A 72,089-nucleotide genomic window follows, 5' to 3' on the forward strand; every position below is an offset into this window, starting at 1 on the left:
GTGACATTAAAGCTGGAAAGATCACTCCAGTAGGTAAATGGCTATCCTTTCTTTTATGTTTCTAATTCAACTATGGTATTGTGATACAAAGTTGTGATAATGTATCCCCTTTTATTGTAAATAGGGCCTCCACCAAGCAAGGACAAGGGAAAAGAAAACCAAGCTTGAGAAACCATCAAGAAGCTAGGAGTAGCTTCCATGAAGCTTGTCTTTTTATTGTCTTATTTTAATTTATGTTTCGGATTTTAGAACCTTTTGATTTCCGTGTTCGACATGGAAATGTATTTTGGATATTGGTTGTATTTTGGATAATGGTGGCTTGGTTTGCAACCCAAGTCACCCGTTTTATCGTATTTTATCCTTGTTCTAAAATTCGTCTTTATCCGCTTGCTCATAGAAACATATGATCATTCACTTAAAGTAATCTAATAGACAACTATAATGATGGGATTCATTATATGTCCACAAGCTTAAGGCTTGTATATGATCAATTATAAAGTCATATTGAGTTGATGAACTCTCTTAAAGGAATGTCAATCACCAAGTACACTTATCAAATTTAAATTTGATTAGTCAACCTATGAGATAGTCCTCCTTCTACTTCAAATCATTATTTGTGTCTCATAAGCTATCTTTGAATCTCTAGTGTATTCATTCTAAAGATAGAGTGGGAGAAAAATGAAGACACAAAGAACACCAAGATAAATTTGTGTACTTGTGTAAATGAGATCTACGCAAGGAAGAATGATTTGAATAAAGGTATATCTATTTATATAGTATACACGAATCGATGAGATCTATGGTCTAGAATAGATCTACATGACAAAAGAGACCAAGTGAAGTAATCAAAAGAATATGTTCTCAAGATAACTACACGAGGAGACCAAAAGAAAGTTTTGGAAGAAGAATGACTAATGTAAAGTCTTAATTGACTAGTTTATGATATTTTTGACCAATAGTTTCAATATTGATATTTACTTAAGAGCCTAAATGAATCAAAGTTACATCCTAGAAAATAAATGAGATTTATGACTAGAAGTTGCAAGGATTGATAAACCGATATCCACAATAGCTAAGTTAAGTATTAACCACGCTAATGTCATTACTTAACCTCATTATGAAAATGAAATGGTTAAACCTCCTTCCGAAAAGGGTATTTTGAAGGACGTGTATTAGATATAATTCATATTTAAATAATGACATTGCTTCACATCATTATAAAATGAATGAGTTAGAGATTAAAATCTCTTTCCATAAGGTTAAGATGAGACCTCTTCAAAATAGGTATTTTGAAAGGATATATGATGGGAACATATATGGTTTTATCTCAATAACTTGGCGAAGCAAAATATATTTCAATTCTTGAAATGTTTCGATTGAGTAGTCAATTTCGAAACATGTGGAATTAAGTGGGAGTTTGAAAATTATCATGTGAGGACATGGAATTTAGTGGGAGCAATCATCTTGTAAAATTTATAACTCACTACTCATTGAGAATGACGAGCTAATACTTTCCTTCACAAAGAAGTATTTGAGTTTTCAATTCTGGATGAAAATGGACTATGATGAATCCAATTACATCATGAGATGTTGGATAAGTATTGAGATATACACATCGAATCAACGAGAAATGTAGGTTATTCATGTAAATGAAAATGGAATTGCCATTAGCAGTCATGGTCGTTCATTGAACCTAAGAATGGTTGATCACATGATTATTAGTTACTAATGTTTCTGCCATTAGAGTAATCATGCACATGTCCAATAATGAATCATATGCATAAGAGCATGATGGATAATTGGCAAGCCATAGAAGAATCGTCATGAATTCTCGAGAAGAACCGATGAGCGATTTTAGTGTTGGACAAAAGACTCTGTTATGTGTCAAGAGGTTGCACATATTAAAGTTCGAACACATGTAAGGATTTATGAAAATCCTAAGCTTTTCAAGCTAAGAGGAGAAATAGGAAGTTTGGAAAGATACTTAGTTGAAGTAAGAAGTTACTCAAAACTAATATTTTCTAATATGCTAGGACTTGTGAGAAGTGCTATGCTAATCATCTTGACAGTTGTTGCAAGACTCTGCAAAACATTTACCTAGTGCATTGTGAGTGGGTGGAGTACTTGATCAGTGCAAGTTATATCATTCACCACAAATTCATTGGTTATGTGATAATCGACAAGGAAGTTCTTTCAAGATAAAGAACCCAAACCAAGGTTGGGAACCTATATGTGCACTTGGTAAGGTTCATGCTATGAGAGATAACATGAATGTAAAGGAAAATGCGATTAAAGACGTTTGAACACATGGACACATGGTATGTTAAACTTCTATTGTAATCAACTAGTGTTAATACACTTACGATATGCATCACAAGGTTGTAATACGTATTGACTACCTGAATGTGATGTCGACATTTGTCGTTTGAGTTATTATTAACTCACCTTATACTTTGTTACATCCAAACGGATTGTAGAGACAATTGAACCCCGTTAAAGTGAACACGGATTAGCATTGTATTCGCCCATAGTTACTTATATGAGGTGACGTCTCGAAGTGACTAGAGTGTGATGCGATTGATGGCAAGTTCAAGTGCCATGGAGTCATATGAGAATGACTAGTTGATCACATAGGCAGATTGTTAGGAACACTTTGTCGGGCCTTATGACCGCTTATAGAGTTCTGGCAAATTTATATAGCCTGGTCGTGGCGAGAGCTACTATACTATTCTAATGAGTCGATTCTTTTGACTAAAGACTGTTCGCCTAAGATGGCACAGTTTCAGATTAACTTTGATTTGTGTTACTACGACCTTCGTAAATGGGGTCAAATGGGCATATTTTGGGTTATGATGGCTGTGGCCAGTCGAAGGGAATGAGTGCGATATGAATTGTCCACCCCTAGTCAGGGTTATAACAATAGCTCAGGGCCACTCGAGGAGTAATGAACTGGAAATGCGTGGCCACGCTCGGAAGATATCTATGGTAGATAAATCCGGTCAATCAGTTATTCTCCAGATCAAGGAAATCACTCTCGATATGATCACTTGCAAGTACGACCTGAAAGACACCTTGCATTGAGTGGGAGATAGTAATAGGACAAGAGAATTGGTGACGCACACTTGTCGAGGACAAGTGGGAGATTGTTGGAATATGTGTCCTCCGACAATAATGCGATCACAACTGTTGATCATGATGATCACATGTTTAAGTCTCATTCTAAAGAATAAAATTGGAAAGTAATATTTTACTGTCAACTGGTACACACATATCGGTAATGGTTGGCTGACTAGAGTTTGACATTACTGTTGTGCGACGGTGGTGATCAGTTGATCCCCTTAGGTCATACCTAAAGGGTAACACTCGTAATTGATCATTTAATTGATCGTATGACGATACGGGTTAATTAAATTACTTAAAATTGACGGACGATTTTGGAAGTAATATTTACGTGTCTCATTGTAATTTGATTAAATAAGATACGGTCTAAGTAATCGAATTGTTTTATTACTTAGATGAAATTATTGTTTAAGGAAACAATTACATTTGAATGAATAAATTATTATAAATACAAGATGTTGTCATTTATAATTGGTAAAATATTTTGTTACAAGTAATTATGAATTACTAAGTCGATTTTGTATATGACGTATTTTTATTAATGCGTTGATTTTTAATATGTTAAAAATACATAACAATTTTATGTGACATATGACATGTGACAAATTGACAAAATAATGTGTAAAATGGATTTTCCATTTTACACTAAATGGACCGAAATAGTGGGGAGTATTAGGAATATATTATGTTCATTATGTTAGTGGTAAGCATAATCATTTACCTAAACCTAGCCATGCATACCTAGTGGTTATTGTGAAGAGCTCTTTGATCATGCATTGGGCATAAAAACCTCCCCCTTCTACCCGGTTTTTAGAGTGGAAATACCATGGGTTTTTCCTCTAATTTTTATCATATACATTATATCAAATGTAATAAGATTCATTCATTCATTCAACATCTAAAAATAAGAATTTTAGAGAGATAAAATCCTTCCTTCTTCTCCTTCTCTCAACCGACTTAGAGAGCACAAAATAAAGATTTTTGGTCAATTTTATTCTAAATTAATATTGTTCTAGTAATAATAATATTAATTTTATTAAGAGATTACCTTGGGTATAAATCCTTGGGAGGGATTCTACACTTGAATCCTTGTTCTTCCATTTTGGAGTGCTCAAGAACAAGTAAGAAGGAGATCGTACTTGTGCCCATAAAATCCGAAACATTCAATATAAGATGATGATTTCTTCTTTAATTTTATTATTGTTTGCATGCATAAGATCGACATTTAATTTTATGACTAAATTAAATCATCACATATATGAATATGTATAGTAAAGAGATAATGATTTCTAACAAGTATAGGGTAAAAACGATATATAAAATGCACGCATCATACAGTATGTCTAGAAAGATCGTTGTATGCCAGAAACTCAGTTATTGTACACAATAACATAGCTCTCAGATTGAAACTTTCCTTCTTATGACCATCAAACACAGGTATCCCTCTTTCCTACACCATCTTTAGATCATCTAAAAGTGGTTCCAAATACACATCTATGTCATTTCCAAGTTGTCGAGGGCCAGATATCAACAAAGACAACATCAGATACTTCCGTTTCATGTAAACCCATGGGGGCAAATTATAGATGGCCAACACAACTGGTCAACTACTATGTTGGGTACTCATGTTTCCATAAGGGTTCATTCCATCTGTGGAGACCGCTAGAGGCAAGTTCCTTGCTTCTTTGGCGAAGTCAAGATATTTAACGTCAAACTTTTTCCACTGTTGACCATCCGCTGGGTGTCTTAACTTTCAATCTTCAATCCTTCCACTATTATGCCAAGTCAACATTCTTGCATCTTCTTCATTTAAATAAATCCTTATGAATCTTGGTATTATTGGAAAATACCACAACACCTTAGCTGGGATCCCTTCCTTATTCTTAACGCCATACAGAGCAGCGTAGACAATATTATAATTTCTCATAATCTTTACGGTACAATATGCAATCATTGGGACAAGCATGTATTTTCTCATATTCCATGCCCAATTCTCTAATCATTTTTTTAGCCTTACATGTCCGAATCGGAAAAACATTACCGTCATGAAGCATGTCACATAGCAAAGCTAGAAGATCCGTAAAACTCTTATCACTCCACCCATTTGCCCCCTTCAAGTTATATTACTTTACCACCGCGGACAATTTGGTATACTTCTTACAACCAGTAAATAAAGGCATTTTAGATTGACTCAGCTTCTTAATTAAATCATCAGCATTTATTTCCCCATCACTGATAGCTTCAAAATCATCGAATCCATCATCTTCAGCAAACTTCTCACCTAAAACAACTTCAAATGTAGGTGAACGATCGTTTACACACACATCATATCCTTCATCCCCTATATCTAAACCATCAACTTCAGGTGTATGATTATTTACCTCTGTATCAGATTCCCCATCCTGATCCTCTAATTCTCCATGAATCCAACGCCTACAATCTCTACTGAAATTATTCTTTTCTAAGTGTATTTTGACATCTGGAATAGGTAAAACCCTATTATTACCGCATCTATTACAAGGGCAGGGGATTGATGAGTGGAGATGAAAATTTTCACTAACGAAATTGTAAAATTCAGCAATTCCATCATTATAAATAGGATCACCAATTTCACCATCAATCATCCAAGTACGACCCATATATAAGCCAGTAGCTATGAAAATGAGATTACCTTTTTTAAGCTATAAAGATTAATGACGGCGACGACGGCAAAGAAGACTTGTTCACCATCAGTCATTCTATTATTAATACCTTTGAAATTTCATTTATTTTTAGAGTTGCATAATCTAAGACGGTTCTTATAAGAACCGTTGTAATTGTGCATGCATGCATGGGGTGAATAATGGTCAAACAACCAATAATAATAGGGCATGTATTGGTAAACTAAAATCACATACTTTTTAGTTTTCACAGTGGATATGTTTTTACAACAATTTTAAGAAACACCGTTGTAATTGGTGTAATATGACAACGGCTTTAAAATAACCGTTGTTGATATATATAATATGATAATGACTTAACAAAGAACTGTTATCATTTTGTCTTATAATTATTATAACGGTTCCAATTCTTATTATCTTATTATGCTGTTTCCATTCTTTTTAATTATTATAAGTAGAAAGTTAGTCATTATAATATTTTATTTGGTGGATTCCAGAGAATGGGGTAACAAAAAACATAACAAATAACATAAATAATTAAACTTTAATTCAAATAACCACCATAGTCCAAATACAACTCATAATGTCAGATAATAATTAAAGACTTAATTAGAATTTGATGAGGTATTAGGATAGTCTTCATGCCCAATTTCGGCATAGATCAAGTCGTAGATCGACTCTTCATCATCAGGGGGCAGCACAGGTGGAATGACCTCTTTCTTCCATGACATAGGCACGGTGGCAGGAATGTGATGCCTCATGTAATGTCTGATGTGAACAATATTTGCGCACTTTAGTCCCCTAATTGAGCCTATTTGCATACTATTATAACATTCCATAGCCATTTTATCCGTCAAATGCTTTCTATTTTGCTTTCCTAGTGCATTTCGTATGTTTTGTAGGAAGGAAGATAATTAGGCGGAAATTCCCATCTTCCATGCATATTTGGAAGCTTTTTGATGATATTGGATGGACTAGTATGAAGAGGAGGCAAGAATGATGACGAAGGATGTAGGAATAAAGAGTATATAGAAGGATCATAGGGTTAAAACCAAGGATGACGAGAAGGAAGCCATTACATGAAGAAATTGCTCGTAACCCAAACCAAGAGTTGCTCCTTTGGCTCTGAAAGTATTCTAGATGAAACGGCGTCAAAAAATCAAGTGATCTAGGCTTTTGACTCACTCCAATAGGAGTTCGGATGAGAAAATGACGTCCGTTTTACAATCCGAGCTCAAACAAAGAAGTTGTCCGCCAATCCGCTCGTCCCGAGACTAAGACGCTCGTCCTCTGAGATAAGACGCTCGTCCTCCCTTCCAGGACGCTCGTCTTGAGGCCTTAAGATCCGAGCGTCCCGTGCTTGATCCGCTCGTCTCCCCCTGCTACAGGACGAGCGTCCCGACCCCTTGGCCGCTCGGATTCCTCTCCAGTGCCAACCGTCCCTACTGCCTAGACGCTCGGGATGCGCATAATTTTGAAAGACTAGCTAAAAGGAGACCCGCATCTTTTCTTGAGAGGAGCGATTCCTCAAGGACTTAATCGTCATTTAAGCCCTTAGTAACCCTAAATTGTGCACATAATCTCTACTATAAATACCCCATTTGTAATAATCAAAGGGACCAAGCTCTCTTAACCAAGTTCCCATATTAGAAATTCCTCTTAGTTTAGATTAGGAGTAGATTAGGATAGATTACTCTTTAATATTTCCACAAATTTCACATTAATCTTTCCTTAATTATTGTTCAAGTTTATTATTCAAGTTTATTATTGGGTAATTGAAGATTATTGAGTTATTATTGGAGAATTGACAAATCTTCATCAATCAATCAAGTTTCTTTTATTATTCTTTGCTTTATTTTTTGGATCATCTTAAGTTGGTATAATTCTTTTACCCTTTACTCTTTATTGTTTATTTCCTCATTCTCTTATCATGTTTACACTTGTTGTGATGATTGACACCATTAATGACATGTTTACCATGATAATAAGTGAGTAGTCTCTTAACTAGGATTAGTGGGTAATTAGGGGAAACCAACATGGGATTAATCATGCTTAATTTAATATGTTTTCATAATTAGTTTGCTTGCTTGTTGTGATGTCAACCTATGCACATGTTATGTTTGATGAAATGCTAAGCCTATGAATCCTTGCATTTTTTACCCATCTCTTATCTTTTCAACGAGACTTGTAAGATATAAACCAACTCAAGTCTTGTTAGACCATTCATAGAAGTTGAATAGGAGGAAAGTAAGTCGACTTGTAGGTGTTGTACAATCTAATCGATTAAGCTCCGGGACCCAACTCTTCCTATGAACCGTAAGACATAAACCAACTCGGTTCCTCCACAATATTAATTGCTTGCAACTTTGTAAACATGTTTGTATGATCAACACCATGAATCCCCTATAACCCCATGATATCCTAGTACTTTTAGCCAATTGTTTACATCTCTTAGTTTATTGTTTGCTTTACTTCATTACTTTCATTAGTTTAGAACACAACTACAAACCCCATCAATTGTGACACTAGCATAAATTGAGATAGATAGACTTAGAACCCAAAGCACACCGTCCCATGGATCGACCTCGACTTAACCACTAACTAGTTGTTTGTTGAGAATTATAAATGTGTTTGATTGGGAGACCCGACAACATCTAACCCATCAAAATGCGCTGTTGCCGGGGACGGTGCTATGGGATTAAGTTCTTACTTGTTTGTCTATTTTGATTTTGCTTTCACCTTGAGGAACTGGTTCCTCAAGGATTGTTCTTACCGTTTTTGTGTAGTTTCCATGCTTGTAGTTATTTCCTTGTCTTAGCTATGATGGCTCAAGATTTGACATATGGAGTATGTGGTAGATTCTTCGAGTATGACTATGGGTATGGGGAGTTTGAGAAGCAAGTCAACACAAACCTACCTTGCTATTCATACAATGAAAATCCTAACTACTACCCCAATTTTTCCCACCAAAATCACCACATCCAATATCCACAACAACCACCCACCCAATACCCACTTCACAATGAATTTCAATTGCCACAATACAACCACTCTCACACCTACCCACAACAAGAAAATGAACCCATTCAAAATATGATTCTCCAAATGATGGGAGATCAACAAAACTTCTTCAAACAAATGATAGAGGAGAACCAAAAGAGGGACAATATTCTTCAAGGCATTGTTACCCAAGGTGAGGAATTGGAGATTCAAATTGCCCAAATGAAAGAATCCCAAGCAATCACTCCCCACCACTCCTTGAATATTGATCATGAATGTGAATTTGAAGTAGTAACCTTTGATATGGAAAATGAGAAGTGGGAAGAGCCAACCTCTTTGAGCTCTTGTGAGTATGAAAGTGTGGTATTTGATGAGGAAGATATGAGGTTGAGTAAGCCAAATACTCTTAATCTTTGTGAGTATGAAGGTGTGTCTTTTGATGTGAATATTGAGATGGTGGAGGAAGAATTATTGAAGAAGAAGGAAGCCCCCATTTATGATTCATATGAAGATAGTGATGATGACAAGCCTATGGAAGAAGCTTATGCGGAATATGTGTCTTTCAAGGACTCATGGAATGAAGAAGAGGAATAGAGTTGTGATATTGCCTCACTTGAGGACCCCATCCTTGAGAAGTTTGAGGTATGCTTCCATGAGGAAGATGAATGCTTCTTTACTATTGACCATGAAGACCTTTTCACACCCATCATGGAACCTATGATTATTGGAGATGATATGGTGGACCTTCTCCAAAAGGTCAAAACATCATATAAAGGGTACTTGGTTGAGAAGCTCAAGAACAAACTTGCAAATGAACTTGCTTGTGGAAATTTGGCACCCACAACATCAATTCCTAAGGTATCCGGTCATCAATGTTATGTGAATTCTCCTTCTACTCTTGAAGGATTGATAAATCCAAATGCTATCATCACCACAAAAATTGAAGGAGAAGGTGGTAAGTGGAAGTCTTCGGGCGAATATGAACCATACTTCATATCTTATATTGACAAGAATCATGGGCTTATCGGTTTGAAGCATTACAAAGACTCAAGTGCCAAGGGCAAGGTGAATGAGAGAGTAAGTGGCAAGCTACCTTGGCCAAGCTTCATATTGAATTGGAACAAACCATATTCATGCTTGTTTGAAGATTGTGCTCAAGCATTTGACCGGTTATTGAGAGCATTGAGCAACATGGACAACATCAATAACCATGGAAACAAGGAATGAGTTTGGTGGAGTCCTCCCTCAAACCACCATTTGTAAGATACCCTTTCCCTTGACTTTGCATTACATTTACACTTGCATTTAGTTATATACATATACATTTAGCTTGCATTTGTATTATATTTAATATTGCATTCACATTAGTTAGTTCATATAGTATAGCTACATTGTAATATATCTCATATAACTAGTTGCATATAGACTAGAATTCATCCATAGTCACTAATGAACAATCCTATTCTTTTCTACACTAGAGATAATGTTTAAATCGGTTTGGGGAGGTTTGATCATAGGTGACCATAGTTAACTAGAAATCATGCATCATATAGGTTAGTGTAGATTGCATTCATTTGTTATATATGTCATATAGAATTGTATTTAGTTAGAGCATGCATTCATTCATATCATTGCATTTATTCAAAAATCCAAAAAACATGTATTTCTTTTTTATTCCTACTCCTACATGTACATTGAGGACAATGTCCAAAATAAAGTGGGGGATGAGAATTTATATTCCAAAAAATGCTAAAAATCGAAAATTGAAAAATACAAAAATATGTCTTTTTTTTTCACAAACATAAAAACCATAAAAATTTGAAAAATTCAAAAACATGTTCATTTCCTTTATAGTGTAGTCTTGTGTATATATTGTGTTTTTATATATTGTGCTTGTCCATTCTTTTTCACATTTATCGACTACGCCACATCCGAGACATAAGGATATTGAAGACCGCTTGGTATGATCTTTCCAATCTCCTTTTTCCTCTTTATGTTAATGACTATGTGGCTTTATTTTGATTGATGCGGTAAAAACAATGTGATTATAGGATTGCATTTAGATTATTTGACATACTAGTTGGAAGAAGCATATGCATTAGGTTGTATAAATGTTAGTTGCATCATGGCATATAGTTTGCATGTTAGAAAATTTTTGTAAAACCGTCTATTTGGGAAACTTGACAAGTGTATATAAGGCCCTTGTAGATACTTTTTCTTCTTAAGACTTTGCTTGTTAGAATACTTGTAAAACACCCTAGGATGTGTCATGCTAGTATCCTTTGACCCATGGATTAAGGCCTAGTCAAGAGTACCTTGTGGTGTGATAATCCTTGGCTACCGTTTATTCCAAGGTGACCCATGCAACCATCATCCATGCTCTACCACATCTTGTCATCAAAAGGGAATGGGCACAAAAATTGTTCAAAATTTGATTCAAGAATTGAAATGAAAAGTCAAAAAAAGTTTGCAATTGCATCAAATGAAAAGTGGAGCAAAAATAGACTCTTAAAGCTTCAAAAATAAGCACCCTCACTACAAATGGGGTGACTTTGAAAATTTTCAAAAGAAAATGCAAAAAGTTGAAAGTTGTCAAGTATTGAAATGCCAAACATCAAAAGAAATGTTCTCAAAATGTCAAATGCCACAAATTGGGGGGAATAACAACAACAAAAGCAAACTCCCACATGAAACTCAAAATCTATTGATCCCTTTATCCATCGTATCCACTTTTGTGCGTGGTAGAGAGGAGACGACCCTTCTTCTTGTCTAGGCAAGAAGAAGAATTCCGCGATCCTCCAGTGTTTCTAATACCATAGGGAGTCTACTCTTGACGAAAGCATTTAACGATTGAGGACAAAGGTACCCTAGCTTGACACAATTTGGAGGTGATTTATTGGTATCCTTCTAGGCTTAGTAGTTTGAAGAAACCATATCTATGAAGGAGGTGTACCCTTGAATTGCTTCCCCTTTAGATAAATTCCGCCACTTAGATGAGGAAAGTGGCTATTCCTTTTGTAGATGCATCCATTACTTGATTTTGTGTGCTTTAATGATTGGATGTGTCGCCATTTTGGCAAGACCCACCTTGCCTTGCAAGAAGGCATCTTACCTCATGGTTGTCTTGTTGTGAGTTGAAGGGGCGGAGTGAGACCCGCTAATTGTCTCACATCGGCTATATTAGTATGTTAGTTTGAATAAGGGTCCTAGTTTTTGTCACCTCTTTACTCGGGATGAGTAAAGGTTCGGTTTGGGGATATTTGATGTGAACAATATTTTCGCACATTTAGTCCCCTAATTGAGCCTATTTTGCATACTATTATAACATTCCATAGCCATTTTATCCGTCAAATGCTTTCTATTTTGCTTTCCTAGTGCATTTCGTATGTTTTGTAGGAAGGAAGATAATTAGGCAGAAATTCCCGTCTCCCGTGCATATTTGGAAGATTTTTGATGATATTGGATGGACTAGTATGAAGAGGAGGCAAGAATGATGACCAAGGATGTAGGAATAAAGAGTATATAGAAGGATCATAGGGTTAAAAGCAAGGATGACGAGAAGGAAGCCATTACATGAAGAAATTGCTCGGAACCTAAACCAAGAGTTGCTCCTTTGGCTCTGAAAGTATGCTAGATGAAACGGCGTCGAAAAATCAAGTGATCTAGGATTTTGAATCACTCGAATAGGAGCCGGATGAGAAAATGACGTCCGTTTTACAATCCGAGCTCAAACAAAGAAGCTGTCCGCCAATCCGCTCGTCCCGAGACTAAGACGCTCGTCCCCTGAGACAAGACGCTCGTCCTCCCTTCCAGGACGCTCGTATTGAGGCCTTAAGATCCGAGCATCCCGTGCCCTATCCGCTCGTCTCCCCCTGCTACAGGACGAGCGTCCCGACCCCTTGGCCGCTCAGATTCCTCTCCAGTGCCAACCGTCCTTATTGATTGCCAGATTTGGCGTAGTGCTGACTGTCACCGACACAGCCATGGGAGCAATGCTAGCACAAACAGTCGACGACGAAGAACGAGCCATCTACTACATCAGGAAAAAGTTCATCGAGTACGAAACAAGATACACTCAACTGGAAAAGACATGCCTTGCCCTGGTTTGGTCGATAAAGAAGCTGCGATATTACATGCTCAGCTACACGGTTCACATCTACTCCAAGATGAACCCAGTCAAATACATCTTCAAAAAGGCCGTGCTAAATAAAAGGCTGTCTAGATGGACACTCATGCTATCCGAATTTAACCTCAAATTCGTACCCCTCAAGGTTATCAAGGGAAGGGCAGTCGCCGATTTCCTAGCAAAAAATCCCGTCAACGAGGATCCAACGACCGATACATGGTCACTTCCTGACGAAGACATCCTTTGTACCGACACCGACGCATGGGACCTATACTTCGATGGTGCATCAAACCTGAGAGGCTTCGGGGTAGGAATCATTCTAATATCACCAGAAGGGGAACATGTTCCAATCTAAGTTAAGTTAAACTTTGTCGTCACTAACAATGCCGCCGAGTATGAAGCATGCCTCATCGGCCTACAAGCAGCCATAACACCTGGCATAAAGAAGTTGAGGGTCCACGGCGATTCCTAACTCATCATCAATCAGGTGTTCGGATCATGGAAAATACGAAGCGACAACTTAGAACCCTGCCAATCAAAAATCAACCAAGAGGCCGAATTCTTTGACCAAATCGACTACTTCCACTTGCCACTGGAGGAAAACCAATTTGCTGATGCCCTAGCAAAATTCGCTGCACTCGTCAACATACCCAACGACATAACATTGATGCCCTTATGTGTAGAGAGAAGGAGCGAGCCAGCTCACATCTGCGCCATTAACGACGATGAGGAGAGTCATGTCGAACCTTGGTACCAAGCCATCCTCAACTACAAAACCAAAAACGAATTTCCTCTTAACTCTGATACAAGAGGACGAATAGCCATCCGTTTACTTGCATCACAATTCGTGATAAACCAAGAACAACTATACAAAAGAACACCCCAAGGGATCCTTCTCCATTGCATTGATCACCACAAAGCCAAAAAAGTCATGGGAGAGGTCCACGACGGAGAATGCGGCCCTCACATGAGTGCAATGATGCTGGCCCGAAAAATCATGCGGTTAGGCTACTACTGGACCACAATGGAAGCCGATTGCTGAAACTATGTCAAACATTGCCACAATTGCCAAATCTTCGCCAACATACAACACATACCACCATCCCTCTTATATACCATGACATCACCCTGGCCTTTCTCGACCTGAGGCATCGACATCATCGGAAAAGTCAACCTGATAGGCACCAAAGGCCATGGCTTTGTCCTCGTCGCAATCGACTATTTCACCAAATGGGTGGAAGCACAGTTTTATACAGTCTTGACCGCCAAACAAGTGGCCAAGTTCATCTAGGACAACATCATCTGCAGATATGGGGTACCCCATGAAATCATCAGCGACCAAGGCTCCCACTTGGGCGGAAACACAAGCCTTGCTAGACAAATACAAATTAAACGGCATCGATCATCCCCCTACCGTCCCCAAACCAACGGAGCTGTAGAGGCAGCAAACAAAACTCTTGTCACCGAGCAAACTCCCATTCGCACTCTGGGGATACCGAACCTCCATTCGAACTCCAACATGAGCAACACCGTTCTACCTAGCATACTTTATGGAGGCAGTTCAACCAGTGGAGGTGGAAGTCCTATCTCTACACATCCTAATGGAAAGTCAAGTTCCCGAGGCGAAATGGACCCGTCGAAGATTCGAACAACTCACACTTCTAGACGAACGGCGACTTAATGCCTTACATAACGTCCAACTATACCAACGACGTATACAACGGGCATTCAACAAAAAAGTCAAACCCAGAAAAATCAAAGAAGGCGACTTGGTCCACAAGTCGGTTCGAGCACCATTACTCGTCGATCCGAAGGGAAAATTCAAACCCAATTGGGCCGGGCCATACCTGGTCAAGAAAATACTTTCGGGGGCGCATTGAGACTGAGTGACCTAGACGGGGACGATTTCAAAAACCTAACCAACCTAGACCAACTCAAGAAAAACTACCCTTGAACCCTAGCAACAACAAACCTATCCCTAGTTTCACAACCAGTGAACACAATCTCCCTTTAAAGTCAATTCCTCAAAGCGTTCTGATTTGAAATTACATGTTTTATCGAGTCTAAGTTATGGCACCTTGCCATGTTTCGAACAGCCTTTGATCTGTCAAAGGCAAACATCCATTTGCACTCAAACAAAACACCTGAACTACGAGTATGGTTTGATTTCACCTCTTCAGGTGGATACATAGGCAGTCCATTCCTACACAAGAAGGATACAACGACAACATCCAAACAAAATTGATAAAACAATAGAACTATGAGCATGGTTTGATTTCACCTCTTTAGGTGGATACGTAGGCAGTCCTTTTGATATGGCCGTTTTTGTACCAAAAATAAAACCTAAGTATACTAACAGAAGCTAGTGATAAGTAGGGTCGATCTCCACAGGGAGGCAAGGTATCTATCTTGTAGTGCGTCTATCTAGGTCACAAATGGGGGTTTTGTATTTGATTTTCTAAACTACTAAAGGTCAAAGGGAAGAGAAATAAAGTGAGAGCAATTAAAGTGAGAAAATGTGATAAGAGTGATCAAATAAGAGAAAGTATGCCAGGATTTTGGTTCACCATGGTAGTCTATCGACTCAGTTGCAAATAGCCTAGACAATCTACCGTGAGAAGGGCATGGGAAAGGTCCTTCCGGTCCGCTATCCACCCTAGAATTCCACTAACTTAACTTCCGTCCTCATTACGGTAGTCTACTGTTCATAGCAGGTCTGTTTATTCCAATCTTCCGATCCAGGAACAAAGTTAACTAGTTTAATGTAATTTAGAAGCTTGCACTCAACTAAATTGGTGTTACAGTTATATTGCTATGGGGACAGATTCTCACATGTAAATTATCTAGTCTATTCGCTACATCGTCACAATCCTACCATGGATTACCTAGTCCTAACATAAAGGGAATTAGCTACTCATGTTTTTAGTGCAATTGACAATAACAACAAAAGACATGCTACTAAGAGACATAATTAAGGAATAACAATCAAACATAAAATATAACAAAGACAAGAATGATAACAAGAGATTAAGAATTCAAGAATAAGCAAAGTCTTAGATTAAGAATTAAGGGGAAAGAAAGATTACAATCCAATTGAATCCGGCATAAAGATCAATCCACAAAGCAAAGTACGAGATTTAAGTGGTAGAGAGTAAAGAGAAGCAGTAAAAAGTGTATAAAGAGTTGTAAAGATAAAAGTAGAAGTAGAAGTCCCTAATGACCTAATTACGACTCTCTTATATAGGGGAGCGATAATTAACAAAACTAAACATATCACGGATCACCAAAGCCCGTGTAAAATAGCAAACCCTTCCATCGAGTACTTTCAGACTACTCGATCGAGGTCTTCTCCAGCAATTGTACTCGATCGAGCACTTTAGGCTCTCGATCGAGCAACTCCCATAAAGCACATTTCGATCGAGCTCTTAGAACTGCTCGATCGACTTCCTGTTCCAGCCAAACCACTCGATCGACTCATAATTCCACTCAATCGAGTGAAGATCCATTGCAACAGCCTCAAAAATCGTCTTTGGCAGCTGTTTGGGCTAAAAATCACTCTAAAGGGAAAGGCCCACTTAATAAATAAATGGATCATATAAAGAGAAGGGGAGCCCACGGTAGGAGTAAGCATGGAGAAGAAGGAATGGGCTGGCATATGCGCAGGAGGAGACCGAAGCCCATTGAAGGAAGCGTCTAGATTTAGGAAAGGGGATTCAGGGAGAAGTTAGGGAGAAGTCAGGGAGATCAGGGAGAATTGAGGGAGACGGCCAAACATGGAAAGAGTTATTATGGAAGTCATATTCCCTGTCCATAATCAAGGTAGGATATGTCTAGGGTTCTTACCCTATAAATAGCCAAGGAAGCAATCAAAGAAGGACATTCACATACACACACATACATTCATTCAAGATCTCATCAGCACGGTACCTCGTGTTAGCAAGATTAGCATTACGATACAGTTGTAATCATCCCCCTACTCAAAACTAGTACAATATTTGGCAGGGTACCGTCCCTCCCGCGGTTTTTCCCACGTTGGGTTTTCCGCGTCACCAAATCTACATGTTAATTTATATTTCGTACTTTATTTCCTTATTTAAATACCGTCGTACAAACAAACAATCTAATATCCGACGAGTAAGACCGCATTGACCCGAATCAACTAATTCGGTAAAAAATACCTAAACAGTTTGGCGTCCACCGTGGGGCCTTGTGGTCGTCAATTGTTGATAATCTAAGTACGCAAGGGATAAGCAAGCATTGGAATCCGTGTTAGGGAGCAGACAACCGTCACCACCGCCGACCTCTGCTCAAAATCCAGCATCGACAGTGGTAACGCAGGCTCCCGGACATACCTCAAGAACCACACCAACATCAAAAACCTCTTTGCCTACTAAAACTCCTACTGTCACAACCCAAGCCAGATCGGATAAGGGAGCAGCGAGCTCAGGCCTCACCCCGCCACCCAGTCCCACACAAATCTTGCTCGCTGGCGTAGAAAGCCTACAGAAAGCCATGGAAAACATGAGAGAAGACCAGAAGAAAGCTGAAGTTGAAGCAAGGAAGAGGGACAGAGAGCTCTGGGCGCAGATAGATATCCTAAAACAGCAGTCTGTCACCCCAGTAAGCAGGGCAGTCGAAGGAAGGACCCAGCTAGTAGATCTGACACAAGGGGGATCAGGCGACAGGAATCCACTTCGGCAGATACCAGCTGAACTGGTAACATGGTTGGATCTAGCTACAATACCATCAGATGGAAGAATAACTCCACAAAGACTAGGATACCTCACACCGATAACTGGTCGGCAGCCAGCCGTATGGAAGCACGAACAGGTGGCACCCTTGTCAGCAATTCCGCAGCAATTGACCAGACACCTGGAGCAAGATCCGAGTGGAACCAGCAAGTAAACTGGCAGCAGGGAACGATCGTTACTTCAACCCCCCTAGCTGCTGGGACACTTCAGAACCTTCAAGAGTTTGGCTCAGGAGGCAGCATATTGAATCAGCAAGTAGTTGACAGGCAGACCTCGGATTCAGGTAGCATAACAATTCAGCAGTACTTAGAGTTGAGAGAGATGCTAAGTAGGGTTCCAGGACTGCCTCCCCCACTTGAGAAAGCAGCACCTGACAGTTATGCCGACTCGCCATTCGTGGACGCCATATCCATCACAGCTATGCCAAAGGGATTCACAAGTCCAAATATGCCTCTCTTTGATGGCACAGCAGATCCCTTTGACCATATAAGCTAGTACAAGCAGAAGATGATGACAGTAACAGCTGTAGGGCAGGTAAAAGAGGCCTGCATGTGCAAAGGATTTGGATCCACCTTAACGGGGCCGACACTTCGATGGTTTGTGAGTCTACCCAATAAGTCGATATCCACATTTGTTGAATTGGTGAACGCATTCACCCGGTTTTTGCAAGCGTAGGAAGCCACAAAAGCATGCGGGGACCTATACAGAATCGTCCAGGGGGCAGGAGAAACCATCGGAGAATACAACACCAGATTCAACAATGAGAAGGTGGCAGTACGGGAATGTGATGTTTCGACAGCAGTAGAAGCCTTTAGGAGGGGCCTCCACCATGATTCTGACTTGTATAAGCAGCTAACTATGCATCCTTGCCATAGCTTGAGCAAGATAAGAGAAAGCGTGCCGCCGCAATCAGACTGGAGGAAGACATCCTAGCCAGAGCTAGTCTACCTAATACACCAAGTGTTTCTAGTACCTCAGCCGTGGAAAAATCCGGAAGAAAGCAAACCACCAGCAGAAAGGATGAGAGATATAGGCCATATGGAAGGGGAGTCAATAGAATCGAAGAAAATCAGCAACTCCCTACTATGGCAGAATATGGATTCATTACAGGTATCGGAGGAATCCTGAAAGCACTAAGGGAGATGGGAGACAGGGTAAGGTGACCCAAGCCACCAGTAGAAGAGCAGGCATGGCGAAAAGATAACAAGACGAAGTGTGAATTCCATCGTGATATTGGGCATAACACTGAAGACTGTTACACACTACGAAGAGAGATCAAGCGCCTGTACGAACAAGGAGAACTGAGCCACCTATTACCACGTGGGGGCAAGCAGCAAGATAAGGTAGGCTCCGCGAAGCCTGCAAATCCACCCACATGCACCAAGATCATAAACGTGATAACAGGCAGCTCAGATATAAGTGAACTAACATACTCGGCAGCCAAGAGGCATGCCACCGGTGCTAAAGGAGACAGACCAGCAAATTCTTGCAGAATGTCTCACAGTGATTTACCAGCCATCACCTTTGATGAGGGAGACACATATGACGAACGGGAACATCATGATGCACTCATTATCACCCTGTCAATGGCTAACTGCACAGTTAGAAAGTTCTTAGTAGATACAGGAAACTCGGTCAATCTAATTATGCTAAAAACCATAGAAAATATGGGATTCAGCGAGAAGGATTTACAGAAGAAGACTATCCCGCTAATAGGCTTCAGCGGGGAGACAACCAACTCACTAGGCGAGATAGTCATCCCAACCTACGTGGGAGGAGTCAATAAGCAGATCAGGTACCTGGTCATAGACGGACCCTCTACCTACAATGTCATCTTTGGAAGGCCGTGGCTGCACCAGATGAAGGCAGTCCCTTCAACGTATCACCAATGCATAAAATCCCCACACCATGGGGAGTAGAGACTATACGAGGAGATCAGGAGGAAGCTAGAGACTGCTATAAGAAGGCGCTAAAGTGCACTGCCAGCTCTCCCGCATAACAATTACAGAAGCAGCCTGTCCAGGACGAATACATCGAGCCCCCCAGCAGAAGAGCTGGATCAAATTAACCCTGGACAAGCTGCACCCAGAAAGAACTGTGCTAATTGGAGCTGGATGCACGGGAAGCTTAAGACAGCAATTAATCAAATTTCTGCAAGACAACATGGATTGTTTCGCATGGTCACACGACGACATGATAGGGATAGATCCGTCCATCATAACACATAAGCTCAGTATGGACCCAAAGTGTAAGCCCGTCCAACAGAGAAGAAGAAAATTTGTAGCAGAAAGAAATAAGGTAATCAACCAAGAGGTAGATAGCCTCCTGGCAGCAAAGAAAATAAGAGAAGTAAAGTATCCAGAGTGGTTGTCTAACGTAGTAGTGGTGCCTAAGAAGAATGGAAAGTGGAGCGTATGTGTGGACTTCACCGACCTCAACAAAGCATGCCCTAAAGATCCCGCCCCCTGCCTCATATCGATGCAATGGTGGATGCAACAGTTGGGCATGAAATGCTGACATTCCTGGACGCATGGAGTGGCTACAATCAGATCAAGATGGATCCTGAAGATCAAGAGAAGACGACATTCATGTCTGAAAGAGGAATGTATTGTTACAATGTTATGCCCTTCGGCCTAAAGAATGCAGGCTCCACATACCAGTGGTTCGTCAACCGCATGTTTAAGGAGCAAATAGGAAGAACTATGAAGGTGTATATTGATGACATGGTGGTAAAGTCAGAAAAAGCCAAAGATCATATGCGGCACATGGCAGAGACATTCAGCACCCTAAGGCAATACAAAATGAGTTAAATCCATCTAAGTGTACCTTCGGGGTGTCCTCTGGCAAGTTCTTAGGCTATATTGTAACTCAAAGAGGGATAGAAGCCAGCATCGAACAAATCAAAGCTGTTTTACAATTAGTCACCTGAAAAAACTAAAGACCTTCAAAGGCCAGCTGGTAAGGTAGCGGCCCTGAGCAGGTTCATCTCAAGATCATCCGACAAGTGCAGGCTGTTCTATGATGTATTAAGAAAGAGTCAGAATTTTGAGTGGACTGCAGACCACGAGCAAGCATTCAGAGAGCTGAAACACTACCTCAGCGGCCCACCATTGCTGTCAAAACCAGAACCAAGAGAACCATTGTTCCTCTACCTAGCCGTCACAGAGGTGGCTGTAAGTGCCGTTCTAGTCAGAGAGGAGGAAAAGGAACAGAAGCCGGTATACTACGTGAGCAAGTCTCTGCTACCAGCAGAGACCAGGTACACATCTCTCGAAAAATTAGTATTAGCACTGGTAGTAGCATCTTACAAGCTGTGCCCTTACTTTGAATCCCACAACATACATGTTGTAACCAACTACCCGCTGAAATGTATCATGAGGAAGCCTGAACTGTCAGGAAGAATGTCGAAATGGTCTGTACACCTTAGTGGGTATGATAACAGTATGAATCCAGAACATCAATCAAATCGCAAGCACTAGAAGACTTTGTGTCAGACTTCAGCCCAGCCATCCAAAATCTGGCAGATGAGGAAATCCTCACCCTAGAGGGGAGTGGGGAGGCAGAGGTCTGGTAGATGCATATTGATGAAGCCTCCAACTAAAGGGGGGAAGGTGTAGGGTTGATCCTGCGGTCACCACAAGGAGATCTGATAGCGCAAGCAGTAAGATGTGAATTCAAGGCAACCAATAATGAAACAGAATACGAGGCCTTGATATTAGGAATGCAGCTAGCCCTGGAAATAGGGGTCAGGCACCTGCACATATTCAGTGACTCTCTACTAATAGTCAACCACGTGAATGATGAGTTTATAGCCAGAGATTCAAAGATGATTGCATACCTAAAAATAGCAAAAGAGCTAAAACAGAAGTTCAAAACTTGCAAGCTCAAGCAGATTCCCAGGGATCAGAATGCGGAAGCAGACACCTTAGCAACTCTGGGGGCAACGTTCAAGCCAATAGAACTATCCAGCATTCCTATCGCACATATGCTAGAACCTTCTATCCAAAAGGCAGATGAAACAGACAAAGGAGTACTGAAGGATCGTCGGGACGAAGTGGGAGTTCAGACAGCTACGGAAGCCGGGGAAGGCTCTCAGCCAGCCGACCAGCCGTCTGATCAACCATCTACACAGGCAGACGACTGGGATTGGCGCACACCCTACCTAGACTGGCTCCGTCATAATAAGCTGCCAGATGACAAGAAGGAAGCGAGGGATTTCAGAATAAAAGCCTCCAGGTTTATACTTATTGACGACATACTATTCAGGAAGTCACTGGCAGGTCGCTACTTACGGTGTCTGGATAAGGAGGAGGCGCAGACTGTGTTACATGCTCTCCACAGTGGCGAATGTGGAAACCATGCAGGGGGCAGGAGTCTAGCAAATAAATCTCTCAGACAAGGATACTTCTGGCCCACAATGAAGACAGATGCAGCAGAATACGCACGTAAGTGTGACGCATATCATCGCTCAGCACCAATGATCCACCAGCCAGCAGAGCCCTTGCATCCTATCATTTCCCCCTGGCCGTTCATGAGATGGGGCATGGACATAGTAGGTCCCCTACCAAGAGCTACAGGAAACAGAATATGGATGCTGGCAATGATTGATTACTTCTCCAAGTGGATAGAGGCAGAAGCATTCACAGAAGTAAAAGACAAACAAGTCATCTCTTTCATAAAACGTAATATCATCTGCAGGTTTGGTATCCCATCAGAAATCATATGTGACAATGGCTCGCAGTTCATCTCCAACGATGTTGAAGGATACTGTGCCAGATGGAACATCACCTTGTAAAAATCAGCACCCACGACTCCAAAATCTAACGGGCAAGCTGAGTCCAGCAATAAAATCATCATGGACAATCTGAGAAGGAGGTTACAGGAGTTAGGAGGAAAGTGGGCAGATGAGTTGCCACTGGTGTTATGGTCAGATAGAACAACGCCAAAGATAGCAACAGGCCAGACACCCTTCAGTCTGGTGTTTGGCGCGGAGGCAGTCATTCCATCAGAAGTTCTAGTTCCCACTCACACGTATGGATGTGTGACAGGGGAACTGAACAGTGCAGAGATGGTCAGGAGCCTGGACACAATAGATAAGCTACGAGCAAGTGCAAAAATACGCCTAGCTGCCTACAAGCAGTCAGTGGCCAGGAGTTACAACAAGAATATGAAAGTCAGGCTCCTGGAGGTAGGAGACCTGGTTCTCCGAGAAGTGTTCCAAAACACTAAAAATCGAAAGGCAGGCAAATTCGCCTACAAATGGGAAGGACCATACCAGATAGAAGGAGTTGTTGGCCATGGCGCATACAGACTGATGACTATGGACGGTCAAATCATACAACACCCATGGAACATACTTCACCTGAAGAGATATTACTTTTAATAATAAGTAGATTTTAGCTTGCAGGGTAATGTACTATGAAGAGTCAAATTATTTTAAAATAAAAGAAAGTACGGTAGTAGGCATACTACTAATTTCATTCTCATTCTTGGCTTCTTTAACTTTTTCAAATTTTAAAACTATCATTGGATAGTGTGGACTGTCAGCGTCCTGGGACCACAATTGCTCTAGTACCCCATGAGATAGCGTCAGGTACCTCACACCGTTCTAATAGGATTTTCTGTTTTCAGGCTTCTCTAAGTACATCACCCTGAATCCTAATGTCTATGGTACGTTGAAAGAGTATCTAGCAGATCATCCCAATCGCCAACGGGGTGACAAGGCACATGGCACTCCAACATGCCTAACCTACTTTCTCCATCAGGAGCACCCTCACCAAAGCGGATTTGTGGAATATACGAAAGGGAGCCTGGTTGTGAGTTAAACACGCTTACCCAGCTACCCCTGATACCACCCCCTGGACGTAGCTCGCACTAATCGCAATTAATCAGGGCCCCAGCATGCATGCACACATATATGGAACGTAGGGATCTCTGCGCTACCAGAATCCTGCAGCGTCCCATCGGTCCTAGAACGACGATAAACTTGCCTAAACTATGCCCCTGTTGGCTTTAAACGAGATGAACACACCTTGCGTCATGAACCAGGTTAAGTAGTCCAAAAAACTGCGGCATACGCCGAAATCGGTTATCAAGACTGACACGGCAGCTAGCTGAGTCTAGTTCAGCCACTTCAGGCTGACTCGACTGGTCTAAATCAGGCTCTAAGGTTGACACAGCCACCCCTCCTTACAATGCGGCACATGCCTAAAATCAGACCAGATCGACACGGCGACTAGCGAGTCCGAGTCGACCTCCTCAGGATGACATGACTCACCTAAATCAGCCAGCAGGCTGACACGGCAACCTCCTAAACTAAGGAAACCTAAGAAACAAGCACACATGATATAAGCTAAAACTTGCCTAACTACGGCAAGGAGCATTCCAAAACATGGCCAAAATACGGCCCCAGAGTTTAATCGCCACCTTGGCGACACTACCAGAAAGAGTTTAAAAAACTTACAAGTCTGCCACCACTGGGCCAGACTACCAAAAACTTCATTGATAAAAAAAAACTTAATTATCGGTCACATTAATGACCTCCACTTCTGGCATCTCCTCTGCCTGCTGACCTTAAGTTTTAGGTACCAGATCAGCTTGCGCACCCTCAGCTGCCATAGCCTCCTAAGCTCCGTTAGCAGCATCCTGGGGCAATCCAGCATCTCCAGCAGCAGCCTGCTCAGCCAGTGCAGGAGAATTCACCTCCCCAACTTCAGGCATCAGCGCACTCAGATCAGGTGGGGTGGGGTAGAGCATCTCCAGCTGCCTCTCCTCCTCTTCTATAGCTTGCTGAGTTGGAGCCTCCTCATGAGCAGCACGCATCACGCTGATTTTTCCCCGCCAGCTAGCATATGCAATGATATTGGTGGCCAGGGAGATCAGCTCGCTGATCTTCTCATCAGAACGCTTGAGGGAAACAGAGAAGGTGCTGCACACCTCTTGAGTGCGTGCCAGCTGATCAACCCCTTCCTTCAACTTCTTCTTGGCACCAGCGAGCTCAGCCTTCAGCTCCACCACACGTTCCTTCAGATCAGATTGTTGTTGCGCCAAGTCGGCAACTGTCCCCTTCAGCTCTTGGTTTTTGGCACTGGTGGCACGGCTGGTGGTCTGCACTATGTTGATCATCTTCCTGTTGTAAAGAGCAGACTGGAGGGTCTGGGGCAGGAAAAATTAAAAGTCAACAAGGATAATTTAAAGGAAAATATTGAGAACAGGTAGAAGACGAAGATCACTTACCATAAAGGCGTTGTGCACATCATTCTCAGCCATCTCCTTTGGAGAAAATTCTGAGAAAGCCTCTTTTAGAGGAGGAAAGAGCAGCTGGTCGATCTCTGGCGAGTAAGGCACCTTATCAACATTCCCAAAACCCTCTGGGAATTGAGCAATTGTGCCTCCGCTAGCTAAGGCATGAGGACTGGTAGGAGGAGTAGGAGGATGGCGAGACAATGGATCAACCTCCAAGGGTTCAGGCATAGCAAGACTGAAACGAGTAGAAGGAGTCTGGAAGGAGGTAGCAGGAGCACTCCTCTTGGAGGCAGATGCCACGTCAGGACTGGCAGCGGATCTCTTTATTTTTGCGCTCTGAAGGATAGCTTCCAGAGGATCAACTTTTGAACCTGAAAGCAGACATCATCTCAGGCGTCAAGAAAATTAAAGCTGTCAGTGAAGTCACATGCAAACTGAAACAACTGTAAGAGGCTTACCAGAAGACATGCTGTGAGCTGATTGAAGGGGGTTGGAGGAGGAAGCAGGTGAGAAACCAGGAAGCAGATCAGGAAACTTTCTCTCGGATTCAGGGATACAGAACAACTTGCTGCGGGCAGGGATTTGGGCACCAATATGAGTCAGGTAGCAGGGACCTGCGCGAGGGCGATGAAGTAAGCTAGTAAGCAGCGGGATAAAACGAATCAGGTGACAGGGAGGCTACTTACTCGAAGTTATGACCCATTTCTCGAAGATGTAGTCGGCAGGCGACTGGATAGAGCCCTTCCTCACGAAGAAGAAGTCCTCAAACCATTTCTCATCTCGGGATTTGGACACATGCCTGAAGGGAGCCTCTCTAGAGTCCCGGAGTGAGAATTGGCCCCTACCCAGGGACCTGATATTGTACATGTGGGCCAGATCGCCCAGAGAGATAGAGTTGCCAGTATTTTGACAAGCGGCTAAGGAGTAAAGAAGAACCCTGCAGACAGAGGCGAAAATTAGTGCCATGGCAAAGTTGTTTGTAAAAATGAAGTCTTGGACGGGTTTAGGAAAACGGAAGCGAAGACCATATTTAAATGGGTATAAATAAAAGCAAACCCATCCTGGACGAAGGGCATCAGCTTTTTGACCCGGTTCAGGGATGGCGATGTCCACCCCGTCACCAAGACCAAGCAAACCCTTGATCATAGGGATGTCAGCAGGGGTCAAGGCGGAATCACAGTTATGGGGGTGAGTGAAGAGTCCCCGGAAAGGAAAGACCGGGTCAGGATTGCGGTCAGTAGGAGTGGAAGTCGATGATGAGTGTCGGGTTTTGCCCATGGTGAAGAAAGAGAAAATGGGAATTAAAGAAGAAAAAGAGGATGAAATACCCGGTGGGAATAACGACGGAGAGTGGAGTAGTGGAGCCGGCAAGGAAAGGAGAGAAGAGGGTTAAGGGTTTGGAGAGAGAGGGAGAGTTTCTATGGGAAGTGATTTGGTAATTAATGAAGTGAATAAAGGAGGTTGGGGTTATAAAGGGAGAGAGAGAGAGAGAGAGTAAGGTGCGAGAAAAGAGGAGGTGGGCGGCTGAAATGATGGATTTGCATGAAAAGGGGTACAAATGACGGCTTAGAGTTTTAGCAGACGACTACGTAAATTCCTTGCTCGACACCGCGAAGCGTACTTCACAAGAAATTTGGGGCAAACTGTTTGGGCTAAAAATCACTCAAAAGGGAAAGGCCCACTTAATAAATAAATGGATCATATAAAGAGAAGGGGAGCCCATGGTAGGAGTAAGCATGGAGAAGAAGGAATGGGCCGGCATATGCGCAGGAGGAGACCGAAGCCCATTGAAGGAAGCGTCTGAATTTAGGAAAGGGGATTCAGGGAGAAGTTAGGAGAAGTCAGGGAGATCAGGGAGAATTGAGAGAGACGGCCAAACATGGAAAGAGTTATTATGGAAGTCATATTCCCTTTCCATAATCAAGGTAGGATATGTCTAGGGTTCTTACCCTATAAATAGCCAAGGAAGCAATCAAAGAAGGACATTCACATACACACACATACATTCATTCAAGATCTCATCAGTACGGTACCTCGTGTTAGCAAGATTAGCATTACGATACAGTTGTAATCATCCCCCTACTCAAAACTAGTGCAATATTTAGCAGGGTACCGTCCCTCCCGCGGTTGTTCCCACATTGGGTTTTCCGCGTCACCAAATCTACGTGTTAATTTATATTTCGTACTTTATTTCCTTATTTAAATACCGTCGTACAAACAAACAATCGAATATCCGACGAGTAAGACCGCATTGACCCGAATCAACCAATTCGGTAAAAAATACCTAAGCAGCAGCTTCATATGACTTCCTTCACACATCCCGGGGTACGACTCTTGCTCTAATATTTCCGTCTCCTTACAATGCATGCTAAATGGGACGAATAAAGGTCGATTCCGCTACTTTCAGGTCCATTTCTGCAATTAAGACAAAACAAACCAAAGTAACCAATTCGGGACATTTTGCAATACAAAGCGATACAAAAGGCATAATAATGCGTGCAATAAGAGGCTAAAAAGTCTATATAAATTGCACGTATCAAATCTCCCCAAACCGAACCGTTACTCGTCCTCGAGTAAACTAAATGCAAACTAATGGAACGGAAAAGAAAGCTGAGAGCTAGCTATAACTTGTCTACTTGAACCAATTTAATGCAATAAAAAATTAACAGTCGTAGCTACAGCAGTCAATATGCAAACGAGTTATATGATGTCCATAAATAAAACTGACCTATCGACCTTGCAAGACCAACAAAATCGGATTCTCACGGGTTACTCTTCTTTCATAAATCAAAGGGTTGAATATAAATGTATAAGAGAGAAAAAGAAAACAGTCGCTCACCTAGACTGCGATCTACATAACATGCATGCAACAAAAATGATAGACGATTCAAGTATCATACATACATTCCAACCAACAATGTCCGTCACAGCCGAGGGCTTACAAATGATATGGGGAAGTGAGGTTACAAGTGAGAAAAGGCAAAACAGATTATGGAAATGTGGAGGTAAAGCGTCAAGCTAGCACCTAAACGTACAAGACCATATAAAACCATCCGAATCTCAGCTGACTAGAAAATAAAGCACAAGTGCCCTTCATTGGCACACATCTCACTACCCAATACACTATCTCCTCAAAAAAAAATGTAAATAAAATAGAGGAGTAAGACCGTCACAAGATGGAAATAAGCACAGACGATCTCTATTTTCATCAAAACAACTCAACTTTTTTTTTCTTTTTCTTTCTTTTTCTTCTCCTATTCACGTTTTTCTTTCAATTTTTTTTCTTTCTTTCTTTTCACGTCTCTTTTTTCTTTTTCTCATTCCTTCTCATTTCCACCAACTCCAAACATATGAAAACAGGCCAAACTCGCAACAAGGATGAATATACCGTAAAAGTCACATTAAACTAGCTTGACTGGCAGGCTAAATTTGGGTGTAGCTAATGGGTCAAAAAGGATTTATTTGGCTAAAGTGGAGCTAAATGGGTGAAAATGAAAGAAAGGGAAAATTTGCAAGCACCTCCATGCATGTGACACCGACCACAAACCCGAATGTATGCAAGTGACAAGAAATCGAATTTCATAAATGTGCAAAAGTAATAAACATGTTATGGAAAGAGTACTACTCTCAATTCCTAATGAACTGGTCATGAATGTCACCAGTTATATGGCTCTAAAACTAGTAGGTTGCCAATTTATCAGGTCAAGTCTACACAGTCACCTATATTTTTGACATTAACTCGTGGATATACGCAAGACTAAACTAACACCTGTCACTTAAATGCGAGGCTCAAGTAAAGATGACAAGTCAAAGTGCAGTTTCATCACGGAAATCTACCGTTCTGACTCAACCTATATGCAAAATGAAACGTGTATATTTTTGAATTTATTTAAATTTTTCTATTTTTTTTGTTTTTATGACAATGCAAGCAAAAAGATAAACGTGAATGCAAAAACAATGCAAAATGCAGATTTAAAGGATGCATTATCCTCCCAAACCAAAACGGAAAACGCCCTCGTTGTCCTCCAGCATACACCAGCAGATATATATGGGAATGGGGTAAAAACAACCAATAAATGAATGAAAAACAATAAACAAAAAGGAGACGAAAAATAAATAAAAGAGCAAGAATGTACATACAAAATGACGAACTTCCCCAAACCAGCCAGAAAACTGGGGAAGTGAGTAGACCAGTATCTACTCGTCACCGTCATCCTCCTCCTCCTCTACCACTGTGAATTATGGGTCACGCTCCTGCTCTCTCCTCCTCCTCTCCTCAGCCTGAACTCTCTCCTCCTCCTCTGCGGTCTCCATCTCGCTGGCTGGCTGTGGGTAGCCCTCCGCCGGGTAGCGGTAAAAGGAAGGGTGTGGCCAGCCCTCAGGGACGGGGCGTCCTCGTCTCGTGTGATGCTCGTATAAATAGAACAAAGCAAGTGCAATGTCCCGCTCCATACGAGCCTGCCTGGTAAGAAGCTCAAGAAGCAAACCGTCACGGCGTCCTTGGTCAATGACCTCAGACGCCTCAAAAGGTGGAGGAGGAACAAAATTACCCGGGTAGACCGGTTGTGTAGAGTCAGGCGTGGGATTAGGGATCGGGGTAGGAGTGGTTGATGCGTGTCTTTTATATAAGGTTTTCACCTCATTTTTACACGCATTTCTGTGTTTTTTATGTAGCATCTGGCTACAAATACCCCCGAATATTCTACTTTGGTCTATTTATTGTAATTTGCAGGAATTGACCGAGGAGGAGCTAATTCGAGCCTTAATTGTCCCAATTGTATGCATTCATGGGAAATAAGGAGCCGGAGTTTAGGAATCTTACACTTGGAGGACGTATGAGCTGAGTTAAGGAAGATATTCAAGTCCTGTTGCGCCTATATAGCTCGATCGAGTGCTTTAGTACTCGATCGAATGCTTTACACACTCAAGATTGGTCGATCGACCAGCTTAAGGAGTCGATCGAGGAGGTTCAGCAAGCAGTGCTCGATCGAGGGATCTTGCTAGCTCGATCGAGTGACTTAGAGCTCGATCGAGTGATCATCTTACTCGATCGAGAGGATTTCGTGTGTTTTTGGTTTATTTCCGCCTAATCTTTTATGGGCTTTTGTAATCAGTCCATAGATTAGGTTTAAGACAATTTTTCAGTATAAGACTGAGGAGAACACTACGTTACTCCCATCTTCTTTACTACGTACATTTCATCTGTTACTTTTGTCACTGTTCTTTTGGGAATTCTACTCTCTACCTTGCTACTCGGATTCGGTATTATCAATTTAATTATTTCCTTATCGTATTTATTGCTTTTAATTCCTTTTCTCTCTTTACTTGATAATCGTTCAATCAATTAGATTATTCATCATGTTTAGTTTGAATTGTTTGGTTATTGTATTTGTTAATCTGATAATTATGAGTAGCTAAATCCCTATGCTAAGACTATAGGGGACCCATGATTTGAAGGGAGAGTAATCAAATTACTAGGTCAATACCGGTACCGTCTTTGTTGTTTAAATGCTACAAATAACTGTAATTGCCTAATTGAGTCGACGCAATTAGACCCTTATTCTTAGTGGACCTTGACCTGGACCGAAAGGTTGGAAGAGGGAGACTAGTAGCGAACAATAGAGTATTGCAGCGAGGGCGAAAGTTAAACTGTTTACACCTTAGGGTGAATTAAGGACCGAAAGGTGACGTTGCTACCCCTTCTACGCCAGTATCACGACCGGCCTCTCCCTCTGCAAGAGAAGAAATTGCCGAGTTGAAATCCATTATGCTGAGTATGTCACAGAAATCTGATACGGTTATATCGGAATTGAAAGAACAAGTCGCACAGTTGACACAGGCGACGGATCAAGCCAAGTTTCTTCCAACTTGTGACCCAGTCAGTGCAATGAACTTCCAAAATGACCCTCCTCATGAAGAAGACAAGGTATTGGCAGCTAATGATGACTCAGATGATGATCTAGACGAGTTCCTGCAGGAAATACTTGCTGCGTGTGCCGTAACCACTCGATCGAGCAACTCATCTACTCGATCGAGCGGTTCTAATCATCCAGTCACTCGATCGAGTGACACTGGCAGTCGATCGAGAAGTACAGAGCTCCAAGTTGGTCGATCGAGTAACTATGCTGAAGAAAATACTCGATCGAGTGTCAAGACGGGTCGATCGAGTGATATTGAAGAAGAAACTGGTCGATCGACCAGTAAAATTACTCGATCCAGTGCATTAAGTGGCGGAATTCCTAATTCAGTATCTAATACCGCCACCGTGTCATCTTCCCCTGCTGTGGAGACGTCACGCATCGATAAGGGTAAAGAAAGGGTTGCGGGACCGCTCATTGCTACCAGGGTACCCTTCCCAAGTCGTCTGAAGGACGCAAAGATCGAGCAACAGTACGGTAAGTTCGTGGACATCGTGAAGAACCTTTGTAAGCTTGTCCCTTTTTTTGAACTTGTCACTCAGGTTCCTACTTACGCTAAGTTTATGAAGGATATTGTGACGCGTAAGAGGAATTTGAGCGAATTTGAGACGATTTCATTTATGGAAGAGTCTAGTAACCTGCTGTTAAATAAGGCCCCTCCAAAAATGAAAGACCCGGGCAGCTTTTCTATTACCTGTGTCATAGGTAATATGGTTATTGATAATGCCCTTTGCGATTTAGGTGCCAGTGTCAGTGTCATGCCCCTTCCCGTCTGCAAGAAATTGAAGATGAGTCACTTCAAGGTGACTAACGTTACCCTACAGATGGCCGATAGATCTGTTAGGAGACCTTTAGGTGTCTTGGAGGATGTGCCTGTGAAAATAGGCAAGCTTTACATCCCAGTAGATTTCATTGTCTTGGATATAGCTGAGGACACCCGGACCCAAATTATTTTAGGAAGACCATTCCTTTGTACAGCTGGGGCCGTTATTGATGTCAGACAAGGGCGTCTGACTCTTGCAGTAGGGGATGACGCTATCACATTTAGTTTGCCCAGTACTTTAGCCCACCCAATGATAGAGGACACATGTTATTCGGTCGATATCATTGATGAGTCTATTTATGACTTCTGGTCGGGTTCCTTTATGAAGGACCCACTGGAAGCTCTCATGCTTTTTGATGAGTGTGCAGATAGCCCAGAGGTCGATGACGCTGCGTTGGATCTGCTTGTCGATGATTTAGATGAGCATGACGGGGAGCAGGTGGAACAAATGATCAGCACTCTTTGCTCCATTGAGGTAAAGGTACCGGAACGTAAGCCTCTCCCATCTCATCTTAAATATGCTTTTCTAGACGATACAGAGCAGTATCTCGTCATCGTTAGTGCCAAGCTTAGTGATGATCAGCTGACTTCTTTGTTAGCTGTACTTAAGAAAAACAGGAAGGCAATGGGCTATTCACTGGACGATATCACGGGGATTAGTCCCGATATTTGTATGCACGGGATAGAGCTGGAGGAGGATCACAAGCCTTGCAGACGGGGGTCGGTGTCGGTTTGAACCGGAAGATGCAGGATGTTGTGATGGCTGAGGTAATGAAGCTGCTGGATGCAGGTATTATTTATTCTGTAGGTAATTCTAGATGGGTAAGCCCAGTACAGGTAGTCCCGAAGAAAGGAGGGACAACTGTAGTTAAGAATGAGAAGAATGAATTAATACCCACCCGAGTAGTGACTGGTTGGCGGATGTGCATAGACTACGCATACAGTGAATGCCGCCACTAAGAAAGATCACTTTCCCCTTCCTTTTATTGATCAAATGGTAGAAAGGTTAGCTTCCCATAAGTTTTTCTGCTATTTAGATGGGTATTCGTGGTTCTTTCGGATCCCTATCCACCAGAAGATCGAGGCCAAGACTACATTTACCTGTCCTAAGGGCGTTTTTGCGTATCGCAGAATGCCTTTTGGTTTGTGCAATGCCCCTGCCACCTTCCAAAGGTGTATGATGGGGATATTTTCAGAGTATATTGAGTCTATCATGGAAGTTTTTATGGACGACTTCAGTGTTTATGGAAGTGATTTTTCTAACTGTCTGTCTAACCTTGAGAAAGTGTCATAGTTATTTGTATTGAGGTTAACCTTGTCTTTGAATCGGGAGAAGTGCCACTTTATGGTCAACGAGGGAGTTGTCTTAGGGCACTTAGTCTACGATAGGGGAATAGAAGTTGACAAAGCAAAGGTGGAAGTGATTCAGCAATTACCACCTCCTGTTAATGTTAAGGGGGTGAGGAGCTTCCTTGGTCACGCTGGCTTTTATCGCCGGTTTATCAAGGATTTCTCCAAAATTGCTAAACCACTTACACAATTTGTTGCTTAAAGATGCCCCTTTTGTTTTTACTGATGCTTGTCTTTCGCTTTTAACAGTTAAAGCAGGCCTTAGTCTCCGCGCCGATCATACTGACCTCCCAACCGGGACTTGCCGTTCGAGATCATGTGCGACGCGAGTGACTATGCACTAGGAGCGGTGCTAGGCCAGAGGAAAGACAAAGCCTTGAATGCCATCTACTATGCGAGCCGAACTCTGGATGAGGCTCAAGTGAAGTACACTACCACCGAGAAGGAGTTAGTTTGTAGTTTATGCCTTAGAAAAGTTTCGTACTTATTTAGTTGGGTCGGAAGTCACTTTGTTTTTTACCGACCATGCGGCTTTGAGGCATCTCCTTGCTAAGAAGGAGGCTAAACCGCGGCCACGAGATGGATACTCCTCCTTCAGGAGTTTGACCTACTGATTAAGGATAAGAAAGGAGCCGAGAACGTTGTAGGCGATCACTTGTCGCGACCGATGCGACAAGAAGGGGAAGATTCTCTACCTATTGATGATTCTTTTCCGGACGATACTTTAATTCTTTGTTATATCGTCTATTGTTGACCAGGAACCCTGGTATGCAGATATAGCTAACTTCGTTGTCGGTGGCAAGCTGCCGCCCGACCTTTCTTCTCGCCAGAAGAAGCGTTTTCTCTATAACGCTAAGCGGTTTCCAGGATGATCCTTACTTGTTCAAGGAATGTGCGAGACGGTCTCTACAGACGGTGTATTCCGCAGTGGGAGACCAAAATAGTCTTGGAAGGCTGTCACTCCTCTTCATATGGTGGTCACCACGGTCCATCGCGCACCGTGGCTAAGGTACTTCGATCTGGTTTTTTTGGCCCTCTTTATTTGCCGACGCCAAGTCTTTTGTTTCATTTGTGATGCATGCCAACGATCGGGGAACATTTCGAAGAGACATGAGATGCCACAAAACGGCATCCTAGAGGTTGAGGTTTTCAATGTCTGGGGCATTGATTTCCAATGACCGTTCCGTCCATAAAGGTAACGGGTACATTTTAGTAGTGTAGACTATGTGTCAAAATGGGTTGAGGCAATTGCTTCACCTCATTGTGATGGTAAGACCGTAATAAAAATGTTCAAAAAGATCATATTCCCCCGTTTTGGTGTCCCTAGGGTCGTCATTAGTGATGGGGGGGATGCATTTTAAGGAAAAGAAACTCACTTCCATCATCTTGTCTAGAGTTGGTGTCCAACAGGCGTGGTTTGGGGTATCATCCCCAAACTAGTGGTCAAGTAGAGGTCTCTAATCGCGAGCTGAAAGAGATCTTGTCTAAAGTAGTTTCTAAATCACGGAAAGACTGGAGTCTTAAGCTAGATGACACATTATGGGCTTATAGAACTGCCTTTAAGACACCAATTGGTGCATCACCTTATAGGTTAGTTTATGGGAAATCGTGTCACTTTTTGTTGAGCTGGAATGTAAGGCCTGGTGGGCAATTCGCGAGCTTAATTATGATCCTAAATTGTGTGGTCAGAATCGTCTTTTGCAGCTTGATGAATTAGAAGAGTTTAGGCTTAATGCCTATGACAGCTCACGCATTTACAAGGAAAAGACGAAGAGATGGCATGACAAGAGAATCCTACCTCGGGAGTTTCATGTGGGGCAGAAGGTGTTGCTGTTTAATGCCCGGTTGAGACTATTTCCTGGCAAGCTGAAGTCCAGGTGGACTGGTCCATACACGGTGACGGCCGTCACCAAATTTGGATCCGTAGAACTTGAAGACTCCGAGGGCCACAGATTCAAGGTGAATGGCCAATACGTGAAGCATTACCATGAGGCGAGTGAAGCGGACAACCGCGTTGAAGTCCTGCGCTTCGACGAGCTCGACGCGCCAGTAACTTGATACCAGAAAGGTCGTGCGGGACCTCTTAAACCAGCGCTCTCCGGGAGGCAGCCCGGACAGTTTTATTTGTGCTTTTGTTGAACTATTTGTTTTTGCTGTTTTATTTGTTTTTCTTTAGCTTTACGTTGACATTAGACGCTGCTTTATGAACAATTTTTGTGCCTTCCTTGCTTTTATGCGTCCTTTGCAGGCTAAAGTACTCGATCGAAGGGTTTTTGTGTTCGATCGAGCACTTTCTGATGCGGCTGCTACTCGATCGAGGGATTATGTCCTCGATCGACCAGATCCCTACCCGTGCTTGCTCGATCGAGTGGATCATCACTCGATCGATCCCTTTCGTTAACTGGTTCACTCGATCGAGCTGTTCCAGACGCTCGATCAAGCAGTTATGATCTCCAGCCGCTGTTTTACGTCTACAAAGCCACAGTTTCACTTTCTTTGACCTCCCATGTTCATGGTCGGTTTGGGGAGGTCCCGCTATATGACGTTTTGTAAGTTTTCCGACTCCACTCCTTCTTTTCTCTTCAGTTTGCATTTCTTTCCCTATTTTTGGTACAATGAGGGCATTGTACGGTTTGGTTTGGGGAGGTATGCATCCATATCTGTGTCTGCATGTTTCTTGCATTTTTGCTTGTTTTAATTTATTTATTTCCGCATGCATTGTTGTTTTAATTAATTTCAAAAATCATATAAAAATCATAACATTCAAAAAAATTTTCGAAATTTTCATGTTTAAATTGAGTCAGAACGTTTGAACATTGACGCTACTTTGAATCTTTACTTGAGCCCTGCATATTCTTGACAGACAGTTGGCATGATTATGTGTATAATCTACGAGTTTTTGTTTCTCTCTTATCTGAACGAATAGACTTGATTCTCTATGTCGGCAAGCTACAGTACATTCTGAGGTTAGAGCTTATTAAACTGGTGACATTCATGACCGGTTTCATTTAGAATGTGAGTAGTACTCTCTTTAAGACATGTAACATTAATTTGCACAAGCATGAGTCTAGTCTTCTTAATACCTGTATGCATTCGGTCTGTGGATGGTGACACGTGTTAGGAGAGGCAGTCCCCCTTATTTCATTCTACCCACGAGCCTCACATAGCCAAATTGCCTTTTTGTCCCATCAACTACTTTCTATAATATTTCCTACCCTAGCTAAGCTAGTATCGAGTAGTTCTTGGAATGTGTTATTGCAATATGGTTATTTCATCTGTTTCAGAAGATGGTGGAAGAATTGAAGGAAAGGAAGAAAAAAATGTGTTGAATTGAAAAAATGAAAAGAAAAAAAAAACGAAAAAAGAAAGAAAGAAAAAAAAAGAGACAGAAAAGAAATTCAAATGAAAAAAAAGGAATGAAAAAGAATGAGAATTGCTCAATGTTTCACACTCCCATGCCTTATTTATACTTTATGGGGAGTAGACGACTTTTTGGTGTTTGGTGAGTTTAGTGCATAATTTTGCACCGTTTCATCTTGCTGTTATGAGTACGAAGTTGGGATGCAGTCTATATTTGGATCCGTTGTTGCTAGCCTGGCTATTAACCCCACATATCCAAATTCATTTTAGCCCCTTCTTACCCATTACCTCACTAGCCCAAACATAAGTCCTCGGCACGTGTCTTGGTCACTAGTATGGTTGGAATGCGTATGTACGGTTGTAGAGACTTTATTCATGTTAACTGCATGCATGTTCTTATAGGTCGAGTTAGGTGAGTGTCTTGCTTCTTCCTATCTTTCACATATATACTCACCCTATACCTGATTTTGAGTGACGAGCGACCCGTGAGAGTCCGACATCTTTGAATCTTGCAAGGTCGACGGTTCAGTAAGCTTGAAACATTAATTTAACTCGTTTGCACTTTTCAGTCGCCATTTTGTCATTTTGTTGCATTAAATTGGTTCTATTGGATGATTTGTAGCTGATGCGTTGGTCCCGTTCTATTGTTCACCCTTAGTTGCATTCATATTTGCTTGGGGACAAGCAAAGGTTTGGTTTGGGGAGATTTGATGCGTGTCTTTTATATAAGGTTTTCACCTCATTTTTACACGCATTTCTGTGTTTTTTATGTAGCATCTGGCTACAAATACCCCCGAATATTCTACTTTGGTCTATTTATTGTAATTTGCAGGAATTGACCGAGGAGGAGCTAATTCGAGCCTTAATTGTCCCAATTGTATGCATTCATGGGAAATAAGGAGCCGGAGTTTAGGAATCTTACACTTGGAGGACGTATGAGCTGAGTTAAGGAAGATATTCAAGTCCTGTTGCGCCTATATAGCTCGATCGAGTGCTTTAGTACTCGATCGAATGCTTTACACACTCAAGATTGGTCGATCGACCAGCTTAAGGAGTCGATCGAGGAGGTTCAGCAAGCAGTGCTCGATCGAGGGATCTTGCTAGCTCGATCGAGTGACTTAGAGCTCGATCGAGTGATCATCTTACTCGATCGAGAGGATTTCGTGTGTTTTTGGTTTATTTCCGCCTAATCTTTTATGGGCTTTTGTAATCAGTCCATAGATTAGGTTTAAGACAATTTTTCAGTATAAGACTGAGGAGAACACTACGTTACTCCCATCTTCTTTACTACGTACATTTCATCTGTTACTTTTGTCACTGTTCTTTTGGGAATTCTACTCTCTACCTTGCTACTCGGATTCGGTATTATCAATTTAATTATTTCCTTATCGTATTTATTGCTTTTAATTCCTTTTCTCTCTTTACTTGATAATCGTTCAATCAATTAGATTATTCATCATGTTTAGTTTGAATTGTTTGGTTATTGTATTTGTTAATCTGATAATTATGAGTAGCTAAATCCCTATGCTAAGACTATAGGGGACCCATGATTTGAAGGGAGAGTAATCAAATTACTAGGTCAATACCGGTACCGTCTTTGTTGTTTAAATGCTACAAATAACTGTAATTGCCTAATTGAGTCGACGCAATTAGACCCTTATTCTTAGTGGACCTTGACCTGGACCGAAAGGTTGGAAGAGGGAGACTAGTAGCGAACAATAGAGTATTGCAGCGAGGGCGAAAGTTAAACTGTTTACACCTTAGGGTGAATTAAGGACCGAAAGGTGACGTTCGCTACCCCCTAGACCGTACTGCATTGACCTGGGACCTAGATTACTCGACCAGATAATTATGGTGAACCGCTTGTCTTAGCTATTCTCCTTTATCTGTCAACCTCCTCCCTTTAATTTCTCTTTCCCTTACTCTTCTAGTTTAGAAATCACAATTTATAAACCCCCAATTTGGTTACCTTGGCGAACTTAGTTAGCAGAAAAGTTCCTACCTCTCTGTGGATTCGACCCGACTTCCCTAGCTATATTAGTTAGTTGGAACCAGTTGGTTTATTTTTGACAGGTACGCGACAGACGTGTCAGTGGTCGTGGAAGTCTGGCCACCCGTAGACAGTGTGGATCCCTCTCGGGTCTCAGGTCTCTTCCGCTTCTTAGAAGCGGAAATAGTAAGAGGTGGAGCAAGTGTGAGGTGGTATAAGGGCAAGGGTGGAGGTATCCTTCCCCTAACAGTAGGCAAAGGGACAAGACGGGGTAGGGTAGTGCAAGGTAAGGTCTCGGACAAGGAACCATAAATCTTCCAAGTCCACTGGTTAGAAGCAAGCCAAAACATAGACATCATAGTAGAAATGTCGAGGTACCGATCAGTGTCGATATGTGCTAAGTCACGAGGGAAGGCGGGGAAGATAGAACGGGCAAGAAAGGTAGCTATGCCACCACAGACAATGGTGCCCACCTTCTTCTGCCCCACGAAATGAAAATATTGAGCAGTCAAATAGGCAATGTTCAGGACAAAGGGGCCCTCGCTATCGATGTTCAGATAGCCCTCAAGAATAGACAACACAATGTTATTAACATTGTTGGGTTCTTTACGGCCAAAGATCGTCCGACTGTAGATACCTCATTTCTACACCTCCCGCAAACCACCCGGTGATGATTGGGCCGCATGTTTGGTACGCGGAACGATTTATGACAGTTCGTAAGTTTATCATCAATTGCTTGCTCAAACACTTGTGTCTACCTCATGGTTGTCATCTACGCGCCGATACGGTCGTTTTGACATTAATTAGAGTTCATTTGGAGTCCGGATCAAAAACCGTCTTCATTTTCTAATAACCGTTTAAAATGCCGAGTCAGAATATTCTGGAACGTTTCGGATATTTCTATTCCATATTTCCAATCTTTTAATCTTTGGTAAAATATATCCTGAAATTATCATATAAAATATTAAGGAAATAAGATTAATCCGCTATTCCATAATAGAAACACGGAAATCTTTCCTCCGCAGGAGGAAACCTTTGAGGAAAGGACGCAGCAGGTGTTGCGCCTCTTCCAAGAGACGCAGTGCTTGCTGCGCCTCTTCCTCAGTCCTTTTCTGCGTATTTTTCATATCTTTTCGAGATTCACTTCCAAAGTTTCTCCGAAACCCTAATTTTCTCCGTGTGATTAGTATAAATAGAGACCTTCGGTCTCACATATTTCTCACGCGAGTGTCCGCCCTTCTCTTCTCCCTTTGCATTCTAGACCACGTTCTTACTTTTTGGCGTGTACGTGCTTGAACTTTCGACCACGTAAGCTCGGATCTTTCAGAGTATCAGCCTCGTTTTGCATGACCGACCAATTTGACCAACTCCACATCAATCAACTTTAATCAATCTTATTCGTTTTCCTCCTAGAGGGCACTTTCGTCGTACATTCGAGTCGAGCAATCACTAAACGTTAACTTAGTTAATCTCGTTTCGTCAAACATGTAAGTCTGAGGGTGTAAATCCTTCTTTTATTATTGTTCTTTATTATTGTAATCATCAATTGAAAGATTTATGTCGAAAATACTCTTAAAACCGATTTATAAAACCCTATTTCAAACCCTTTTTTACGGATTATCAGGAGACAAATGTCGAGAAACGACGCAGCAACTACTGCGCCTCTTCGAAGGGATGCAGCACCTGCTGCGCCTATTCCTGAGACTGCCGCAGTTCCTGCTTCCTTTCTTCTTCCTTCGTCTTTTGTTCGTCTTATTGTTTTTACTTCGTTATCAATTGTTCATATTTCTTTTAACATAATAATTCGAGTATGATAATTTTAACATGTAAATCATTAATGTTTAATTCATCTTTCAAAATCCCGACTTAAATCCCTTATAATCCATATTTGCGGGTTTTCGCCATTCAAATCAATTCGGATTTTAGAGGTTCGATTCATTAATATCAAGTCTCTGGAATTCATCCTTTGATATATTTTCATCTGTTATTTATCATCATCATAGTTAGTTCGTCATTAATAACCTGTCAATCTAATTAATTTGTTTTAGTTTAATTTTTGTTATTAATTCTCATAATTAACCTTTTAATCTTGTAATTAATTCGTTCCAATTAATTTTATCCATGTTTTATTGTTTTTATGACTCAATCATATGTAAATAATCTGTTAATCACTTTCATCCGAGTAAATTATTCATAATCGATCATTAAATTTACCAATGAACATTAACGACTTGCAATTCCGGCTTCACGGCCAGAACTGAGCTCAGGAACAGACGCAGCGACTGTTGCGCCTCTTCCAAGTGACGCAGCTCTGCTGCGCCTGTTCCGGGTTGATTTCTGTCTCTGAACTCCCGTTTCTGCTTTGACCTAGTTTATTAATTACGTATTTAATTAACTATTACTCGTATTATCACTCATAATCTGTTCGTTTATTTATTCATTCTTTCTTTTCTAAAAACCATCCGTTTCAAATGTATTTTCGACGTAAATCAATAAACCCAATGTAATTATTGATATTTTCTTTATTGTATTTTTATTGTATGTCTTTTATCGTATTGCTTATATGCTCTCACATGTAATCAACATTAAATTCTACTTCGACATTAATTACATGCTAAATTACGTGTTTACCGACTTAGTAAATCTTCACATGTTAGGATTAATTTATTGCTTGTTGCATTGCATGCATATAACCTTCAACATATCGAGTATAGACAATTTCCCTAATCAATAGTAGAGGCCGCTATCGAGGCGGGCGGGATTAGGTGTTCGATCAAAAGAGCTTCCTAATACGTACCCTCACCCCTTACTCTAGATCTCTGTGAACACCCGTGTTCATTGGCATCCACGAGAGTCATTCTAGACATAGAATGCTAAGGGTAACGATTTCTTGGTGTTCATGTCACTACTTTGTGTCTTGACATTACACGAGGTATTCGAACGGTTTCCAATTTTCCACAATAAATTGGCGGCGACTCCACAAATGCATAAAAAGCTTGCTCTCTTTTTGCCCCCGCGGGCCCGCATCCACAGTTTGGCGACTCTGCTGGGGAATAATACACTTACGTGTAGCCAAGGGTGAAACTTGAACAAGGTTAGGGAATAGTTTGTACAAGACAGTTGTTGGTTTTCATAACTCGGTCTTCCTAGACCGTTTATTCGGCCTTCCTAGGCCCAACTCAACCCATTCGACCAATCGTCCCGTCTAGACGGTTCAAATCCTTATTTGGGCCTAAGGATGGATAGCGATTGACGTCATCCATACCATGGTACTTACTCTTGTTTGTATCAAGGACTTTCACTACTCGAGGAAATGGACTAGGAATCGGCCTTACTCTTGTTTGGTACGAGCCTCTCCACAGACCCCGGGTTTGATTGTTCGGTTTGGCAACCCACCCTTTAAACCAAAACGCTTTTAAATGCACTCAGCATCCCGTTATAATGCATGTATAAATGCTTGTACCATATGTGATCACCATTTCTAAACAAAACCATGACGATTTTTGTAAAAACAAAATCTCTTTCAAAATGTAAAGTTTTCGAAAATAAGGCCCAATATTAGCGCAAAACCAATCAAAACTCTATCCAATTGTCAAGTCAAAGTTCGGGCCTCAAAGTCCGTTTCAAAACTTCACTTCGAGTCCAGTCTTACAACTACACTACAGTTGACTAGGACCAACATTTTCAAGCTTTGTCTTTTCTTTAAAAACTCACTTAACACAAGTGGCACACTCCCACTCCACAAGTCAAAACGTTTTTTTGAGTAAGTGTGCTAGAATGGTCGATCATGTTTTGATTCGTCGTCGATCTATTGTTCAGTTTCCAAGATGACTGATACAAGCGACGTTAGCAACAACAAACCTCTGAATGGTAATGATCAAATCCTAGCCGCGCTAACCCGTCTCCAAGTCACCCAAGACCAAGTGTATGATCGCCTCTACACAATCGAGGGCCGAATAGTTGCTGTGGAAACTAGGTTGCCCCCTCGAGAAAGTAAAGTGTCTGATGAATTCGTGAATAACTTCGGGAATGAAAATCCTTTTATGGGAGCACATGAGGTTAACCCTCCCGTAGGTATGACTGCAGCTGAGAAACGACTCCAATACTTGGAGGAACAATTGATGTATCTCAAAGGGGATGATATCTATAGGGAGAATAATCGCAAATATGAGGCCGTGAATTCCAAATTGCCAACCAACTTCAATATGATGGATATCCCTAAATTCAAGGGGCATGAAAACCCTTTGAACCATATCCGTGCTTTCAAGGATTACATGTCTATCAAAGGCATTAAATCCGAGATGTTCTTAAGGATCTTTCCTTCATCTCTTGACACCATCCCGAGACAATGGTTCTATTCTCTAGGGCACAAGAAGATTGCCACATGGGACGATGCCACAATTGAGTTTGCTAAGCAATATGTAGATAATGCCGAAATCCAAGTCAATATGCGCACTATAGAGGTTCTTACCCAAAATGATAAAGAAGGTTTCACCGACTTCCTAAGTATGTGGAGGAAGACTAGTACCCAACTTGTTGAACGTCCAGGTGAAGCTACCCTCGTGGAGAAATTCGTGGACAATTTGAAGCCCATCTATGCAAGTCATTTTAGGTACCAAAATATTAAGACCTTCAAAGACTTAACTGTACTAGGAACACGGATCGAAGATGACATCCGTAAAGGGCTCTTGTCTAAAACGGTAGGTCGTGGATATCAAGGCTCAACAAGTCGTTCTTACGGCTCTACTAGCAAGACTGATGAAGTTAACCTTCTCGAACCATCTAAGAAGAGTACCCCACCAAGAAAGTTCACAAATATTGGGGACACATACTCCAATGCTCTAAAGAGATTGATGAAACAAAGTAAGCTTCAGCCCATAGGCCCTACGCCTGAACCAGAAAAAAAATCCAAGTTCTAGGACGAAAATTCGTACTGCGAATATCAGAGATGTAACACCCCCTCATACCAAGGTACCTTACCAAGGACTACCCTAGCCTGAGAGGTTGTTACCATCTCGGTTGCCCGAGGTTAGTATATCAAAAGGAACAATCCAAACAACTTTATTAAAGTATGAAGAGTTTAACGATTACATAATCTCAGACTAACTCAAAATAAAAGTGTAAGGAACTCAATATAACTGAAATCAAATACAGCTAAACTCGTAACAGCGGAAGCTAGACTCGAAGTGATGACTCCCCATGACTGTCCCAAAGCTACACATCTGCATTACCTGTCATAATCTGCTCACCATCCCCAAATGGACCACCGCATGTTTTACAAAACAACAACAACGGGGTCAGTACCGTTCAATCAAGATAAGACAAACAAACAATGTAACTGTCTAATCATCCTCCACAGTAACTGACTACACACCGAAGTGTGTAGCCCTGCCGTATTACCCATTGCAACAGGTAATCCACTCCGCCGGTAGGGGACCGCAGTCCATCCCCACCAAGTCCAGCTCATCAACGAGCGACTAACAATCCCTGTCCCTTAATGTGCACATCCCCTCCCGTGACGGGTTCCACGGAGGGCGAACTAGGGTGTGAAGCCACTCTCGCAAGTGACTCCACCAATTTCGACCACGTAAGCTCGGATTTTTCAGAGTACCAGCCTCGTTTTGCATGACCGACCAATTTGACCAACTCCACATCAATCAACTTTAATCAATCTTATTCGTTTTCCTCCTAGAGGGCACTTTCGTCGTACATTCGAGTCGAGCAATCACTAAACGTTAACTTAGTTAATCTCGTTTCGTCAAACATGTAAGTCTGAGGGTGTAAATCCTTCTTTTATTATTGTTCTTTATTATTGTAATCATCAATTGTAAGATTTATGTCGAAAATACTCTTAAAACCGATTTATAAAACCCTATTTCAAACCCTTTTTTACGGATTATCAGGAGACAAATGTCGAGAAAGGACGCATCAACTGCTGCGCCTCTTCGAAGGGACGCAGCACCTGCTGCGCCTCTTCCTGAGACTGCTGCAGTTCCTGCTTCCTTTCTTCTTCCTTCGTCTTTTGTTCGTCTTATTGTTTTTGCTTCGTTATCAATTGTTCATATTTCTTTTAACATAATAATTCGAGTATGATAATTTTAACATGTAAATCATTAATGTTTAATTCATCTTTCAAAATCCCGACTTAAATCCCTTATAATCCATATTTGCGGGTTTTCGCCATTCAAATCAATTCGGGTTTTAGAGGTTCGATTCATTAATATCAAGTCTCTGGAATTCATCCTTTGATATATTTGCATCTGTTATTTATCATCATCATCGTTAGTTCGTCATTAATAACCTGTAATCTAATTAATTTGTTTTAGTTTAATTTTTGTTATTAATTCTCATAATTAAACTTTTAATCTTGTAATTAATTCGTTTCAATTAATTTTATCCATGTTTTATTGTTTTTATGACTCAATCATATGTAAATAACCTGTTAATCAATTCCATCCGAGTAAATTATTCATAATCGATCATTAAATTTACCAATGAACATTAACGACTTGCAATTCCGGCTTCACGGCCAGAACTAAGCTAAGGAACAGACGCAGCGACTGTTGCGCCTCTTCCAAGTGACGCAACTCTGCTGCGCCTATTCCGGGTTGATTTCTGTCCTTGAACTCCCGTTTCTGCTTTGACCTAGTTTATTAATTACGTATTTAATTAACTATTACTCGTATTATCACTAATAATCTGTTCGTTTATTTATTCATTCTTTCTTTTCTAAAAACCATTCGTTTCAAATGTATTTTCGACGTAAATCAATAAACCCAATGTAATTATTGTAATTTTCTTTATTGTATTTTTATTGTATATCTTTTATCGTATTGCTTATATGCTCTCACATGTAATCAACATTAAATTCTACTTCGACATTAATTACATGCTAAATTACGTGTTTACCGACTTAGTAAATCTTCACATGTTAGGATTAATTTATTGCTTGTTGCATTGCATGCATATAACCTTCAACATATCGAGTATAGACAATTTCCCTAATCAATAGTAGAGGCCGCTATCAAGGCGGGCGGGATTAGGTGTTCGATCAAAGGAGCTTCTTAATACGTACCCTCACCCCTTACTCTAGATCTCTGTGAACACCCGTGTTCATTGGCATCCACGAGAGTCATTCTAGACATAGAATGCTAAGGGTAACGAGTTCTTGGTTTTCATGTCACTACTTTGTGTCCTGACATGACACGAGGTATTCGAACGGTTTCCAATTTTCGACAATAAATTGGTGGCGACTCCACAAATGCATAAAAAGCTTGCTCGCTTTTCGCCCCCGTGGGCCCGCATCCACAGTTTGGCGACTCTACTGGGGAATAATACACTTATGTGTAGCCAAGGGTGAAACTTGAACAAGGTTAGGGAATAGTTTGTACAAGACAGTTGTTGGTTTTCATAACTCGGTTTTCCTAGACCGTTTATTCGGCCTTCCTAGGCCCAACCCAACCCATTCGACCAATCGTCCCGTCTAGACGGTCCAAATCCTTATTTGGGCCTAAGGATGGATAGCGATTGACGTCATCCATACCATGGTACTTACTCTTGTTTGTATCAAGGACTTTTACTACTCGAGAAAATGGATTAGGAATCGGCCTTACTCTTGTTTGGTACGAGCCTCTCCACAGACCCCGGGTTTGATTGTTCGGTATGGAAACCCACCCTTTAAACCAAAACCCTTTTAAATGCACTCAACATCCCGTTATAATGCCTGTATAAATGCTTGTACCATATGTGATCACCATTTCGAAACAAAACCATGACGATTTTTATAAAAACAAAATCTCTTTCAAAATGTAAAGTTTTCGAAAATAAGGCCCAATATTAGCGCAAATAAGTCAAAACTCTGTCCAATTGTCAAGTCAAAGTTCGGGCCTCAAAGTCCGTTTCAAAACTTCACTTCGAGTCCACTCCTACAACTACACTACAGTTGACTAGGACCAACATTTTCAAGCTTTGTCTTTTCTTTAAAAACTCACTTAACAGAAGTAGCACACTCCTACTCCACAAGTCCAAACGTTTTTTTGAGTAAGTGTGCTAGAATGGTCGATCATGTTTTGATTCGTCGTCGATCTATTGTTCAGTTTCCAAGATGCCTGATACAAGCGACGTGAGCAACAACCAACCTCTGAATGGTAATGATCAAATCCTAGCCGCGCTAACTCGTCTCCAAGTCACCCAAGACCAAGTGTATGATCGCCTCTACACAATCGAGGGTCGAATAGTTGCTGTGAAAACTAGGTTGCCCCCTCGAGAAAGTAAAGTGTCTGATGAATTCGTTAATAACTTCGGGAATGAAAATCCTTTTATGGGAGCACATGAGGTTAACCCTCCTGTAGGTATGACTGCAGCTGAGAAACGACTCCAATACTTGGAGGAACAAATGATGTATCTCAAAGGGGATGATATCTATAGGGAGAATAATCGCAAATATGAGGCCGTGAATTCCAAATTGCCAACCACTTCAATATGATGGATATCCCTAAATTCAAGGGGCATGAAAACCCTTTGAACCATATCCGTGCTTTCAAGGATTACATGTCTATCAAAGGCATAAAATCCGAGATGTTCTTAAGGATCTTTCCTTCATCTCTTGACACCATCCCGAGACAATGGTTCTATTCTCTAGAGCACAAGAAGATTGCCACATGGGACGATGCCACAGTTAAGTTTGCTAAGCAATATGTAGATAATGCCGAAATCCAAGTCAATATGCGCACTATAGAGGTTCTTACCCAAAATGACAAAGAAGGTTTCACCGACTTCCTAAGTATGTGGAGGAAGACTAGTACCCAACTTGTTGAACGTCCAGGTGAAGCTACCCTCGTGGAGAAATTCGTGGACAATTTGAAGCCCATCTATGCAAGTCGTTTTAGGTACCAAAATATTAAGACCTTCAAAGACTTAACTGCACTAGGAACATGGATCGAAGATGACATCCGTAAAGGGCTCTTGTCCAAAACGGTAGGTCGTGGATATCAAGGTTCAACAAGTCGTTCTTACGGCTCTACTAGCAAGACTGATGAAGTTAACCTTCTCGAACCATCTAAGAAGAGTACCCCACCAAGAAAGTTCACAAATATTGGGGACACATACTCCAATGCTCTAAAGAGATTGATGAAACAAGGTAAGCTTCAGCCCATAGGCCCTACGCCTGAACCTGAAAAAAAAATCCAAGTTCTGGGACGAAAATACGTAATGCGAATATCATAGATGTAACACCCCCTCATACCAAGGTACCTTACCAAGGACTACCCTAGCCTGAGAGGTTGTTACCATCTCGGTTGCCCGAGGTTAGTATATCAAAAGGAACAATCCAAACAACTCTATTAAAGTATGAAGAGTTTAACGATTACATAATCTCAGACTAACTCAAAATAAAAGTGTAAGGAACTCAATACAACTGAAATCAAATACAGCTAAACTCGTAACAGCGGAAGCTAGACTCGAAGTGATGACTCCCCATGACTGTCCCAAAGCTACACATATGCATTACCTGTCATAATCTGCTCACCATCCCCGAATGGACCACCGCATGTTTTACAAAACAACAACAACGGGGTCAGTACCGTTCAATCAAGATAAGACAAACAAACAATGAAACTGGCTGATCATCCTCCACAGTAACTGATTACACACCGAAGTGTGTAGCCCTGCCGTATTACCCATTGCAACAGGTAATCCACTCCGCCGGTAGAGGACCGTAGTCCATCCCCACCAAGTCCAGCTCATCAACGAGCGACTAACAATCCCTGTCCCTTAATGTGCACATCCCCTCCCGTGACGGGTTCCACGGAGGGCGAACTAGGGTGTGAAGCCACTCCCGCAAGTGACTCCACCATAATCACACACACCACAGCATCACAGCTGTCATAACACCACCACCGTCACAACACAACAACACCACCACCGTCACCACAACACCCCACACTTCGATGATCAGCAGATAACAACAATTACAAAACAAACACAGTCTTAATCGATCAACAGTAACTAAATAGGGAAAACCCTACCTTTTCGCAATCCGCTTACGCTGCAATCAACCATACAAATGCATAACAAATACCACATCGTCACCTACACCAACAATCACATAATACAATCACTAACTGCAAAACCCCCATTTCCCCCAATTCATAATCAAGAACAAACCCTAAAATATAAATCAGTGAATATGAAGATGGGGATTTACCGACGATGAATCAAAAGGAATGAATGCAATTGCTATGATCACCCACACACAAGGAGAGATTCGGAGATGATTAGGGCGTCGTAGAATGTTTTTAGGTTTGTAAAACGTAATTAGAAACTGTCTAGCGTAATATATAATGCCCTAATCATTTCCAAATCAAACCGCGGAAAAACACTCGACAGACCGGATACTCGGTCGAGTATAGAGTATACTCGGCGGAGTACCCTCTACTCGGTCGAGTATTCCACATACTCGGCCGAGTATTCCTAGGCAGTAGCCAAACAGGGACCACGACACACTAATCATATAATGTTTTTAGGTTTGTAAAGCGTAATTAGAAACTGTCTAGCGTAATATATAATGCCCTAATCATTTCCAAATCAAACCGCGGAAAAACACTCGACAGACCGGATACTCGGTCGAGTATACAGTATACTCAGCCGAGTACCCTCTACTCGGTCGAGTATTCCACATACTCGGCCGAGTATTCCTAGGCAGTAGCCAAACAGGGATCACGACACACTTTACTCGACCGAGTAGGCCATACTCGGTCGAGTACCAGCCTATAAAATCCGTAGTATTACAGTCTTCCCCCCTTAAAAAGAACTTCGTCCCCGAAGTTCCAACCCAACCTATAAAACATGGACACCTAACACTAACTCCACCAACCACGCTTACTAGATAACATATCCTCTCGATATTGACTCCATAATATTATCGAATAACCACAATATAATGTTGCCAACCTTGTCTCACTTCCATAACACTCACTAGCAACTCAATACCAAGACAATCCTCAAAATAAGATAAATCATCAAAACGGAATGTTACATTCTACCATCCTTAAAACGAACTTCGTCCTCGAAGTTTATCCACACTCATAACATCATACTCATAACATCATACTACTACGAGCACTGCAATTACCTGTATGACAATCACACAAATCCATCCTTATTCTACACCAACACTCAAACTTCCAATTGCAATCTGTATGACCATCAAACTCTCTTGTCGCATCCTACTCCTCTTAAGATAAATGTTACGTCCTCGTAACTCACTAATACTAGGTCCTTTGTTATACCTCCGATAATCCTCATTACTACTGCATGACAACGATAACCCACTATAACCTCAACACCTACAACCATTCTTATATCCAGGACTCTCTTTCTTTAACAGTTCTCGTGCCTCCAATTATTCCGTACTCCCATAACATATATCATAAAATCCTCAGTATAACCACTAATCTATCTCTTCTACAATACCACAACACGACATACTTCTATATACATATACACTCATCTCCACAATCTTATGTCACAATCCTCAAGTGTTACACATACTTACATTAGCTTCTCAAGTTCATCTTCTTTATTACCACAAAACTCACCCTTAACTTGACATGATGCTAAGTCCCAAAACTCCGTACTCGCTGTCCCAAGAAAAGGTGTTAAACCACACGTAGTTCCAGTTCAATACCACACATGCTCTACAATTATCTTGCCACGACTATGTCCACCAATGCCTCATCTAAAACATGATAAAAAGTACTCCAACAACCTCTCACAACGTTGTCCCATTAACAGAATATTACTTTACCATGACAACAACAAAACCATACCCAACTCTCTTTCATATAATCCTCTATACAAACCAATAGGAACATACCCATACCGACACTGGCAAGAAACATCGGGAAACAACACAACGGTCTATATGCCCCGACCGACACTGACAAGAAATAACAGCAAATAAACAACGATCCGTGACAACACGAAAATACTCGTATCACAACACGAATTACCGTGCACAATGCGTAAAAACCACATCGATAGCCATCACAACTTTTACAATCTCATAACACTGACTCAGCACAACTTCCTTGACCACAAAACTTTCTTAAAACTGCTCTACCAGATCACGACGCAGCATATTAGACGGGATCACAAATACCAACCTTATGAATATTATCCATACCAAGACTCTTGAGGCCGGAACCTCACACCATCACTTACAGATATCATACATACACATATAAGTATAACATATGACGCGGAACACACATATAACGACTCGTAACTATCACGTCACACAAATACTCGTGAGGCCAGGACCTCACACAAAGTTTTACACATCCCATGGACCCATAATCGAATCTAACTAGCCAATCCTGATCTCGTAAGTTACCACTTGATAATAAATACCTCTCATCCGGACTTAACTAAGGTGCCTTTCATAACATATCCTCTCATTCACATAATTATCACCCCTCCGACAAATGTAGCCATAACATCAGTACCCAACTTCCAGCGAACACCTCATATATCCACACCTTATACTCCCTCACAACCAAACATACTAATCACCTCCACAAAATCAACCTCATTAGAACAACTAACTTCCTTAAAGTAACATCATCCTCAACCACTAGTGACAATACTATGACACCAACATCCTTCATGTGACTACTCTCTTACTATCACTTCTTAATATAACAATCGGTTTCCTCTCTTTGGTTATCCTCTCAAATAACGAACATCCAATCCATCAACAAAATCTACCTCAACATTATTCCCAATTCTATCCTTTATCATATCGTTGCCATTCTCTACCAAAATCTCAGATCGTGCAAGCACTCTACAAGCTTCTCATTCCATTAATACCTCGACACTCACGGCTAACATGTCGTCCTTCTCTCCTATATAACCATTAACTCACACCCTCTAGTGAGGCTATCGTACATTTCCATAATTTCCTACCTTCATGCTCCTTAATTCTGGCTTACTTCCATCCCTATTTCCCCCTTTTTACTCAATAATACCAATTAATAGTTCATCTCCTTTCTTTTTCTACTTAACTCTTTAGTAATTTGTTTATTTTTCCATAGCTCCACAACTCTAATTCCCTTAATTCATATCAACATCTTATCATTCTTCTTATCATTTATCCTCTCTCATCTTACTTCTCACTTATCTTTGTCACATCAAGTCCTCACACTAACAGTTACTCTTCAATTAGTCGTATCTCCCTTTCGTATCACTAGAAAACCAAAACTTTACCTCATACCGTTAATTTCCCAAAGAATTACACACTAGGCTCACCCCTTGATATTCCAAATTCCCAAACTCAGTCACTATCTACAAATTCACGTCGCGACATAACTCCATCTACGTTCACGAAATACCCCTCTACTTCATCCCTCTAAAGCAACCTTTCATTACATATATCCTTAAGCAGCACAATCCTAACCATCTCCCTATATAAATCCTTACACATCCCAATTTGCCACTATTCGCATCCCTCATCTCGATCTTTCATCCTCACATTTCTTTACACTTATATCACTCTTGCCCATAAACACTGACTTTTATATTACTCAACACACTACTATATCACTCACCATATCTCACCAACATGTTCCTTACCTTGATTAGCTCATCATTCCTCTCTTTCCTTTTCCACTATCCCTCACAACCATATTAACACATGTCTTCCTTACCCATCATATGTCCTTCACAAGCCGAAATTCTCCTTGTCATAGCCTTTGGTAACTTACGTATCCAGACCGTCACATATATAAAAGAACGCTTTAAGACCCAAAACATACATGTGTACATACACTACGACTCAAAACAATGTAAGAGCATAGCCACCGACTCAAAATAAAGGTAAGGACATAGCCAACGACTCAAAACGGCCGCCCACTGAGGTACTCGGCCGAGTACATGGCGTACTAGGCCGAGTAAAGGATACTCAGTCGAGTAATGAGACTACTCGGCCAAGTTCACGACTCCAGAAGCTAAATAGAATTATCACAGAGAGATTACTCGGTCGAGTATGAAAGATACTCGACCGAGTAGGGCCTACTCGGTCGAGTATCGGCACAGTTCTCAGCACCGTCCAATTTTCGTAAAACAGTCATATCTCACTCGTTACATGGTCATTTTGGGCGTGTGACCTATCGTTAGAATCGTAAGAAGACAAGCTATCACCTCCAATTAGAATCACAGCAATATCATTTCTAGAACTCGACTTATGACAGTTTTAAGACAAACCTTCCATAATCGGTTTTCATACAAATCAAATTTTCTCAACCAAAACAATTTGAACATGCATAAGGCAACAACAACAACTCAATACTTCAAGAAACCAGTACATATACGCACTTTTATCATACCCACATGAAAATTAAACACGACATAAACTTACGATAACATACTTAAGCATGCAATTCTATATACTATGCATCGCTACCCAAAGTTAAGCATATTACGTCATAAATCTGAAAGCCACATAGTAAACACGTAACATGCCAATACGTTTCATGCCAAAACCGTTTCAACTTATTCACACCTCAATTCCATCATGCCTTTCTACCACTTTCACAATGTCCTTCACATATTTTCACACATTACACCTTCTACCACATGTCCCAAGCATTCAATTTCGACACTCCACACGCATGAATCAAATAAACACACAACACAGTCCCCCCCCCCTCCCCTGTGACCGGCTTGAGATCGTAAGGGCCTTAATGCGACTTCGGGACGTCTCCCAAGTCTTTGCGGTAACTCCAAACAACTCTCCCCGGGTTCATTTTATTTACTCCCTAAGTTCATTGGGTTCATTTGTTTCAGGTGCCGGAAGCGTCGGCTCTGATACCACTTTGTAACACCCCCTCATACCAAGGTACCTTACCAAGGACTACCCTAGCATGAGAGGTTGTTACCATCTCGGTTGCCCGAGGTTACTATATCAAAAGCAACAATCCAAACAAATTTATTAAAGTATGCAGAGTTTAACGATTACATAATCTCATACCAACTCAAAATAAAAGCGTAAGGAACTCAATACAACTTAAATCAAATACAACTAAACTCGTAACAGCGGAAGCTAGACTCGAAGTGATGACTCCCCATGACTGTCCCAAAGCTACACATCTGCATTACCTGTCATAATCTGCTCACCATCCCCGAATGGACCACCGCATGTTTTACAAAACAACAACAACGGGGTCAGTACCGTTCAATCAAGATAAGACAAACAAACAATGTAACTGGCTGATCATCCTCCACAGTAACTGACTACACACCGAAGTGTGTAGCCCTGCTGGATTACCCATTGCAACAGGTAATCCACTCCGCCGGTGGGGGACCGCATTCCATCCCCACCAAGTCCAGCTCATCAACGAGCGACTAACAATCCCTGTCCCTTAATGTGCACATCCCCTCCCGTGACGGGTTCCACGGAGGGCGAACTAGGGTGTCAAGCCACTTCCTTAAGTGACTCCACCACAATCACACACACCACAGCATCACAGCTGTCACAACACCACCACCGTCACAACACAACAACACCACCACTGTCACCACAACACCCCACACTTCGATGATCAGCAGATAACAACAATTACAAAACAAACACAGTCTTAATCGATCAACAGTAACTGAATAGGGAAAACCCTACCTTTTCGCAATCCGTTTACACTGCAATCAACCATACAAATGCATAACAAATACCACATCGTCACCTACACCAACAATCACATAATACAATCACTAACTGCAAAACCCCTATTTCCCCCAATTCATAATCAAGAACAAATCCTAAGATATAAATCAGTGAATATGAAGATGGGGACTTACCGACGATGAATTAAAAGGAATGAATGCAATTGTTATGATCACCCACACACAAGGAGAGATTCGGAGATGATTAGGGCGTCGTAGAATATTTTTAGGTTTGTAAAGCGTAATTAGAAACTGTCTAGCGTAATATATAATGCCCTAATCATTTCCAAATCAAACCGCGGAACAACACTCGACAGACCGGATACTCGGTCGAGTATAGATTATACTCGGCCGAGTACCCTCTACTCGGTCGAGTATTCCACATACTCGGCCGAGTATTCCTAGGCAGTAGCCAAACAGGGACCACGACACACTAATCATAGAATGTTTTTAGGTTTGTAAAGCATAATTAGAAACTGTCTAGCGTAATATATAATGCCCTAATCATTTCCAAATCAAACCGCGGAAAAACACTCGACAAACCGAATACTCGGTCGAGTATAGAGTATACTCGTCCGAGTACCCTCTACTCGGTCGAGTATTCCACATACTCGGCCGAGTATTCCTAGGCAGTACCCAAACAGGGACCACGACACACTTTACTCGACCGAGTAGGCCATACTCGGTCGAGTACCAGCCTATAAAATCCGTAGTATTACAATAGAGGTAAGGGACATGATACAGAAAAATGCTACAAGCTAAAACATGTACTTCAAGACATGATTGAAGACGGTCGCCTACCAATACCGCCTGGAGGTAAGCCTAATAACACTCAGAATCCTCTTGGAATTCTGGTGATTACAAGTGAAGAGTCTACCTTAGATTGTTCACACATTTCTCCAGTCGAAAATGAAATTCATGCAATAGAGAGTGAAGGGAACTACTCCACCATTTCCCCTACTATCACTGATTTCATCGCATGGGCAAGGAGTGTGAATAGGCAAGTCGCGGAACTAGAAAGTGTAGTGGCAACCCTACGTGATCCCAATGCAACACCCAAAGAACGTGCGCCACTAAGTTTCTCTCAAAATGCTACAATGCAAGAAATAGTAGCCGTGGTTGATGAACTATTCGACCAAATTATCCAATTGGAGGCCGAGATCATAAGGATGAGAGAACTTGCTACTATCAATGAAGTATGGGCCGACGATGATGAAGATGAGTATCTCACTAAACATTACCTAGTCAAAGTCAGTGAGGAAATAATCCAAAACAGTAAGGATCAAGATGTAGACCACCTTACTCGTTCGGGACGTCTATACCAAAACATTTCTCAAAATGGTCTCATAGCGAATGGTCCAATCACCAATACCAACGTTGTCACACCAAATGATAACGAAGATACCTCTACTGACCATTTGCTAAAACAACTACAGAAGACAAAGGCTGATCTTTCAGTCTGACAACTAGTTGCAAGCTCATTCCCACATCGCCAAGCTTTACTACAAGCCTTGGCCAAATTAAATGTGGCACATAACTCCACGCCCAACGACGTAGTCAACTTGGTCTTCCAAGAGTCACCAAAACTAAGTAACCCTGTTACTTTCTCGGATGAATACTTGCCACCCTTTGGTGCTAGTCACAACTTGACTCTTTATATCACTGTTATTTGCTTGAAGAAGAATGTGTCAATGACTTTGCTAGACGATGGCTCGGCGGTCAACGTTATACCCCTGAAAACGGCATACAAATTGGGCATGAAAGAGTCGGATTGGACCCCTACCAACCAAGGTGTTCGCGCATATGACGGTACACGACGAAAAGTGGTAGGACTAGTTAACCTTACCATAGCCACAGGACCGATTGAACGAAAGGTTAACTTCCAAATAGTGGACATTGAGGCATCCTTTTACATACTTTTGGGAAGACCTTGGATTCACGCTTCGAAAGCGGTAACATCCACCCTCTACCAGAAAATCAAGATCCCACTAGATGGTAAAGTGGTGACAATCACTTCGTCACCCATCAAGGCAGTAATAGAAAAGAGGACAAGTAATCAAGTACTTGCGGATCCAGTATATGAACTTGGAGGCTTCCATAGCATAAATGTCATAGAAAGTGAGTTGGCACCCTTGTGCTTCAATCCTTACTCCAATTTGGTGGTCAACCACATGCTCAAATCCCAGGGATACTTCCCGGGAATGCCTTTGAATCCAATCAGAAGAAACACCTTTGCACCCTACAAAGAAGGCAACTCACAGAGGATACCACTCGGATTAGGGTACAAACCCACTAAAGAGGAAGCTCTCGAGATGCTCGCCCAAGTTCAAAACCGTAAGAACGTGGGAATCCAAATGCGACCCTACCTCCCTACCCTAAATGGAAACTTCATTAAGGAGGGGAGTCAAGAACTCTTTCACGGATTTCCCGAACCTTGGCACTATCTCGAAAGAAAGTTAGCTGGAATCGAGATCTTTCACGATTGCTACTTCATTCCTCCATAAACGGTTCCTACCGTCAAGACTCGTCAAGCACCTTGCTTAGACGAACAAGCTGTAAACCTACTATTTGGGGAAGATCGATTTGTTAGAGCCGCGCAAGATGAGATCATTACCATGATACTTCAAGACGATCACTTCAACCCTACCGCATTGATCACAGAAACCAATTCAAACCAACAGAAAGGATGGAGAAAGTCGATTAAGTGGATAAACAACCAAGGAAGACTCTTCAAGCTCACTACTGGAGAAGGAGAGATGTTCAAAGGAGAACCAGAAGACGATGAATTCGAGTCAGAGTCAGAGTCGGAGTCTAGAGAAGTCCCTAGAGAGTCTCCTCCTGTCGTCATTCCCACTCCCTTTGTTTCTCCTAGCTTAGCATCAAATAGTAACAGTAGTTCGGGAAATGTCCCAACTGCTGTCCCTTTACCGCCACCGACTACGGATCGATGGCTTCTTTGTTTCAACTTTTCTCAAATTTTAATATGAATAAATCAGGTTCTGCTTACTCTCTGTATTATTTTGAATGCAATTCTGTTTACGATGATACTGAGGATGACCCAGACCCAGACTCAATCGAAATACCTCCCTACATAGCCAAAGAAATACTACAAGAGGGGGAAGGGGGACCAGTAATAGAAAACACTGAACCCATCAATGTAGCAACCAAACTAGAACCCCAAGAACTTAGGATAGGGACGACCTTTAGCTCTACCGAAAGGGCCAGTTTTATAGACCTCCTACACGAGTTCAAAGACATTTTTGGTTGGTCCTACAAAAACATGCCAGGGATCGACAGGGACATCGCAGAGCATAGAATCTCAATCAAACCGGGTTTCAAACCCGTGAAACAGAAGCTTCGTCGAATGAGGACAGAATGGGCTCTAAAGATCAAAGAAGAAGTCGATAAACAGTTCAAAGCCGGGTTCATCAAAGTTTCCGAGTACTCAGACTGGGTAGCTAACATAGTACCCGTACCCAAAAAAGATGGGAGAATCCGTGTTTGTGTTGATTTTAGAGACTTAAATAAAGCGAGTCCTAAGGATGACTTTCCTCTACCACATATCGACATATTGGTGGACAATACAGCAGATCACGCGTTACTATCCTTCATGGATGGATACGCAGGATATAACCAGATCAAGATGGCCATAGAAGATATGCATAAGACCGCCTTCGTCACTCAATGGGGAACCTATTGCTACACGGTTATGCCATTTGGGTTAATTAACGCCGGAGCTACATACCAACGCACCGCAACTACGCTCTTACATGACATGATGCATAAAGAAGTTGAGGTGTACGTATATGACATGATTGTCAAGTCCAAGGATAGAGAGGGGCACATTGCGAACCTTCTCAAATTCTTCTCAAGGCGACGAAAGTACAACATGAGGCTCAATCCTCAGAAATGCGCATTCGGGGTAACATCTGGTAAACTCCTGGGATACGTTGTTAGCCAACGAGGGATAAAAATAGACCCTTCCAAGATCAAAGCTCTAATCGAAATGCCGCAACCTCAAACAGAGAAAGAAGTTAGAGGATTCCTAGGTAAGGTGCAATACATAAGTCGATTCATATCGAAACTCACCATGATCTGTGAACCTATCTTCAAAAAGCTAAAGAAAACACATCACACCATGTGGGATAATGACTGTCAGAAGGCCTTCGACCGAATCAAGAAGATATTAGCCAAACCACCAGTGCTCATGCCACTTCAACGAGATCAACCTCTTGATTTATATCTCACGGTAACTGAAACAGCCATGGGCGCCATGCTAGCCCAAATCGTAGGAAAAGAAGAAAGAGCTATCTACTACCTTAGTAAGAAGTTCTTGGAGTACGAGTGCAAATACACACCACTCGAAAAGACATGCCTCGCTCTTGTGTGGGCAACAAAGAAGCTACGTCATTACATTCTTAGCTACTCCGTAAAAATATACTCCAAAATGGATCCGGTCAAATACCTCTTCGAGAAACCCATTCTCAACTGACGCCTAGCGAGATGGACTTTGATACTCTCAGAGTTTGATCTCAAGTATGTACCTCTGAATGTTATAAAAGGGCGCGCCGTTGCCGAGTTTTCGCAGAAAATCCCATCAATGATGCACAAACAATAGACACCTGGTCATTTCCGGATGAGGATATACTCCAAACCGATGTAGACTCCTGGGACCTTTACTTTGATGGGGCATCAAACTTAAGAGGATTTGGAATAGGAGTGTTGCTCATTTCTCCTTAAGGCGAGCATACACCACTCTCTGTCAAACTCGACTTTGAGGTGACAAATAACGCGGCAATATACGAAGCTTGCCTCATTGGATTACAAGCAGCAGTAGGTTTAGGCATCAAAAATATTCGCGTACATGGAGATTCATCATTGATCATCAACCAAATTACGGGGTCTTGGAAAATTCGAAGTGAAAGCCTAGCACCTTATCAAGCCAGAATAGACCAAGTCGCCCAATTCTTCGATCAAGTAACATACCTACACCTACCTCGAGAAGAAAATCAATTTGCAGATGCTCTTGCAAAACTTGCATCTTTGATTAATATGTCGGATAATATGGTAGAAATGCCTTTATGCATCGAACGACGGTCAGAACCGGCTTATGTGCACCAAATCACAGATGAAGAAGAAATCGCAGAGGAACCTTGGTTCCAAGCCATCCTGAACTTCAAACTCAACGGCACCTATCCACCAGATATGGACAAGAGGGGACAACGTGCTATACGCTTACTAGCATCCCAATACGTCCTCATGTAAGGAGAGTTATACAAAAGAACACCTCTTGGTGTAATCCTACGTTGCCTTGATCCTTCACAGGCACGGAAAGTGATGGAAGAAGTCCATGAAGGAGAATGTGGCCCTCAAATGAGTGGACCAATGATGGCAAAGAAAATCACACGTTTGGGGTATTATTGGACCACAATGAAATCCGATTGCATCAAATATGTCAGACATTGCCAGAGCTGCCAAATCTTCGGGAATGTGCAACACGTCTCACCTTCATTGCTCTACACCATGACATCTCCTTGGCCATTTTCTGCTTGGGGAATTGACATCATCGGAAAGATCACTCCAGCCGGAACAAGAGGTCACTGTTTCATTCTGGTGGCAATCGATTATTTCACCAAATGGGTCGAAGTGGCTTCCTACACCAGTCTCACAGCCAAGAATGTGGCAAAGTTCATACAAACCAATATCATCTGTCGATACGGTTGCCCACACGAGATCATTAGTGACAATGGGTCACATTTCCAGGCTGAGATTGAGCAATTGCTAGCCAAGTACAAGATCAAACATCACCATTCCTCGCCATATAAACCACAAACTAATGGCGCGGTAGAGGCAGCAAATAAGAACGTTGTCACGATCCTCAAGAAAATGATTGACAACTATCGATATTGGCCAAGCAAGATACCTTTTGCTTTATGGGGATACCGCACATCCGTTAGGACGCCCATTGGGTGTTGGAGTGTCCCCGACAATAATGCGATCACAATTGTCGATCATGATGATCACATATTTAAATCTCATTTTAAGAATACATAAGGGATGATTCATTTTATAGTCAACCGATCAACATTAATCGGTAACGATTGGCTTGCTAGAGTTTGACGTTACTGTCGTGGGACGGTGGTGGTCAGTTGATCCCTTAAGGTCACACCTAAAGGATGATGCCCTAATCTGTAAAGTTGATTAATTGTATGACGATGCAAGTTAATCAATTCCTTAAAATTGAACAATTCAATTTGTGAGAGAGAATATTGATATCTTATTGTAATGGGATTAAATAAGATTTATTTTAGTAATTGAAATACTTTATTACTAAAATTGTTTATTGTTTGAGGAACAATAGAGATAAGAAATGAATGGTTGATTATAATTACAAGATGTTGTGAATTATAATTAAATGACCCATTTTATTTATGTGATCAAGTATCACTAGTCAATTTGTTAAATATAATTTAATTAATTTATAAAAATGATATTTATGTGATAAATATGCATTAAATTAATTAAAAACATGTAACATACTACATGTGACATATTGTGTGACAATTGACAAATTGACAAAATAAAATGGTAGTCCATTTTATGGAAGATGGACCGAAAAAGGAGGGAGTATTAGTGTGATTTGGTTGTTTTATTTTAATTGATAAAGTAGCATGATGATGCCTACCTACAACTAGCCTTACACCTACTCTTACACATCTTACACACCTAATTCTTGTGAAGACAAAAAGAGAAAAGTAAGATGCCCTATGTTGGATGTTCCAACCGTGAACCCTTCTTTAATTTAAGGGAATTAGTTCTCTTATCATTCATTCTAATATATTACATGAAAAGTTATCCTCTCTCACATATTCATCTTTTTCTTCATCAAAACATGAGATTTTTGATTCAAATTTTTCATAAAACATTACTAATATTATTAATGTAATATATGAGTATTAGTAATCAATTGTAAGGTAAACTACTAAACAAATATCTAGCACATATTATTTAGTAGAGATAAGGGATAATCTTGGGTGCAATCAAGAGGAGTGGCTTCTATACTTGAAGTCTTTGGAGGATCATCCTATTACTCATCAAAGCTTAAGAACAACTGAAGGTAGGAGACCTTACTTGTGCCCATAAACCGAAATATTCAATGTAAGGAACCGGTTTTCCTCTACACTTATTTATATGTTTTGCATGCATAAGATCCTTAAGTTTTTATGACTAAAACTTTAAACTAAAATATGTGATATTTAAAATACGATTCACAACAAGTGGTATCAGAGCATTATGGTTGTTGCATGAAAGATCGGGATAGTTTTTCCGAGATAATACGATTAACGAATAAAACTTGATATTTGTGTTTTATGTTGATAAATCACGAAATAATTTTGCATGTTAAAAGTTTCTGGTCCTAAATGTATTTTAGGTCATATGGGACGATTTATGGATTTTTATTGTTCATTTTATATATTATTGGCATTAAAATGTGATTTTTATGATAAAAATGTCATTTTTGGACGAAAAATAGCTAAACTTCGAATTTTTCAGTGGTTTTTGGATATGTTTTCACATATATTATCTACTGATGGCCTGTAAATTTTCATGTTAAAATAAGTTGTTTTGCTCGAAATATGAATTTTATAATTTAAAATCGTATTTAAATGGGTAAATAGGTTAATATGAGTTATATTTCGAATCTGGTCATGGAAATTTTGTATGTTTTCACATGAAATTTTATAAGATGTGTGTAAAATATTTGGCTATAGTGAAGTCTTGTTGCATGATTTATGAATTTTTGATGAAAAATCACATAAATAGTGACTAAAATTAGTAATAATGCTAAAACATACTTCATGACTAAAGAAAAACGTCACATGTTGCATTTTATCATATATTTCAGATCTAAAAGTGAAAAGTTGATGAAAATAAATTTTCTCATATTTTAATGGTCATATTTGTTAAAACCGATAAACCGCAACATTGTTTTTCTTGATAAATATTCGAAATTTTTAACCTAAGTTTTGATTATTATGAGTGTCATGGTATTTTTCCAGAATGTTCATGAGTTTAAATTTCAAATTTCGAAATTATTTGAAATTTTTATAATTTAATTTGAAGTTTATAGCATAATTTTGTATTTTTGGGTCCATTTATGAACAATATTAAGAAATCAAGTTTAATTATTGTCAAAATGTTAGTGGAGACTAAGTTTTGAGTCCTAAGATGGTTAGGGTAATTAACTTGTACATAAATATGAATTTATGTAATTATTGTGATTTTAACAAGTTATAATCACGCAAATCCATAAAAACCGATTTAATATACGAAATTTTGGCTCTTAAAGGCGATTTAGCATAAAATTAAGCATGTTCATACATATTATAATGCTGCATTTTATTTATGATTGTCATATTTTTATTTTTTATATAATTTTTGAATTATTTAATTTTACTTAGTATGGCCTTAGTTTTAATTGGTATTACCCGAAATGTATGGGAATATCGATTCGGTTGTAATTATTGTGATCTCGTATCACCGTTTTGTAATTTAATAGATTTATTTTTATTTTTATTTTAATTACAAATGTATAATAGGAAATTATGTAATTCATTTTGTAATTTAATATTCCGGAGTTCCTTGAAGACGGTGCCATTCGAGAAGGCGGTCCATCAAGAATGTGTTGCCTCAAGATGCGTGCCAAGACAGAAGATCAAGGGACCAAAGGAGTTGGTTTCCGAATTTGTAATAGTTTATTAGATTTACTATTTTTAGGAAGGCCATACTAGGATTTTATTTTTTATGCTTTGCATTTTATTTATATGTTGCATGCATCGCTAAATCGCCATAACTAAACATGCATTTTTAAATCGAGTTTATCGACCGTGTCAATTACAATTATCGTAGTTCACCGCTTTAGTTCGCTTAAAACGTGATAGATAATAAATTGACATGACCTCTCGCTAAAAATAAACAATTGAGACTTAGCCTTACCAAAAAGTAGAAACCATGAAAACCTATTTCGTGAGGGAGTGCGCTCGGCCACACCGGGGTACAAACCTTGTTACGTAGGGGAAGTGGGTGATAAATGTCTATCCACCGAATTCATATTGATGAGGGATGAATCGGCTACACCGTGCCCAAGTTAATATGAATTTGGATCATGGACACATTTATTCGAAATTTGGGTTGAACTCAACAAAAGTATTCTCGACCATAGCCGGATGTGTTTTGGGCTAAAGATAAATATTAATGTAATTTTATCGAACAAGAGTTCTAAAAGTAGAATCGATTAAAGAGTTAATCCACCGAGTTATATTGATAAGGGATGAATCGGCTACACCGTGTCCAAGTTAATATGAATTTGGATCTTGGAATCATTTATCATAGTTGGGTAGAGGTCACTATGTAAATGCTTTACTTGTTAAATTATTTACAAGTATAATTATAACGATAAATGTTTTGTTTTCATTATTCCGTTAATCATATTGTTCTAATTCTTTACCTCAAATTATATACGATATCATTTCGATTTTAGTTCAAATCTCCATTAAAACATCGTAACTAAAGACAAAAATTTGAATTTTCTTCTAAAAACCTCGTATTATCCATTGTAAGGATCTCTTGTGAAGAGTATAGATAAAAGTTATTCGTGATCAAAAGGGTTTTTGATTCTTGACTAACATATCTACTTACAATGAATTGTTTCTCACATGCTTAATTGAGTTAAGTACATTGAAACGTTACAACATTTTGGTAACTAGATTTGTAGGAAATCAAAATTGACCAAAATACCGCAACCACTTCAATGAAAGTTTTAAGACTAAACAAATGAATTGAAGAGTAGTCTTCATGAAATTCAATTTTGCTTCTCTAAGCAAAGACTCATTGAAATGAGTGGGAGCATTCTCTTAACCGTTAAGATAAGGACGAGGTTCAAAGAAGTAAAATTAGAATGGAATTGATACAAGGTAATGTTAAGAGTAAAGTTATTGAGAATAACGATACTAAACCTATCAATCACGACCAATAAAGTTTCCATTGTCTTAATTGTTGGACGCTAGAAAGGAAACTACCCCAAATTATTGTAGAATCAGCAAGTTAGTTGTGGGACATCTAATGGGACTTTCTTCTTTAAATGTTTATTCGATTAACATAAATCTTGCTAGTACTACTTCGTCAATATTAGAAACCGATGGTGGTTTTCATCATTGTATTTGATACATAGGATGATTAGAATATGACGACTAGCAACAATGATGTCGAGAAATAGAGTCATTGTGTACTCAATCTAGTTTTGGGTTTATATTTATACCTTAATTATGGCTATTAAGTGAATAAACTCTAAATAAGAATATAAACTTGTTAAGATACAAAAGAGGTTTCACTTTTGTGACCCTATACACCATGATTTGATGTATGGCTAACCCATTATCAAGGTGATTATATTCTAAACCAAACTAGAATGATATATCATGTAGATGATGCAAGACTCAAATTGGTAACCCAAGATTAAACCTTAAATTCTGGAACGATGAACGCAAAGAGTTATCGAGTACTCTTGGAACCATTAGATTGTTAATCTTATGGTATATGTGTATCTTGTATTCAAAGCAAGATGTCTCGTGCCTTTTGGTTGAAAAGGAGATCGAGGTTGTAAATCATTGTTCCAAAATAGGTTGATCATTTTATTTTACCAACGATTTAATTTGACGCTAATGTGTTCACTTAATAAGGTAAATAGAGAAATCTTTGAAGAAGTTCAAAGAGTTCAAAGAATTACGATTTAGTCGTGATGGGATTATCAAAGTGAAGACTTTGATATAAGCCAAAGGAAATGTGATATGATATCACAAATTAATCTCTCGTAGCACGCATTATGGGATAATATGTGGTTGGATAAAGAAATCAAACGCTATTCGATATGGTTTGGACTTCAATCAAGTTACTTTGAGTTACTTGATCCTTTTGGGGATTTTATCATTTTGTCTAAATTATTTTTCCACTAAATCTAAAACGAATCATATGAGATATGAAATGGTAGGGTACCATGTTTGTAAGTTTTCAAAAGAAAGAAATGCTCATTTTTCCTTACTATAATCACGAGTACAACGGGTTTGTGGCTCGTGAAGCTGTCTTTCTAGAATACAAGTTTATTTCTAGAAGACAGAGTGGGAGAAATTATTCAAGAGCCACAAAGAATGTTATGTCGCAAGAAACTGGTCTTTCTTGGCTACATGAGACATTTTGTGTAAGACGTTGTTTCTTCAAAACCTAGGAGGTTAAAGTCATCACTTGATGAAGATGATGAATTAGTGTTACTTTTAGAAACTAAAGAGCTTGCAACTTACAAAGAAATTGTTTGATTCAAGTTGATTACTTCTGGAAAGTAATGAACATATGACTTACATGAGAGTGTTTAAGTCACAACTCAATACAAGGCTTAGAGCCATGAAAATCCGAAATAAATTCCAAGTGAATTATTAGATATCAAAGCTTGATTGGTTGCAAAGGGTTTTGCACTAGTTGAAATGCTTAAGTCTATTTGGATCTTCTTAGGGATTGTGTTTCATTATGAGATATACATAGCGAGTGAATCTAAAACCCACTTCTTCAATTAGAAGGAATGTATTCAATACATGTCTTAAGTTTTGTAGAATCTTGCCATCTTAAGAGAGGGTCTTAAGTAGGACATCAATGAGTTGGAATCAATGTTTTGATCATGTTATAAAACTTTTCTCGATAGGTCAAGAAGTTGTGTTTATACATAAAGTTTAGTGGGAGTTACGGTAATTTTAATTAGTCTAATATGTGGATGACATATTGACCATTGGGAATGATTTAAGACTTGGAGATATATAATACATCTTTAATATCCAGATTTATGGAGATAAATCCACATGATATTAGCGTCGAATAAGAAGTCTTATGTTGATAAGATTCATGATTAGTTCAATCGAGTTGAACATATTTGATTGATTCTATTTGCTTCCGCTACCGGATCAATTAAATGAGTAATGATGTATAACACTTCATATACTTTGAGTATGATGAATTGGAATTGTTTCAAATCGAATTTAAGTAATAGTTACCAAATAGGCATATGGATTATCCTTAAGTGCTTGAGGAAGCATTAAGGATGCAAAGTTAAGTGTTTTTGAAATTCACAAATTTGTGTAAGGGCTTACACTAATGACTGTTGAGATTGTATAAGGTTTCGGACAAAAACCGTATTCGAAACACCTAAAGATGGTTAAGGAACCATTGTGGCTATGTTATTTAAGAAGTGGATTTGCTAGAATTGTTCTAGGCAATAAAGAACAATGAGAGATACTTACAACGGAAATTGAGTACACTTGCAATCATGAGATGTGCAAGAGGATGGATCCTTTTAATTGTGAAAACAGTGGGAGCTATTCTAAGGCTAGAGAGCTTATGTCTAGATTGGATCTAGACACGTACTCAGAAAGTTTTGTAATGCAAATGTATACATTACAAAAGTAAACGAGTATGTAGTAAGGTTGAGTAAGGTACAAGAAGTTGATAAAACCTACTAACCAAAGCCTTCTCATAGGCTTAACATGATGAGTCATGTAATATGTCATTTCAATTGCATTGAGATGAACAACTACATATAAGATGAAAATTGATTATAAAAATATGAAGTAGTAATCAAGTTTTGACTATTCATATGAGATAATCACATTTGTCGTTCGAGTTTTTAAATCTAAAAACACCTTTTATACTTTGTTACATCCAAACGGGTTGTAGAGACAATATTGAATCCCGTTAAAGTGAACTCGGATTAACATGGTATTTGCCCATAGTCACTTGTATGAGGTGACGTCTCGAAGTGACTAGAGTGTGATGTGATTGATGGCAAGTTCAAGTGCCATAGAGTCATGTGAGATGACTAGTCGATCACATAGGCAGACTGTAATACTCCGTATTTATATGTCTTGGGGTACTCTATCGAGTAGCCCTTACTCTGTCGAGTAAGGGCAAGTTGCGAAATAAAATAGTTTCTGACCTGTTGGGTACTCGATCGAGTAGCTGGGGTACTCGATCGAGTAAGGGGGTACTCGATCGAGTACCTTGGGTACTCGATCGAGTGTCCGGTTTTACGGGGGATTTTCTCGGGTTTTGTTAATTATGCGATTTAGGTATTTAAGTATCGTCGTCACTGTTTTAAATCACTTTTACAAAACCTAAATTTCTGTTTAAGAGAGAAAGCAAGCAAGTTCTTCATTCTAATCGCATAATTAGCAATCCCCGGAGTTTGGAAGGTCAGTTCTTGGCATGGATTATATCGTTGAGTTCCTTGCATCAAGGGTAAGATCCATGTACCCTTTTTATTGTTTTTCCCTTATTTTGGTTAAACCCTAATTTAGAGATTGGGGGTTTTTTATGTGTAGTATGTGATGTGTAGCCTTTATGTGTTATATGATAGGAGGAGGGTTCGTAGAAGAGGCTTTTTGATACAGCTGTTGATACCGTCTGACTGTTGTGCTTTCCAGGTAGGATTTCCTACTCAGTATTAGTCCCATAATGGGGTATGGGTGATGTGCTGTATTTAGTTGTTTGATATAATGATTGTACTGTGTTTGTGGTTGTGATCGTTGTTGATGGTTCTCGAGATGCGTTCTCGGCTGAGTGGGGTCGCTTGCGGGAGTGGCCTCACGCCCTAGTTTCGCCCTCCGTGGAACCCGCCACGGGAGGGGATGTGCACATTAATGGACAGGGTTATCGCTCGGTATGATGAGCGGGGCTTAGGTGGGAACGGTGCGGTCCCCCATGCTGGGGGGTCCGGTGGACGATCGGTGATTGAGATTGTTGGGATTGGTGTGGATGTGTGTGTGTGTGACGGTTAAGTCATCTGTTTATCTTATTGTTGATATATTGAATTGTGTGATTAATCGACCCGTTTAAATGTTTTAAAACTGTGGTGATCCATTCGGGGTGGTGAGCGATTATTGAGCGGTATGATATGACGCGTATGGGATAGTGGGATGAGTTATCACGTGGCGTTAGAAGTCTTCATTTGTGTCAGACGGTGTCTTATAGCTTTGATAGTTTTAGCGATAGGCAAATGCGGGAATGTTGTATTTCAGTTTATTAGTTTTGGTTTTGATCATGTAATCACTTAAACTATTTACTTTTAAATATGTTTCTTTATTGTCTTATGAATATCATTGCCTCGGGTAACCAAGATGGTGACATCCTTATACCTGAGTGGTCCTGGTAAGGCACTTGGAGTATGGGGGTGTTACAAATGGTATCAGAGCGACGATCCTGAAACCTGTAACCAATAAATCCAATGAATATAGGGAGTCAATTAAAATGAACCCGGGGTAAAGGTTGTAGGAGCTAATGCAAAGACTTGGGAGACGTCCTAAAGTCGCGAACTCGCCCTACAATTTTGAACCGGTCACCATGGGATATGTGTCGGGATCGTTATGTGCATATTGTGTGCTGTGTGTATCTATGTAGTAGTATGTTGCATGAATTGATGATGATGACGTGAATTATATGTTGGTTGATTGTAAAGCATGAAAGTATAATGATTGATACGTGTAATTTGGCATGTTATAATTATGTAAGGAAAAGTGTTTTGTATATATATATATATATATAAAGCGATGTGTAAGTATACATGTTGTTGTTGTCGTGTTGAGTAAAAGTACAGAAGGTTGGGAGTGTGAATTGAACATGTGCTGGGTGAATATGTTGAACGAATATGGTGGGTAAATATGTGGTATGATGGATGAATTAGTGGGAAAAGATGAATCATCGTGGTGTGATAACATGGTTCCTGATTAAGCATGTTATATAATGGAAGTTATTTTATAATGTTGTTATGCTAGTAACATGTGAATAGGGGACTTGATGTCGTGTATTTGTGATTTTGTTTACGAAAAGTGATAGAATAAAACATGTGGGTAAGTCATAATTGGCAAGTTAAATAACCTATGTGCATGATGAATGTTGTTGCTTGGCTTTTGAAAATAGTAACATATGATTATGAATACTGGTTTTATGAGTTTTGGACTGGTTTTGTTTGCTTGGTTGTTGTTTAAGTTGTTTGGAAGTAAAATCAAGTAGTTGTGTTTTTCGATTATAAAGAGGTTGTCTTTAAACTGTTATAACTTGAGATGCATAAATGATTTTGATGTGATTCCAATTGGAGGTGATAGCTTGTTCTTTTACGATTCTAACGATAGGTCGCACGCCCAAAACGACCAAGAAATGAGTGAGTTATGACTGTTTTACGAAAATTGACAAAGTCTTTGAGAATTGGGGTACTCGATCGAGTATCCTTGGTACTCGATCGAGTAAGGGGGCACTCGATCGAGTACGTTAGTTACTCGATCGAGTAGCCCTGGTGATTTGTTTTACGTGCTTATGATCTTGACCTACTCGATCGAGTAAGTCCCTTACTCGATCGAGTGGCCTGTACTCGATCTAGTGACCCCTATTTTGGGTCATATGCTTATCTTTTGACTTCGTTGCATATTATGTTTAATTCAACGGCGTTATTTTACTTCTTTATGCATTGTTTTACATGTATGTTGGTCTTGACGCATAAGTTACCCAATCTTGTGGTGTAAAGAGTGGCACCTTTTGGTGAGCATGAGTTTGGTGGGAGGAGATGAGCTATATGTGGTTGTGATAGATAGTGGAAAAAGAAAAGAAAGATCGTTAGGGCTTAATTGAGACATAGAGCATGTTTTGTGAGATGAGATGAGCGATATGTTTGTATGTTGAGTAATGTAAAAGTAAATGAATGTGGGCAAGGGATGATGTGAGTTTATGGAACGTGAGAATGAAAAGATTGAAATGAGGGACGCAAATGATGGCAGCTTGAGATGTGTAAAGAATTATGGAGGGAGATGGTTAGGAGTCGTGTAGGTTATAGATATATGTAGTGAAAGTTCGTTTTAAAGGGGGTTGAGAAGAGTGGTAAACAGTGAACTTTATGGAGACATGTTGCGAGGTGGATTTGTAGACAGTGAGTGAGTTTGGGAGATTTGGTTTATTAAGAGGTGAAACTGCGTGTGATTTCTTTGGGCATTTAACGGCATGAAATAAAGTTGTTTAAACAGTGAACGTTGATTTTATGGATAGGTTAGTGACAAGTGTGAGCGATAACATAATAAGAGAAGATCCGTGGTAAGAAAGAGTGAGATGATATCGACATGAAATAATGGGATTTGAGCTTTGGCGGAATGAGAAGGTAACCGGAGCACTAAAGAGTTAGGTAGAAGTGATAAGGAGTTGAATGGTTAATTGATTTTGTAGATGTAAAGGAAAAGAATGAGGGGAATAAAACTAAGAAAATGTTGACCGGAGTTATGTGATATAGAGGTAAGGAGTCGTCGAGATGTGTGCTACCAATCATGAGGATGTTAGTTAATGGTTATAGAGGAGTTTTGGGACAACATGATTAGTAATGGGTTTCGAGGAATTAAGGGAAGTAAGAAGTTGGTAGAATATTTGCACGATACGAGATTTTTTGGCGGAGAGTTAGATGATGATACAATTAAGGATAGTATTGGAAAGAATGTTGAGGTAATTTTGTTGATAGATTCGATGTTTGTTATTTGGGATGTCAACCAAAGATAGGAAAGAAATCGTGATGTTTAGAGATGAGTGTAAGAGGTTTGATGTTCGGACAGTGGTAGTGTTATCGTTTGTGACTTGTGGTTAAGGGTGATGGTATATTAGAAAGGTAACAATTCTAAAGAGGTTGATTTTGTAGAGACCAGATGGATATGTATGGTTGTGAGAGGGTATAAGATGTGGTTAGATGGGGCGGATGCTAATAGTTGAATAGTAATGGTATGGTTATACTTGGCAGGAAGTGATGGTTGTGCGAATGGGGGAAAAGGTTATGAGGGGCATATGAGTTAAGCTCGGGCGGCAGGTAACCTATGTTGAGTGGTAACTTACGTGATCGGGATTGGTGGTTGGATGTGATTATGGGTTTATGTCATATATATAAATGTTTGTGTGAGGTTGTGACCTCACAAGAAATGGTATGGGGTGATAATTATAAGTTGTTATCTCGAATTTTCTCGTAATACATGTTGGATACGAGAACGTAATGGAATGATGTTTAAAAAGGTAATAATTTGATTGTTTTGGCATGACTAGTTATGCTGTCTATATTCATGGTACAAATCAATCTGTGATATGGTAAGGGGATGATATTCACGAGGTTATTATCTGTTTAATTCATAAAATATGTGGTGTTATGATTTAGTAAAGTGGATTTGAGTAAGTTTTTCTTGTCGAGAAATTATTCGAGTCGGTATTTATGGGAGTTGTATGCGATCGTGATGACTATCGATGTGGTTGTGGTGCCTCGGGTGGTGATCCGGGCACGATATTTAGTGTTGTGATGCGGGTATTTTCGCACCGCGGTGTGGCTGTTGGTGGCGGTGTTGTGATGCCGTCACCGTTGTGGTGGAGTAGGCGGGATGATTATGATTCGAGTTTCGAAAGTACATAGCAATTATACATAGATTGTTGTTTTGTTTGATATTGTTCCCTATGAGTTTCGGTTTGTGTAGATAGACAGTTGTCTTGTTTATTGATGTTTTCTTTACCTGGTTAAGTTGGGAATGAGGGTAGAGTATGATATACATAGAGTTGTATATGTTTTCGTTGTTGTCATAGTATAGTGACATTACATTAATGAGACACGGTTGTGAGAGGTTGTTCTGATAATTATGATCTTCTTCTAGTTAAGGTTTCAGTAGACATGGTAATGGCAAGTGAGTTGTAGAACATGTGTGGTAATGACCCGAAAGATGCAGGTGGTTCATAATCTTTTGTTGAGACAGTGAGTGTAGGGTATTGGGTATTAGTGTCATGTTAAGTTGTGTATGAGTTTTGCGGTAATGGAAGAAAGAACTTGAGGATCTAGTGTGCGTGTACGTAACGATTGTGGATCGTGAGTTATGCTTTTGGGAGATAAGTGCCTTACATAAGAGAGGTATGTTGTTTTGCAGATATAATGGAGA

Source organism: Silene latifolia, chromosome 9, assembly GCF_048544455.1.
Source record: "Silene latifolia isolate original U9 population chromosome 9, ASM4854445v1, whole genome shotgun sequence".
Lineage (NCBI taxonomy): Eukaryota > Viridiplantae > Streptophyta > Magnoliopsida > Caryophyllales > Caryophyllaceae > Silene > Silene latifolia.